This window comes from Leptonychotes weddellii, chromosome 8, assembly GCF_054177405.1.
Source record: "Leptonychotes weddellii isolate Sample4059 chromosome 8, ASM5417740v2, whole genome shotgun sequence".
NCBI classification, from domain to species: domain Eukaryota; kingdom Metazoa; phylum Chordata; class Mammalia; order Carnivora; family Phocidae; genus Leptonychotes; species Leptonychotes weddellii.
The window spans coordinates 101115923-101188011 of NC_138376.1; the positions used below are offsets into that span (position 1 = coordinate 101115923).

A 72089-nucleotide genomic window follows, 5' to 3' on the forward strand; every position below is an offset into this window, starting at 1 on the left:
GGTCTTTCTGAAAAATGTTCTGCCTCGGTAAATATTGGTATAATTAATATAAACTATCAATTCCCTTTTGGTGTGAAATTCAAGATTTGGAAATTCTAAGTTTTGTGTAATTAAAAACACATATAGAGTGGGACTCCTGATATCGGAAGATAAAGCTACCCCACCTGAAAAGGGACCATATTCCCATGTTGTTCAAAGATGTGATTTTTATAATAAACTCTTTATATTAAGGTTGTATTATATCTATATGTTTCTAAACACATGGATTTACTAAGGATTTCAAAAGCCCACAGTGAAATCGTCATCCCCAAAACACTGTAAAACTGGTGAGATGAAACTCTGCCTCCTGGTTTCTTCATCTGTAAATGGGTAATGGTAAGGCCTTGTGAATCTCCCAAGTTCATTAATGTTAGATGACCATGTTTTACTTTTTCTAAACCTCAGACATGATATTGGCTTATATTTTAAGCAAGGCTGCTATTCAGGTAGCCTTTTGGGAGGTAGAAAAAAGAAATCAAACTGCTATTTGTTTCTAAAACCTTCTAATTCAGATAGGAATTTCACCTAAAATTATCTGTGGCTTCCAAACACTCCCACCGTCCCTTCACTCATTGCAATTATAGTGTCTCATTGGCTGAAATCCTTAAACAACCCAAAAACTCATCTTGGCTCTGGAATATAGTGAGGGAAATGGAATAAAATAAGTAAGAGTAAACTACAGTTGACCCTTGAACAACATGGGTTTGAACTGCATGGGTCCACTTATACACGGATTTTTTTTTTTTTTTTGGATATAGCACAGTAATGTAAATGTTTTTCTCTCTCTTTATGATTTTAATAACTTTTTTCTAGCTTTATTGTAAGAATACAGTATATATACATATTATATATGTAATATTATCAGCAAAATATGTGTTAATTGGCTGCTAATGTTATCAGTAAGGCTTTTGGTCAACAATAGGAGTCAAAAGTTATAAATTTTCGACTGTGTGTGGGGGTCAGCACCTCTAACCCCTGTGTTGTTCAAGGGTCAGCTGTATAATCAAAACCAGGGAAGCAAACTCTTCCCCTTCTCCCCAACTTATACAGAACTCCAGTGGACTCTGTAATGAAGCCAGTCCCATGAAAGGATTTTTACTGCTGTAGTAGCTATGTGTTAAAGAGCCTCTATCATCTGATTTTTCACATGCAACCCAGAATCTTAAACTTAACTGATACTATAGACTCTGTAAGATAAATATTTTACTGAATTACTTTTAGGTAAGAGCAATTGTGATGGACCTTAAAGTATAATGTTCAATAATGTAGGCACATGGGGTTATTTAAATTAATTAAAGCTTAATAAAACTAAAAATTCAGTTCCACATTTCAAGTGCTCCAGGCATGTACAGCTTCTGACTCTGTATTGGACAGAACAGATACAGAATATTTCCACCACTGCAGAAAGTCCTATTGGACTTTTTTTTTTTTTCCAGAAAGAAAAAACTCTTAGGATGAAATGAATACAAAGGCGTTGTTTTCCCCTTAGGTGCATTCTAAAACCAAATAAATCTATCTTCTTCTAATGTCTGATTAACAATTCTTTTAAAAGCCTATTTTGGGAAAATCATATCCCCATACTTTTAGTAAGAGAGGAAAAAAGGTAATTTTTAATAAATTAACTGGAATGTATTTGTCCTTGAGAAAGTGGTACTGATTTTCACTTCCTTTAATTCTATTTGTATAATACCAGTGTCACAATTATTCCCACTCTATGATCTCAAAGCAATATATTCTTCAAGGCAGCAAGAATATATTGAAACTATGTTAAAAGTAATACTTGAATTCATTTCTAGCATAAAATTTCTGGAGAACTTGCATGGCAAATAAAGATTTAATGATCAGAATAATATGAACCACAAGGAATATAAAGGTCTAAGAAGGATGTATTTGGAAATACAGATTTGAAGTATAGTTGGTCAAGCTTCTCTGATTCTTAAAAAAAAAAAAAAAGTAACTCTTAAGTCCCAGGCCAATGTCCGTCACCATCTGTAGTGTCCAACCCATAAGAACTGTTCTCTGTTACAACCCAGTTAGCATACTGCCTGGAATACAGCAGACACTCGCTCAGATCGAGTAAGTAATCAGTTTATTCATTCAGCAGATTTTACCAATTACTTTTTAAGTTTTTTACAATTTTAATGCCGTATCCCGCTCCCCCAAATTAACAGTTTGTCTCTCAAAATCTGATAAACCCTAAACCAAAATGTAGGCTATATTTAAAAATATAAATACTTAAAAATTTTAAGATTATAAAAATTTAAAGAATCGCATCATTGGCTAGGTGAAAGTGCCAACCTGGAAAAGCAATTAATTTATTTTTAAAAATAGAGATTGCAGAATCACCATTTAACCATGATTTTATTAAGTTTATGCATTTCTATGTTATTTTCTTACATGGCTTCCAACTCATTTCATACAGTAAGTTCAAATCCACAGCAAAGGCAAAAACTTGCCAATCTGCCTTGATAGAAACATTAACCCATTTATTTGGAAACCTATGGTAAAAACTTTAAGCCGTTTCTAAAAGAATATGAAACTGTGCTCCTGCAATGCGATGAAATCTAGAGTCCTTCACTTGACAAAAATCTCTCATCCCAAAGATAAACCAAGAGATTTATGTATAAAATGATTGGGTAACTATTTTACATGTGTGGTACCTTTAAAACAATGTATTTGAAGACTGAAGTCATTAATAATAAAAATTAAAAATAAAACCAGTGGCTAGAATAGGAAAGACTGAAAGTATCTGATAAAAGTCATTTGATCCCAGATACCTCCATATTCCTAGGTAGCTCTAATAAATTGTTATGGATATGAGCAACATGTAGCTTACTTGATCTCTTAGAGACAAAATATAGATAGGGAGATGGGAGTTATAAAGTATCAATAGATTCATCATTAGAATCAAAATAAAACAATCTGAACCTCACTGCTTCTACTACGTCACTATGTAGGCTTGATCATGTTCAGATTTAATAGATTTGAGTCCACTTTCAAAGACAGATGTGTTTCCCTTTTCACCACCACGCACCTGGATTTCACTGAGTTACTGGTAAAGACCCTGGCACCTGATTAGACTGAGGTGCTGGAGACCCACTACTCATGGCTTGTGCAGGCACGGCAGCTGGCTCCATCTTGCTAATGTGTGTGATGAATCGAAGACGAAGTTTTAAAGCTGGTTTTAAATTACAGATAATCTTCTCTACCTAAGAAATAAACACATTAAAAAATATTTTAACCAGAGAACTTCAATTTCCCACTTTTTTTTAATAATTTTTTTTTAATAATTTTTTTTTAAAAGATTTTATTTATTTAGAGAGAGAGACAGCAAGAGAGGGAACACAGGCAGGGGGAGTGGGAGAGGGAGAAGCAGGCCTCTCGCCAAGCAGGAAGCCCAATGCGGGGCTTGATCCCAGGACGCTGGGACCATGACCTGAGCCAAAGGCAGACGCTTAACGACTGAGCCACCCAGGCGCCCTCAATTTCCCATCTTTAAAGATGTACTTTATACATATCAGGAGATAATAAAATCAGGGAGTGGAGTGGGCTGGATAAGAAGTTTCTTTCTGTGTTTTATGTTTTAACAAAAGCAAATAAAATTATTTCTTTCTTACATGAGCAAAAAAATGTGTTCTCCCTTACACACGTTATATATGTGCATATAATCTATATATGTCTACACTTACAAAAACATATTCACTTACTTAGCTAGCCAGTCATCCCACTGTCAAAAGCTAATATAGTTTACACTGGAAATTTTATGTATCCAACCAGTCCACCATCCTTTTTATTTTTCTTTTTTAATATATTTTTTTAAGATTTATTTATTTGAGAGAGAGAGAGAGAGAAAGAACAAGTGGGAGGGGCAAAGGGAGAGGGAAAGAGAATCTGAAGCAGACTCCACACTGAGCATGGAGCTGGACACGGGGCTCAATCTCACAAGATCACAACCTGAGCTGAAACCAAGAGTTGGACACTTAATTGACTGTACCACCCCCACCCAGGCATCCAGTTCACCTTCCTTTTAAAATGCCATCATCACAGAAGCATGAAGTATGATTATATTTTGAAGTTATTTGAGTAACTTATGTCTGTAACATTTATCTACAAAGCTAATTTTTTTGGTTTTGGTTTGTACTTGGAATTCAAACAAAATATTAGATCTACTTTTACTTAAAATACTTTAAAGAAATAAAAACATCAAGCAGTTCCATGGCTTTCTTAGCTTTACTCAAATGCTCTTTGACCTTACTAGGAAAGATCAGCCTATTAATAATTTTTCCTTTCTGTATTCCCTTGTGTCAAAGTTTCTCAAGCCCAAATATAAAGAATATGCTAAATCAAACACTTCTGTATTGTTTTCCACTCAACTTTGACAATCCTGCTGAGGCAATAAAGAAGTGAACATCCTCCCCACTCCATGTCCCTAGCTCCAAGGAAAGAACCCCGTAGACTAGGATCCATATGTTTATATGTCAGTTTACCTTCCTTTCCTGCCAGAGAAAGAAATAACATTAAGGTATGGAGGGGAGGTCACTTCACCTATCTGCCCTACCTCCACCCTTCTAAAAGAGCCAAGCCTCTGTTTCCTATAGAGATGAAATTCAGTTATGATTCAAGGACGTCCTTTCCACTTTCAGAAGACTTTACCAGGAAGTGGCTCTTAAGATGCTGAGTCTGAACGTGCTTCCCTTTAACTTCACTGGAGTTTATAGGCCTTTTGAAGTAACACAGAACAAATCTAATGCCTATTCCAAATGGCAACCCTCCAAATAGTGAGAACACAAACAATTCCCTAGGACTTTGAAAATTCAAGTTAAGTACCTCTAGTTCCTTCAAATACCCTTTATATGAATTATTCTCTTGATCCCCCTGGCTTCAGTCTTCTAGTTATGCTGCAATCTGTCCAACGTCCCCATAGTGTACCCTAGTCACTGTGAGAAAAGTGGGATCTCCTTCACTCATTACATAGTACCTCTCTGATCTTTTAAAAAGTAGACATTCTGTACTGTTTCTTGCGAATGAGATTACTATTAATCAACCACCTAGGTCTTTTCAGATGTCCTGCTGCAACTATCAAGGGGAAGAAGTGTGAGAAATTATAACATGTATTCACTAGTACTTGAATTATACATGCAGAATAATGTGTTCATGTAGCCTAAAAAGGTCTAATAATAACCTTTTCCCCTTAGAAGAAAAAAAAATAACAAAGTACTGAAACAAAAGTGTATCATCATATATTCAAGTTTTCTAAACTAAATATCATTAAAAGATAAAGTTAACTTACTTGTTCTTTTACGCTGTCACCAGTAAACATATACTTCATATGATACAGGAAGTCACAGATGGGATCCATGTAATTTAAGTGGGCACTACACTGGTCTACATTCAGCAACATGTCATAAAATGCCACTCCAATCTATTTAACAAATAATATAAAATTATTTAAGGGGGCAAATAAGGTTCAAGCATTTAGAATGATGTAGCTGGACTCCATTACAAGACTAACACAGAGGGATAACACGTTTGTTGAAGAACTGTCACTGATCATACAAACCTGTATGTGCACTGGATATACGATATGGTCTGCATTTTTTTTTTAAAGATTTATTTATTTATTTGAAAGAGAGAGAGAGAAAAAAAGTATGTGAGAGTGTGCATGTGAGTGGGGGAGGAGCAGATGGAAAGAATCTCAAGCAGACCTCCCACTGAGCAGGAAGCCTGATGTGGGGCTTGATCCCACTACCCTGAGATCAAATCTGAGCCGAAATGAAGAGTCGGATGCTTAACTGACTGAGCCACCCAGGCGCCCTGATAATGGTCTGCATTTACAAAGGAATCCAAAGTGCTACAAAATGTCCCCTAATAGGGCTTAAATGCAATTTCTCTTCATAACTCCGTAATGTCGTTTAAAATGAAGAGATAGACAATCTCCTTTCTAGAAACCATTTCTCAATGTCTAAATTGCAGTCTCAGGGATACTTTACGTTGTACCTTCTTGGTTCCATTTGGTGGCTCATACTTTAAGGTTCTATTCTTGTCTCATTTTCTTTTCTCTGCACTCTTGTTAGGTGACTGACTTCATCCATTCCCATGATTTTAATTAATTACTCTGTACTATAGGGCCAACTCTCAAATTCACTTCTCCATCCTTAACCCTCTTTTCAACCTTAAGAATGAGTATTTCCCATGCATTTCTAATTTAATACATCCCACATCAAACTCATTATAGACATACTAAGTTATGGGCACACTAAATCCTCTAGAATTGTTCTTAGATCCTGCTAAACTAATTTCACTACTAATGGTTATGATGATATACAGTTTGGAAAACAGTGGGAAAGAAACAACAATAGATCTTTTAGAACTTAATCTTATCACAGACAACCCAGGTTATATTTTACCTCTATCATACATCGAGTTCTCTCTTGCTGAAATCTTTGTAAAAATGGCCCCACAAGATGGTACACATAAAGCAGCTGGAATTCGGTCTTCACTATAGGAAGAAGGACTTCAGTGAGAAACCTAAAATTTGAAGATTAGCAAAATTTCTTTTCACTTCAAATCAGCTGAATTGTTTGAACTTTGTTGATACAGTCTACCCAGGCATTTCTAAAATTTGTAATTTTTTGTAAAGTTTCTTTTTCTAATTAATCTTACATTCTCACTGGCTATGATTTTCATTTGATTATCAAAATAAATTATTTCAGATTTAGGAGTCATTCTCAACAGTAAAATTACGGAATGACAGAATGTGAATTACAGGTATCCCCTGCCTGCTTTCTGAAAATTTGCTTTATGCCACTTTGCTTTTACAAAAGGCCTACATTATTATAGCAATGGCTTTTTTTTTTGGTAAAAAGCAAAAATTCTCTTTGGTTTTCTATTGATTAGCAAAAATAGGTACTAATGTAGGTTTTCTGTAAAAATGAATTGGCGTAACATGAACTTTCAGAAAGGGTGGGATACGCTTCACTTTATGTCATTTTGGCTTATGGAAGGTTTCATAGGAATACTCTACTTTTGAATAGCAGGAAAAACCAGTATTTGAAATAAAACGAGAATAACCAATCTAATATAAATGCCATTCTGAAGAAATCTGAATCTAATTACTACCAATTTTATAGTCAAGAAAAATAATCAGAAAATAGGTTAATATGAGTTATTCAGTTCAAAATGCACCTTTTGGGATATATTCTGGAAAAAGCCTGCATCTGACTAAACCTCCTGAAACTGTAATGGAAAACTAGATGCCAGACTATTTCTTTGCACATACAAATTAATTTTTTCAAACAATTCTGAAATAAAGGAACTTTCTCATTATCTAGAAATTCTACTTAATTAAAACTCACTTTGCAAGTTATTCTACTGAATGAGATACATACCTCCTGTGTAAATGAGATTAAAAAAACACAAAATGAAAAAGCCCAATTCACTTAAGAAATCATAATACCTACTTGGGAATGAGAGAAAGTTGCCCAATGCTAGAATGGTGCCACACAGCATGTGCGAGAGCTAACGTATAGCTGCAGCTCATCTCGGAGTAGGATTGATGACAAGCAGTGAAGTCAAATAGGCGGAATGGATAGCCAACCCACTCTGACTCGGTTGTCAAGCTGGGACTGCTGATTACACTCACAATTCGATCATGCAGGACAATCCAATATGGCTCCTTTAAAATCAGAGGAAAGCCTGATGAAAAATACCCTTATCCGGTATTCCACCCCCTTTCCAATATTCCACTCCAAAGCCTAAAATCATGGCACTTTCTCATTCTTCAAAGTTTTACTTATCTAGCTTGTGTTTTTGTGTAATGGAGATTTTGAAAGCAAAAGTAGGTGGCTTCATAGTAAGTCAAATTAAGTCAATAAGAACCTGGGGATAAGTGTCTGTGAGTTAGAGAGCTCTATACATGTGTCTGCCCCGTTCATTTAGTGTCTGATATTTACTATACAGTAAATTGTTTTTACCAATATCTATTATACAGACAACACTAGTACACATAAATAACTCAGAAATAAATACATATATTTTGGAGGTGTGTAAGGAAAAAAATGATTGATTTGGAGAGGTGAATAATCAAGTTTGGAGAGCACAGGGTTAGACAATGTTATTGAAAGATACTGCAACAGTCAACTATTGCCAACAGTCAACTGAGTAGACACATGTGAGGTCACAGAAGGGGTCACTGAAGAAGCAGGACCTAAGCTGGCAAAGACTGAACAGGCTTTAGAGAAGCTAACAGAAGGAAGAGGGGTTCTGCATGTCTCATTACGCCACACATCAGAAGTACTTAAAACATATTTCAACAAGCATTATTTGCATGAGCAAAGGCTCAATACGTAACATGTTAAGTGGTCAAAAGTAGATCAGATTTTAATGTCAAAGTAAGGTTGGATAGATAAGATGGGACCGAAGGATGCAGTGACCCATAGGTCAGGTAGGTTTTTAGATCTCAGGCAGAAGGCAAAGAAAATACTCACTGCAGGTTTCTGAAGCAGTAATACTATAAAAACTTAAAAAATACAGAAATACTTCCTTAATTGTGTGTTGTCCTCGTACAGGGCATCTTACATGCATCTTATTCTTGTGGCCGACAGGGGACAACTGCATTCCATTACTATGTACAAATCACAGTTATTAACTCACTGGTAACGCAGTGATGATCAGTCCAATTGCATTCATCCATGCTGTAATATTCTCTCTTGGCACTAACGGCTGACTTTAAGTGAAGAAAAAAAGAATAAAAAATGTGAAATTACAAAAATACTTTTATATGGTTCATAATGGATCTTATTTTGAGAATTTATATAATTCAGGGCTAACAACTGACCTACTCCAAAAAAACTACAATGAATTTTTATTGAGTAAAAATTTAATATACCCAAAAGGTAAGTAAGGCTTTTCTTAGTTGTCTCCTTTAACAATGGTTGCTGGGATGAAAGACTATTTCTACTTATTTATACTTCTCCAATCATTACCCCCTACTTTATGTTGATCTTCAAGAAAGGAATCTTGAAAAACTATCTTTGGTGAGATGTTAACATTATTCCTAACTTTATTAAATGTCAAACAGCTACTGAAGAGTAGAGGTGGGAACAAACCCAGGTCTTCTGACACTGTCCAGGGTTCACTCCATTACATCTGTATCACAAAGATAAAATCTGGGGCCAAAAGACAATTACCATCCCATATGCATCAGCCTTGGGACAACAGGTTTGTCTAACAGTTCCAAATAAAATATCATTCTTTTTACAAATAAACAATGAATCTTATCACATGAAACAGAATACACACCTTTTCAGGACGACATTTAGAAGCGCATTTCCAACATCTTCACCTGAAACAGCCAAGGCCATGAGCTCCACACAAGTAACATGCAGTGCATGCGCAGCTGGGTTGGGAAACTCATTGAATCTCCAGTCGCAGTTTGGGAAAGGACCAGGAGATTTGCCAGCCATCGGTGCAGATGGTTAAAGCAGTAACTGCTTATTTTGAGATTAATGGCTCACATTTGTAGTGCTTCATAGTTTTAAAAGTGTTTCATGTGTAAATACCTCATTTTATTACCAATTTATCTGATTATAAGCCCCCAAGCAGTGACTGAACAGAAATTAAGAGGCAAATAAGAACCAAATACACATCAGTTTGACATAACTGAAATGTACTAACAGCAACCATGTGATTAACCACAAGGTATAAATGGCAGCTCTTGTGCTTTTATAACTGACAAGATAGCTAGAGAGGCAACCAGAGTAGCCCCAGGCTTCATCCACCTATTTCTTTTAATAGTTATAAGACAGTTGATAAGAACATTACTTTATAATGAGTAAATCTTTTACTTCAGGAAACAAATGCCTTCACACAGGAAAACAAATCACAGCCATTTACGTAAAATTGCTCTACCTAGTAAACAGTGGCATGGTGTACAGACATAGTAAGCACAGTGTGCTAATAACTTAAAACATGAAATCAAAATAAAGAAATAAAAATACATATACAGCAGCCTTTTCATTAAAAAAGAAAGTTTTATTATTATCTATTAGTATTTTTTTAAAGGACCTAAGGATTTATTTAAAGCAACAAAATTCTATGTTCTCCAGTAGCCAACAGATGCATTTACTACAACAAAGAGTACTTTTTTTAGAAATAAGAATTTTTTTCTTTGCAACAACCTCATTAGGTCTGTTTTTAGATATAACATTTAATGGAGTGAATGTCTGCCTATCTGGCAGCTAACTTGCTGCTGCTAATTTAAGATTTCAAAACCTCTACAAAAGTAAAACTAAAAATGATCATAAAAAAAACAAGTTTTGGAATATATAAAAATATTACTTTGAAAGGATAATATGTGTTCTCACAAATCAACATATAGTTATTTCTGAAGGGTCTGGAAAAATCACAATGAAAAGGATATTATCTACTAGTCTGCCAATCAATCTGCAATAGTAGGAGTCATCTGGGACCCAAGGATTTTCTTCTCGTGCATTCATGCCACACTTCAGGTATGTGTCACTTAGACACCAGCCTTGCGGTCGGTTATCCTTGAGTGAGCCAATGATGGCATGGACAAGCTTTCGCTTGAGATGTGGGCGTTCTCTCAGGTGCATTTCATAATAGTGCAGAGTATTATACAAATAAGTCACAGGGCGATCTGCCAAGAAGAAAACAGATCATCACAACGTTAATCTGGTTACCCACAATGAAAAACTAACCCCATTTTTCAAGATTACCAAAAAATAGCTCAGAAGCTCATGAAACTATTTCACATGCTCGGCAATTGCATACAACGAGTATTTTTATTTTAGGACAAGGCAGAAGGCTTCTAATAACATATACATATTATGTAAAGGAATATCCATTGCAGCTCTGTTTACATTCGCAAAAGATTAGAATAGTCTAAATGGTCAAAACAAGGTATATCATGGCATGTGTGGCATGAATGAGTTTTTTATGTACTGATACAAAGTAATCAATCCTAACACATCATAAAGGCATTAAAAATAAGGTGCAGAACAATGTGCATATCCTATATTATTTATGTGGGGAAAAAAAACGAACCCCAGAATATCTAAGGAAGGATACACAAGAAACTGGTAACAGTGGTCTCCTAGAGAAAGAAACTGGCCAGCTGGAGGTCATGATGGGGTTAACTACTTTTCACTGCATACCCTTCTCTACCATGTGGATGTTACCTAATTCCCCCACCCCCCAAAAAAAGTTTTTTAAAGTAATGCTTGCTTGAACTTCATACCTATTCTGTAGTGCTAAAATGCAATTTGGATTTCTGGTTAGGAGGAAGACATCTTAGACAAAGGACTGAGAAGAACTCCCCTCCCCCCGCCCCGCCCCCGAGAAATACACTTAGTCCCCACAGTGGCTCTAGGCCTTTCACGCTCCTGTCGCTGACTCCACCATTCTCTGGTCACCTGGTTTAAAACTTCAGAGTTGTCTTTGACTTCTTTCCTTCTATATTCTCCCCACAAGCAGCCAATCAAGTCCTCTTCCTTCTTCCTTGACTATCTGTCCCTTCCTTCTCATTTCCAATGTCATCATAGTTGTTTAGGTACTAATCATATAACTGAATTTTTTGACAGAAGTCTTTGAAATGGCTTCTTCCTTCCAAAACATGCTGCCAACTACAACTAGATTTATCTTTCTAAAGTGTCGCTTTCTATGCCATGACCTTACTCAGTAACTTCTAGCTGACTCTTGATTATCTGCAGGTTATAAGAGCAAAACTTCTCAGCCTGGCACTTCTAGTGATCTAACTGTTGGGTACAAAGTTTAAATTCTCAATTTAGCCAATGAGGAGACTGTCTTCAAAATGCTATGATTTTTTCAAAGGATTCCTTCTGCCTAGGATGTTCTCTTTTCCTTCCTGTTTATATAAATCACATGTATCAACAGCTCGAATCCTATCATCTAGGAAGCCTACTGAGTTAGTTCATAGTAACATAGTCTGTTCTGAACTCAGATCATACCCTTCTCCTTCTCTACTCACTTGGCAACTAATCACACACTACGTAAAAGGGGGCATCTCTTGCATATCACTTTTATTTCTACTTTTTAATACATTTGCCATGACCTACCTATTCATATTTTTATGTCATCTATTTTACACTTTATGGCATTGCTATATAGCACTTATTCTCAAAACACTTTTATTGAAAAACAATTAAAATAAAATCTTTAGAACCATGATTACCCATATAGTCATGCCCAGACTACTTTTGTTTATTATTAGATGGAATTAAAATTTGAAAAAGCTTACCATGAAATTTATATAAGCCACCAAGGTGATCTAGCAGAGTCTCCAGTGACTTGGAAACTGGAAGCAACTCTAAAAATCTGTGGATTACTATATCAAATACTGGGAGAAATCGAAGACACACATTTCCAAAATAGATGGGTAGATACGGAGACTGGATCTGCACAGGAGGATCAACCTGTTCCGCCAGGCCCTCAAAATATAGTTTCTCAGGGTATTTCTGTGGAAGTGAATAAATGGCCAATGTTCAGGGCATCTTTTTTTATTCTCTTAAAAAAATAAAGCTAAATAAACTTGTCATTTTTAAAAGAATATGAAACCATGTTTGTTTTTGCAATGCAATGAAATAAATCTAGAGTGCTTTACTTAACAAAAATATTATCCCAAAGACATACCAAAAGAGATTTATGTATAAAAGAATTTGTAATAACCCTTTCATTTTTTAAGTACTCACGTCTACTAAAACTGCAGTTTCAATAAATCCCTAACATAGAGATACTCTAGAACCTTGAGGCAGTTTAGAGAGCTAATTTCCTTCTATACAGATTAGAGAGAAAACAGTAGAACCACAGAGAAAACAGCCAAACCAATTAGCCAAATACCTAAGAATGACGTAAACAAGATTCACTGAAGCACTGATTTGAATTAGTACCTTGTGATAATTCATGTGCTTGGTGTGCCAGTCATTCTGTAGCCAGTGTTCTGGAGAATTTTCCTTCACAAAGTCACTTACTCGATTTCTAAAATCATTTGGTTTGAGTAACAGCAACTGAATTATGAAATAACAAACCTGGGCTTCATTTCCTTCATGACTACGCATGGCCTTTGGAGAACAACAGAAAAATGATATTACAATGTCTGACCTGTGCAAAAGCATGGGTCTGCTACTAGATAGTCTGTATTTAAAGACAGTAATCTCTCACTATTATTAGAATTTTATTATATGTCAAGTCTACCCCTAACCAACTGTTCAGAATTCCCTAAACATATCTGACTTTCTTGCCCATTTTTGGTTCTCACCATTCCTTCTGCCCAAAGTGTCCCTCTTTTTTCTTTTGTTGAAATTCAATCCATCCTTCAAGATCTCTCACCTAGATAGATGTGGTCTCTCATTGTTCCCTGGCGATATTTTCCTTACACCTCTATCTTATCCTTCTATTTTACTGATTTATAGATTTAGCTTATTTCTCCTCCTATGTCATAACCATATTTATATTTATGTTCCATAGCTAAGAGGTTAATGTTAATCAAATAAGCCACCCCAAATATCACCATTATAGTTTTAAAAAAAGTAGCATTTTCCAGCCTGGTTCAGTGTCTTCTCTTAAAATTTTGCCTGAAATAGACACCAACTGAAGAGGAAAAATAATTTGGGGAATACTGGGTGGCTATGAGAAACATTCAGTTCTGAATATGGCTGCCAAAGTATACAGAAATGATTATTAGCACTCTACAAAGAAAATCAATGGCTTTTTTTTTAAACCACTTCCTGCTTCTAGTGGGAGCCTTTGGGAATCAACTCAGGGTCTAATTGCTTGTACTTTTACAGCATCACAAGGCCAGGACCATGACTGTCTTATTTACTTCTATACTTTCTATGCATAGAACACAGCAGATATTTAATACACACTTGCTGAATGAATGAAGACACTGGGAAATCTCTAGTTCCTTAGGGAAGTGACAGCAATGCTTGATTATCGTATAATTTCCTTAAATCTTTAGAAGCAATATAGCTACATTAATATAAGATCTGTCAGTCACACACCTTGATCCAAAAGAGAATGAAGCAGCTTAGAAACTTATTCTTAAATAAGCGTATTCTTACCAGGCAGAGAATTAATCTGTCCAGTGTAACAATGTTATACTTCCATACCATGTCATTAAGAATTTCAATGCATTTGTTGAGTTGTTGACCCCCAGCTGACGTAGAGAACTCATATACTAAGAAATCTGCAAATGTTCTCACATGGGCTACCAAGGCCCTGGCTCCAATTCTTTCTAACACTCTAGAAAACCAAGAATAAATAGTAAGTTATATTGCTATATGGTATAATGGTTTGTCAAATGGAATGCAGATGTAGGTTTCTGGCTTACCTATAGCCAATCTGATTAATATGATCTGTTTCCAAGAGCATTTTCCAGAGAAGACAAAGGAAGAGAGGAGGAGAGCCTTGCATAGAGAAGTGGGTAATGATGTCATTTTCATTGGTCATTGACTTCCACTTCCTATATTCCTCCTCCACATTTTTTTTCAGATTAAAACGGCTTTCCTGAGGTACATTATTTTGCTTGAAGAATGCCTAAAAGGAAGATCAGAAGTTTACTTCAAGGGTTATACTAAAAAGAAGAGCATTGGCTATAGAGTCAAGAAACCATTCTAGGCTTGATTCTGACACTAATAAACTCTATGTGACCTCAAGCAACTTAGTAATCAAGACTGAATTTCTATAATGGGAAAACACACAGGCTTGACTAGATTATCTCTAAGATTCCTTTCCTAGATTTCCTAAGCAGAAATTCCAAGCAAGCCTGAATTCAAAGCTTCCTCAATCACCTGTTGATACTTCTGTTCATCTTTAAAAAAAAAAAAAGAAATTTATGTACCTTTTGGTTACATATTTTATTATCTCTATAAGGAAAATCCATTATACTATCTCAGACCACCAATCAGCATCACCTGGGACCTGTAAGAAATGTAGACTTGGACCCCATTCTAGACCTACTGAATTGGAAGTTCAGCAGTCTATCTGAACAAGCCCTCTAGGTAATTCTGATAAGTTTGCTCTAACTCTATTGGAAGTTCTAGAAAGCAGATGTTCATTATGCTTTTAAACTTTTCTCTGAAAAGTAGAGGACAGATGAGGTTTTCCTTTCTCCATATTATAAAAGCCAAGTTTATAGTCTTTCTGTGTGATTAAAAAAAATTCAGTCAAGTGTAACAATGTGTATTCTGTGAAGCTTTGTTAAGCTGTATTTCTCCCCATTTCAGTTCTAAGAGAGAGAAACCTTTTTTTCAGGTGATATGTTCATTCTCACAAGGTTCTAAGACTGTTAACTAATAAGACAAAACCAAAATTATATTTTTAGGAACATATCCAATCCTGGAGTACGACAGGGAACAACTCAAGAGACTTTGGAATAGCAAAAGATTTTTTAAAAAAAGAAATAAAAGTTAATTTCCTTTGGATATCACTAAAACAAGCTCTCTAGAATAATACTAAATGGGAAGAAATGAATTAATGGGAAAGAATGATTTCATATATATTAAATGGAAGAATGATTTTGTATACATTCAATATGTAATTCAAGACCAAATTACCTGCAGTGGGCCTGGAAAACAGCTAAGAGTGTGTGACGCCCAGTTATGAGGAGTAAAACTCATGATGGTCTGAAGTATGTCTTTACACCAAGTTCCCTGAATTGAATCAGAGCCTGTAAAAAAATCTAAACATAAACAAACAGATGTAATCCAGATATAAATGACCCACAATTCATAACTATCACAGAGAAAGTAACAATTATGTAAACCCATTGAATTTCACTGCAATACACTCACTGCTTAGCTAGTTATATTCAGTTTAAACCTATATTCTCTTAGTTTATAAATGATTTGAATTATTACATTAGTAAAATGAACACAATTTTTGAAAAGAAGACAAAAGACATTGCAATCTTTTTTTTTTTTTATTTAAGTAGGCTCCACACCCAGCGTGGAGCCCAACATGGGACTTGAAATCATGACCCTAAGATTAAGACCTGAGCTGAGATCAAGAGTTGGACGCTTAATGGACTGAGACACCCAGGTGCTCCTGCAATCTTTTTTTTTTTTTTAAGGTTACAGAGCACCAATGATCTAACAGTGATACAGGCCCACCACGATTGCTCATGTAGTTCACTCTGACAATGAGGTATCAGCACTTTATTGAGCCAAGGAAACAGAATTAAGAAAGTAGGTATCTTTTCTAGTGGTTGAAACAGCTATAAGACTTTAACTCTTTAAATCAAGAAGGTTAATTTATGTAAAATAAGATAGTTTACACAGATGTATTTGAGGTTGCTAAATTCAATAACTATTTCTTTAAAACAGCAGTTCTCAAAGTGTGGTCTGCAGATTCTGTGGGTCCCCAATATCCTTTTAAGGATTCGATGACATCAAAACTATTAAAATAATACTACTAAGATAATACTGATCTTTTCACTGTGTTGATATGTGCACTGATGCAGCAAAGGTAAAATGGTAAGTAAAACTGCTGGCCCTCAGAACAATCAAACAGTGGCACCAGACTATACTAACAGCCATTGTAATCTTCACCACACTCTCAGGGCGGGTGGGGGGAGTAGGGGGGAAGTGCCAGTTTTACTCAAGACTATTCTTAAAGTAGTGAAAAGGACTATATCCTAGCCCTTAAGTACATCTAATCTTATGTTGTGATAAAAGTATGCATAAAGTGTCCTAGCTACACATCAAAGTACGATGGGTATCCTAAGTAAAAGTACTTGTGCAATTGTTTGAATATCGAGTTAAATTGCTTCTTGGCCTTTTGGCTAAGATCAAGTGTGGAATATCGAGTTAAATAAGCTCTTTTTTTTTATGGAATTCCATTTTTACTTGAAAGAACATCTGACAGAAAACTACAGTTATTCGGACTTGGGCATTAAGCAGAAATTTTCTTGAAAATTAACAAAGGGAGCCTGTTACTTCAAGGAAAACAAATGACCATATCTTTTGCCAATGATAAAATCTGACTTTTCAAATGAAAAATCAAAATTTTGGAAAATTTATATCCACTACTATAAGCCTGATAGTTTTCTAAAACTTAACGATTTTCCTAATGAAATTTGCAGTGATACTAACAAATGTAATTTTATGATACTGTATAATGAAGTGTGCCAACATTTTAAGATCTACATAACTCAGTGAACCAAAGCTTTCCAAAAACTAATTCATAGTTATAAAATATACATGAATTAAAAAAATCCATTAGGTGTGCAAAACAGACCAAAGGATTATAATGTAATAGAGTACAAAAAGTTAACTGATAGAACTTCGATTCTACAGTGCAACTAAGTTTAAGAAACCATTACTTGTCCAATTTTGTGTGACATCAAAGAATATTGACAATTACTGGAAAAGGCCATTAAAATACTCCTCCCCTTTCCAACCTCATACCTGTGTGGGGCCATATTTTTTTTCAGTTCTAAAATAACATATTGCAATAAATGAAATGTAGAAGTAAATATAAGATCCAGCAAAGCTTCTTTTACATCAGATATTAAAGAGAGATGCAAAAAATGTGAAACAGTGGTGCCTTTTCTCACTAAAGTTTTGTTCTAGAGAATATATAGTTTATTTTTCACAAAAAAATATGCCATTTATGTTAATATGTAACAAGTTCATCATTTTTAAGTGAATCAAAAAATATTAAAAAAGCATCCAACTAATAATACAGTGCATATTAACTAAATTGAATTTAAATAAAAAAATTTTTAAAAAGCATGTATCTTAATATCTAATAAAGTAAATATTGATATAACCCATATAAATGAAAATCTTTGGGAATTTCTTTTTTTAAGAGTGTAAAGTGGTCCTGAGACCAAAAATGTCAAGAACCACTACTTAAAAATGATGTAAAATGGCTGAAAACTGAAGCTCAACTCAGTTAAAATGATAGTACATAGAAGAACCTCCATTAATGATTAAAGGTATTAAACAACTATTTTTTTTTAAACAAATGAAATGGATATTTTCAGTATGTTATCCCCTTAATAATCAGCAGGAACACTGCATGCTCTAATTCATCTGTTTTTGTTGGTGATAATCACCATATTCACTGTTACCTGTTACGTGAGTTGCTCTAGCTAAGGTCAATATCAAGGCTCGGTTCAGCTCTTCAGATTCTGCGGATAGCACCGTTTTGGGATCACTCAGGAAGCGTGTGAACTGTGGCTGTACCTCTGAGCTCCCTAATGCTGTTATAAGCCTAAGTGCAGTGCTCTCAACACTGAAAGGTGGGAGAACAAAAAGAAATGAAAAAATTAAGTTGCATATAAAATTTTAGAATTTTAGAATTAAACCTAATTCTAGGTTAATTAAAATGGAAAAAAACATGCAAACTATGAATTCCTCTTCTTTGATTAAAAAAACACCCTCCTCCTTTATGTGAAAATGAGCTTTGTTTAATTTGTTTTAAAAACCTGAGGTGCCAAAAAAAAAAAAAAACCAAAAGCAAAAAAACCGAGGTGCCAAATTTTATAGCAAAACCGACATTATTTACACATTTGAAAAAGATAGCTTGTAGCTTATAGGACTAAACAATTTCACCTGGATATACAGCATTTCAAAAATTACATTTTTCAATCAAATATATTTTCACTTAGAGCAAAATCAAAGTGACATGATAATAACCTTAATCTGAAGTGTATTTAAATCCAATATTCTTAAGGGCTAAATTAGAACATTTTGTCAAAAGCCTCGGAAGTACTTATTCTCAGGCCAAAGAGCACTAGGTGAGGATTGAACTACCTTAATAACTTCTTATTTAAAAAGCTGTCCTCTACTTCTTCTGTACTGGAAATAAAAGACTCTAGAAGCAGAGGAGATTTATGACATATGAATACAAATACTATAAAGGATTAAGTTCCCCATGTTCAACAAAGTTTCTAAGAAATCTTAAGGAAAGACCGTCATCCAAGAGCTCACCAGAGATGGAGCTGGTTCTGGTTGGTTTGTGCAACTGCGGCTAGAGTATGAAGATGGCTCAGGAGCTGCACTCTATAATGAGGCTGGATGTGGTGCATCCGGTAGCTGAACATCTCAAGAAGTGTGTGTAAGATCCCCCATGCATGGGACTTGAAAACAGTTGGTAAAAGTTGACCTTGAGGAATAAGACAATTTAAGGTACCAATTATAAAAGCTATGAATTAAAAGTACTGAAGAAAAGTCACATGGAGTAAAATCTACATAAAGATTTGATCATGAACACACACACACACACGCAGACTCTTTCCAAATTTTCTCCATTAATTTCTCCTTTAATGGCAAGGGAAAAAAATCTGTATCTTAATTAGAATACCAAGTCTGCTTTTTTTTGGCTGGAATATGACAAATGATACTCAAGTTCATCTGAAAAAATGAGACAACATATGAAAAAAAAATTACCCTTCCTCACTTCAGTTGTCTTTTATTTTTTTTATTTTCTTTTACTTTTATAATGTAATGTTCCCAGTCTTTTGAAGTATAAGGATCATTTTTTAATATACAAATTGCATGACACCCACTCTTATTCCTTCCTCTCTCCCAAAAAAGTTGTATTCAACCCTCAATTATCTGGGAAGAAGAGTAATTATGGTTCAAATTAAAATTATGCTGTATTAGTAAAAAGTTATAATTACCATGAATCAGAAAAACACTTCTATATTAGAAAGTATCTATTACTTAGAACTGCTAACAACTAAGAGATCTATAAGCCATCTCCTGAAATGCAGGAAAACTCCTTCCCTATTGCCAGTCAGACTTAGCCCCAGGGGCAAACCAGCAAAAGAAGCACATGGGACCACACATTCCTGCATGAGAATAGGTACCATGTCTGTCTAGCTCACTGCATCCCAAACACTTAACACAACACCTCTTTCTTATCATAACTTTAAAGTACAACTCACTCTCCTCACTCTCACACTCTTATCCCTCTTTTTTGATTGATTTTTCTCCTTAAGACTTATCGTCTGACACAGTCCATACTTTATTTATTTCTTTGTCTGTCCCCCTCATTAGCAGGTAATCTCTATGATGGAAGTGACATCTGCATACTATTGCATCCCCGGCACCTAAAAGAATACCTATTGAATTAATGAATGGGTTAATGGTTATAAACACCAGAAAGTTCTGTCTTACTGATAAATCCTTTGATGCCCAAGGACTCTATTTCCATATAGACCAATAAACGACTGTAAGTTTCCACTAGGGCTGGAGCCAAGGCCACACTGGATTTTGCATGAGCAAGTTTTATCACTCTGGTAGCAATGCTATGGATAAGGCTGAGGAAAAACAAAAGAAAAGAAAAAGCCTTATTTTTGACATAGATAAGCAGTTACTCTACTTACAAGGAACTTGGTATAAATCTAAACTTAGGGGCGCCTGGGTGGCTCAGTCTGTTAAGCGTCTGCCTTCAGCTCAGGTCATGATCCCAGGGTCCTGGGATCGAGTCCGCATCGGGCTCCTTGCTCAGTGAGGAGCCTGCTTCTCCCTCTGCCTGCCATTCCCCTTGCTTGTGCACTCACTCTCACATTGTCTCTCTATCTCTCGTTCTGACAAATAAATAAATAAAATCTTCAGAAAAAAAAAATCTAAACTTAAATACATGAATGCATGAGCTCCATTTTAATCATTTAAGTTGTACAGGACACTTGGTAGTGATGCACTGTACAACCTGAGACTAATTCTGGTTTCCATGATGCTTTCAATGCACATCAGGATCCCTCTGCACATGGAAAAGCAAAATTTGGGTACGACTCATAAGAACACACTTGAATTAAAAAAAAAAAAGACTAAAACACACAAAAACCAAAAACAAACCCCAAAATAATTTAAACAAAAAGAGCATGTATGGTTTTAGTCTGTTTTTCTTTTTCAAATATGTAACAAACTATTTCAGAAATTAAATGACTTTTATTACAGAATTACTTAAAAAAATCACCGCTAAGATCCAAATGTTGGGTTCTAACACGGTTTTCCTCAACTCTGTCACACAAGCAGGTAAAGCACATATATAATGCTATGACAATGTTTACCATTAGAAAAAGAGCATGGCTCTTCTAGAACTGATGTCCCACGGATACATTCTCCTTTACCTACATAGTGTCTGAACTTTGAGCCAATACTTAAGAGCTAAAAGACTAGAAAATCTGGATTTCTAGCCCTTCTCAAAAAAATTTAGAAGATCTAGCTATACTAGTCTACATTCTTACATTATAGAAATTAGCTAAAATGGCAGCACCATGAGGTAAGTCCTGCATGCTTCAGTCAGCCTCAATCCCTTCTAGATACACATACTTGCATGTGCATGAACACCTGGCACTCTTTCACTCAGCACCATGTGGCACTCACTCACATTGTCAGCTTGGCTCCTAGGGGTACCTGAGGTTCTAGAATCACAACCAACAGAGCCATTCCTGTCTTTTTAGAAACTATGCAAATGTCAATTCTAAAAGCATCCCTATTTATTATCAATATAGTATAGGCATTATAATTTTCATATCCCTGGACTCAGCAATTCTACCTTCAGCAAATTATTTAATCAAAATGTATTATAGGTAGGTGCAAATACAGCCTTAAAAGCAGTTTTCATAGCCATCATTATAATACTAAGACACTGTGAATAATTCATGTCCAACAATGTGGAACTGACTAAATAAACATACATAGCCACACAAAAGACTTCTTTATAGAAATTAAAACAGATGTTTTTAAAAAAACACTAGACTGAAAGAGGTGTTTGTTCGATTATTATGGGGAAAAGGTGGTTATAAAAGAGTATTGCAGGGCGCCTGAGTGGCTCAGTTGATTAAGTGTCCGCCTTCTGCTCAGGTCCTGATCTCAGAGTCCTGGGATCAAATCCCTCATCCGGCTCCCTGCTCAGAGGGGAGTCTACTTCTCCCTCTCTCTCTGCCCCTCCTCCCGCTGATCTCTCTCTCTCTCTCTCTCTCCCCAACTCTCTCTCAAATAAACAAATAAAATCTTAAAAAAAAAAACAAAACTATTGCAGTAAGAATCCATTTTGTTAAAAGAAAAATCCCAACCCATAAATGCATATATTTATACACAGAAAAAAAGACTCAGAACATACACCAAAAAATTTTACAATGTTTATTTCTCAATATTTTCTTGAGGTTTATTTGTACACTCTAGAATTCCTATAATACCACTTTTGGGACGCCTGGGTGGCTCAGTCGGTTAAATGTCTGCCTTCAGCTCAGGTCACAATCCCGGGGTCCTGGGATCGAGCCCCATATCGGGCTCCTTGCTCAGTGGGGAGTCTGCTTCTCCCTCTGCCTGCCGCTCCCTCTGCCCCTCCCCCTGTTCGTGCATGTGCACGTGCTCTCTCTCAAATAAATAAAACCTTAAAAAAATAGTAAATATCATTTTTGTAATAAAATAAACCTAATCATTTAAAAAAAAATGTACCTAACCATAAAACACATACATAATCATGAAATAAAGCCTATACTACACTGATATCAATTTCCTGACACAGGAGCAAATAAATAAAAAGAACATACCTCATTTTGGCATGAACTGTCAGTGAATCCAGGAGGTTCATGGGTAAGGGAGTAATAGATGCTGAAGCCAAGCAGCTCGTTCCAGGAAGAGGTACTCTCATAATTCCATTTCCATAAATAGTTTCTACCAGAGCTCCCATGGGTAATGTAAAACATTCTGAATTTGTAGAGTATGCATTACACAGCAGGGCAATCTTATAGTCATTCATTTGTAAACTCTTATTTCTAAGACTCTGCTGTAGGAACCTAAAATTTCAAGTACCATTAAACAGTAAACAATGCAAATAATTTCCAGAATGTTAACTCTGTGCTTTAAAAAACATTTAATTTCATGAAATGATTTACTAATACTATCTTTATTCCTACAGATGTGACAGTTTCTGCCCAAAATGTAGAGTGGAAACATAGAAAAGTTTGAGTAGCCTTTCAAAAAGAACTTAAGTAATCACAAGTTATCAATTAATGGATATTTGTTAAGTATTACTACACACACAGCACTAGGATTCAGATAATGAAGAGATAACTCAAGAATTCATGAACTTTGTTTCTATTTATTATCTATCTGGTTAAACACAACAATGTGGCTTCATTATAGATGTCACTGTGAAAAGATGATTAAGGAATGTCTCATAAAGGGAAAGCCAAATGAAATGTGAAGTCCACCTACCCTACAGTCTCCTATGAAGAGATTTGGCAGTCCTTGTCAGAAGTTCTAGGTGGGAATTTCAGGTGTTCCTAACACCCCATCTAAAGCCAAGTCTATCTAACAAGGCAATCTTCTCTGAGTAATCACAGCTCTGGAAACGGTGTAAGGGAGCACACCAGCCAGACCAGCTCAAATAATCCTGGCTGCCCAGAGAGTGAAGACATCTGTCAGATCACTCTCAACTCCTGAGTACTTAAGAAATTTTGAAACATTTTCACATGCTTTTGGAAAATAAGAACTTTAATTAAGGTAAAACATGTAAAAGCAAAAATTAGACCTGGAAATTAAATAAATATATATATATCTGCAAACACATAAAAATTTTCTAGTTGTTTTCTGATACAGGTATTGGTCAGTTTTTCTTGGCAGGCCATTACACATTAAATATTCACCTTTACCCCCAGTGGGTGTGGGGAGATTTCCATACTTCATACAAATACTGAGACCAAGAGTAGCCTACAATACACTACTTATTAATTAAAAAAATTAACTTAACCTACAAATTACTTACTCGTGGTGAAGCTTTAGGGAATGAGGTATTGGAATCTGTAGCTTGGAGTTGTCATTTTGGGCTTTTCTATTGAGATGAATCCAAATGCAAGTCATTGCAAAGGCATGAGTTGACTGGGGTTTGTTAATATCGGGAACTGGGATATACTGGAAAGTAACAATATGCACATTATAGGAAAGAGAATTAACTAATTATATGTATTCTAATAAATATGTATTCTAAATAATTCATTATTGATATACCTCTTTTTAAAATATCCTTTAACTTCAATTGTTCTTTGACTATTCAATAATACAAATCAGAAGATCTAACAGCTATAAAATAATGAAACCATTACAAGATTGTTTTTCCTTGCCAAGAAATTAACAGAAATTCACAGACGCTTAGTTGAGTTTTTCCTACTGTCACGAGGCATTCACAATCATTTAAAATTATATTCTTAAAAAAACACACATAATGAAATTTTACTGTGATGAATATGCTGAAAACACAGAATTTCTAAGTCACATATACACTTTTCAAGAACATCCAACAATTAAGAAATATACAATCTAAATAAGTACTAATAATATACATCATCACACATATACATATATTATATACTGATGGGGGAAATGACATGGGTGTCTGGAATTTGCTTTAAAATTGTCTAGTGTTAACAAAAAAGATGAGTAGAAAGATGAAGCAAGGATATTTCTTAAAACTACAATGAGATATCCCCTCACATCTATCAGAATGGCTAAACTCAAAAACACAAGAAACAAGTGTCGGCAAGGATGTGGAGAAAAAGGAACACTCTTGCACTGTTGGTGGGAATGCAATCTGGTGCAGCCACTATGGAAAACAGTATGGAGGTTCCTCAGAAAGTTAAAAATAGAACTACCCTACGATCCAGTAATCGAATGCACTACTGGGTATTAAAATACAAAAACACAAATTCAAAGGGACACATGCACCCCTATGCTTATTGCAGCATTATCTACAATAGCCAAATTATGGAAACAGCTCATGTCCATCAAGAGATGAATGAATAAGATATGGTGTGTGTATATATATATATACGATGGAAAATTACTCAGTCATAAAAAATAATGAAATCTTGCCATTTACAACAACATGGATAGAGCTAGAGAGTATAATGTTAAGCGAAGTAAATCAGTCAGAGAAAGACAAATAACATATGATATCACTCCTGTGTGGAATTTAAGAAACAAAACAACTGAGCAAAGAAAAAAAAAAATGAGAGAGAAACAAACCAAGAAATACTCTTACCTACAAAGAACAAACAGATGGTTACCAGAGGGGAGGTGGGTGAGGGGATGGGTGAAAGAGGTGATGGGGATTAAAGAGTACACTTATCAAGATGAGCACTGAGTAATGCATAGAATTGTTGAATCATTGCATTATACACCTGAAACTAATAAAAAACTTAAAAAAATATTTCTTGGTGATGAGTACATAGGAGTTTATTTTTCTATTCACTCTACCTTTTTTGTGCATTTAAAAATTTCCATAACAAAATGTATTTTTAAAAATGGCAATCATCAATATAGACCATATTTTACTCAAATACTCATATAATGAAATGGGGGAACACACTCAATTGGCAAACAAACAAAAGATATTAACAGATACTAATGTTATTTGGTCAGTCAATGACATGTATAGATTAAAACAGCTTAATGCTTTTATGTAAACCTATTTAGAATGTAGAGAAAGAGCTTGCTATACAAGATGTTCAATTGTAATTTAAGATAAACCAGAAATAATCTAGTTCAATTTCTTCACTTCACATATGAGTAAACTAATGTCAAGAGGGACTGATGTCCTTCCCAATTATGGTTCGTCACAGAATTGGGAAAGAACTCAGGTTTTCAGCTTCCAAATCCAGTGATCTTTCCACAAAATCACACTAAACATAAATTAGACATAATCCATTCAACACACTGTTAACTATTTTATAAAACTTACTTCTTTTTCTGGGTATAGAAGGTCAAAGAGCTTCATGACAGGGAGAAAATCAGCTAGTGCATTTTTCTGAATACTTCCAGAAATGAATTGCAGGAGAACCCACATTAGATGATCTCTGCCTTTAATCAGTCCTCGCCCTGCTAACTGTAAAAGATGTTTAAATACACATCTACACAGCTGGTTAAAGAGATGGATATAGTAAAGTTTAAAGAAAAACAAAATAAAACAAAAAACCAGGAGAAACCCTGTTCTCCAAAAGTTAGCATCTAACTTCGGCATTTACAAAGTACTTAGTCTCAACTCAAGACACACCAAGCAAAGCCTTTTAAATTATTTTAATGTTCTATGTATGTTTCCTCCGTGACCCACAAAATAGCTATGCATATCAAAAGTTAAATGTTTTAGAACATAACTAGGTTGCCTATGTATGCAAGAGAATCAAGTTTAATATGATATCATGACTTAAAATATCTCATCACAACACAAGGAATACTTCATGATACCAAAAGGATTTTTTTTTCTTTTTTTTTAGTTTAAAATCTTCAAGGGGCGCCTGGGTGGCTCAGTCAGTTAAGTGTCTGCTTTCGGCTCAGGTCATGATCCCAGGGTCCTGGGATCAAGCCCCATGTCAGGCTCCCTGCTCAGCGGGAAGCCTGCTTCTCCCTCTCCCACTCCCCCTGCTTGTGTTCCCTCTCTTGCTGTGTCTCTCTGTCAAATAAATAAAAAATAAAATCTTTAAAAAAATAAAGATAAATAAAATAAAATCTTCAAGAAGTTGTTATCAAAACACACTTCTGGTTTCCTGCAAATTATAACAGAAATCAATGGTGGTAAGGGTGGCAGTGGGGGTCACTGGTGGTTGGAAGGATTTTAACAATGCTTACAAAGAAGTTTCCCCCAAATAATCCATGCTGTAGAGATATTACAGATACAACAACACTTATTTCCATTCAAATGTGACTAAAATCTTATGATAAAACCGACTCTTCCACAAACATACTCTTCCACTTATAGTCCCTATTTTGGATTCATTGTCCCACTTTTTCATTCACTGCCAAAATAGAAACCAGTGAGTGATCCTAGACTCCTGTTATTCCCTGTTACCTATCCATGGCCAAGTCCTATTCTCAGCATACCTGTCTCAGTATACCTGGTCTTGGGTTCCTCTGTTCTGGTTTGGGCCATCAGCATCTCCCACCCAGATCATTGCAAAGGCTCCCTTACCAATTTCCTTGCCTCTGATTTTGGCCCCTTCCATCTCTTTATGTCACTGTCTTCCTACATGTGGCAATTAGCAGTAATTTTTCCCACTTGTATATGATGATGTCATTCCCCTCCTCATTTGCCTCCCAAAGAGGATCTAAATGCCTTAGAACAAACATTTGGCCATATAAAGTTTTCCATGTCTGGTCTTGTCTTCTTGCCTTCCTGATCTCACCAACATGTTCCTGTTCATATTTTTCTTTCCAGTTCTCACACATATTTATCCTTTTCCAAATGATCATGTTATTGCAATGGAAACACTTTCTTATCTTTTCCTCTTGGCAAATTTCTACTTGTCCTTCAAGTGCTAGCTTCAAGATCTCTTTGATAAAGCCATTCCTGATGTCTTGAATAGAACTGTTCTCCTTCATACCTACTGCAGGAAAACACGCTTCCATTATGTGAACTATTAAATTGTAATCACACTGTTTACTCCTGTATCTTCCCAATAGTAAGGAGCTCCTTGAGGGTACCCCACTGCCTTCTCATTTTGTATCCCCTGGTCCTTGCACTCTGAATATGTGGAATGAATGACTGAAACCAATATTTACAGTGACAAGAAAGTGTAAAGTTTAGAAACCATAAAAGCACCGCACAAAACAGAAATTAGGGCTAAGAACTTCTGTCATTGCTGAAATCACAAGGCAATGTCCATACCAGTCTAAAACATACTAATCAACAGGTGAAGTGGCTCTGATGAAAGATTTAGCACTTACCTTCTGATGAAGAGAAAGGACCATGTGTGGAAAACTTGCAAACTGGAAAAGCACAAAGAAAATGAGCTGACTTGAGAGATGCTGCCACAGGAGTTGGCTTGTTCCGCCATCGTCAAACTTCTCCTCAGTCTCGGACCGCTCCATGGCATAAACCACCAGATCCACCAACTGGTCCTCCAGCACAGGGCAGCGCTGTTTGTGCTGTAGGGCAGAGATTAGATACAGTATTCCAAAAGCCTCCCGGTTAGTTTTAGAAGTTACTGATTAATGGGCATTAATTGTAACAAGAGGCTGAGAAGCATGGAATGAAGTTGAACTTAGAAAGTTAAGGTTAGATTTAGTCTATTAAAGCTGCATCATGTTACATTATCATAGAGGATGAGTTCCATTAAAAAATTACTTTTCAGATTTCATGGAAAACAGACTAAGTCTTATTAACTTTTGGCTTTCACTACACACGTCATTGTTTCAATTTGACAAGGGGCACTGCACAGTAGAAAATTTTGTTATTTATCCTTTGAAAAAAAGATAATTTAAAAAGCATATGAAATGAGGATAGCAGTATTAATTTTGCATTCTAACTCAAAATATAAAAACCCTGAATCTCCAAGAATCAAATATTGTGATGAGAGCAAACAAAGCAGAGAGAATCTATGTATTTTAAAGCAACCACCACAAGTTTATACTAACTTTGCATACAGAGGTATATCTAAATAGCTGCCAGATTACTCAGTATCTGTTTTTCAATGTGTGTAACTGATCCTGATACTGAAATGGAAACTTCCTCTACAAAAACACTGATCTCAAAGTTAATCTCTGCTCTTCCTTCTTAGAAGCCAAACATAATGCAGCTTTAATTTTAAATTAGACTATTTTAAAATCTAAAACAAGAAAAAGAATTGAATTTAAACACTAAAAATGAAAATGCAACTTCCCTTTCTAGAGGCAAAAAGATTTATGCTTTTAAAAGTGATTTAAAAAAATATACTTTTACCAAAATATGTTAAGCCATATTTTAAGCCATTTTCATATTTCTTTTATAAAATATGTTATATGACTTAATGGCCAGGCAGTTGGAAGCCTTTCTAGTGAATACAATTACTAATACAGATGCTTTCCCTCTAAACTTTAGACATGATTATTAGTCTTTTGCCATGAAAAAGGGATATGATTTCTTTAAATTTAGGGAAAAAATGCAAAATGGGGACAGATTTGGAAAAAAACAAAACATAATGAGTAGCATCCCCTCTTTTGCATGCTCTTTGCCAGCTCCAAACTTGTAAAGCTCCAATATAGCTGCACTTTCTTAAAGCATGCAAATAAAACAAACATCTATCCAAAACAGTAAGCATCAATGGTTGTTTCATAGTTTTTCCAAAACACAATGCCATGATCACAGTTCAACCACATTACAGGTTTACAAATAGCAATAGTAACACCACCAGTTGAGACTACAGTACTTTCCCTCCAAATGTAATTATCATTATGAAGCAGAGCAAAGTGCAACAGACAACACTACAAACTATTTCTTAAATCAGCATGCAAAACTACTGTGTACAGGGCTTGAAATTCACTAGTTCTGCCAACCACCAACAACCTAAGAAATGTGTCAGACAACACAAATTTAGAGTGAAATCATTCAAAGTATACAAGAGTCAGAAAAATTTGTGAAAAGAAGTAAAGCCAGGATTTCCAGTAGGAATTTTTCATTAGTGATGGGAATTTGCTTCTAGTTTGGAAACTAACCAATTTGTCATCTATTCCTCCATCCATGATGGTCTTCCATTAGTCCACTTCAGGAAAAAAGAACTAAATAAAATTGGTTTTTAGCACCTGAGTCATTTTGGAATTTCCCTTTTTAGTATTAGCTATTTATTTTTTAAAAAACTAGATTTTTACCTACATATCTTTAACTGTGTTGTAATGGTCATATAGTTAATGATTTAAAGAGGAAAACCAAAAATATTAAGATTTTGACAAAGTAAGAACTGGGAAATTTACAGTTAAAGCTGATGATCTTTCAATACATACCACGACTCAAATTACCTCTAAATTTTCTGTTAAGAATTACATTAGTCTGGAACCCCTATGGTATCCAATGCCCTGGTGTCTGAGTGTGGCAGAACATCTATCAGGATTAACTCCATGTTTCCCCGGTGTTTTGGTTAAAGCCAAGGATATTTCTCAAACTGATTTTGGGGATAGCTTAGTTCCTTTGTTTATTTGCCAATTTTATTAATATCAAAAAAAAGAAAAAAAAAAGAAAAAGAAAGAAAAAAACCCCGCTGAAATAGAAAATGATGTGTTAATTACTTGAGAATAAGTTTAGCTTTAGTTTTCATTACTAAAAAATAAGTACATTAAAATTAATATTCTCCACCATGTAGATTATTTTACAAAGTGGAATAAATGTAAATTTGTAAAGCAGCTTAATAATTTGATAAAGATTAATTATCAATCACGAGGCTATGGTAATTTGGTAAGCCACTGGATGCTTTGTCTATGGCTATTTACAATGTGCTTTTGTAAATTTAAGTCTTCAAGATATAGGCATGTAAGTCAAATTAGCTAGTTTACATCATATCTATATGCATATTTAGTTAAAACCTGTTTAAACAGTAAGAATCTAAGTTCAATATTTTAACAACTTGATTTCTGCATAGTAGCTCAAACTGCACTGGAAACTTATTTAATTTTCAGCTTTGGTAAAAGCTGAAAATGAGGCACAAGGCATTAATAGAAACACTAGCATTAACCTCTACTCATGCCCCTGATTCTTTCCCACCACTATTTCAAATGGCAAATGGTAATGCTTTTCACTCTAAATAACCATATCCTATATTAAGTGGCCCCTGACAATTTTGATGTAACAGTTCTGGTACTGCTTTTGTTGTAAAATTTTAACATATTGTAGTGAGGTGGACTTAATTTCAAATCATTATTTCAGTGCTAGAAATCAATTTTAGAGCAATACCTATTCAGGACAAGTTGGGAAGAGAAATCCCTTTGTATGCCATTTATCATATTCTCTGCCAATCAGAATTGGAGCCCTATGCCAGTTAATACCACTTTCAATGGTGCCTTTCAAAGATAACTGAGTGATTAGTCTAGTACCTCAATGTCTCAGGGTAGCCAGAATTTACACACCACCACAAAAAAGCTTGAGGAGTGTATCTGTTTTATAATGTTCTTATTCAGCAGAAAGAATACAAAGTTGTGTAAACACACAAAACAGGATTCTTCCACTGTGAACCCTCCACTTTGCTGGTCACAACTGGGCTATTTATGACCTTCTGAATGTGACCGACTTTAGGATAATATATAGCCCAATTCCTACTGGAAAATGCAATATGGATAGCTCTTAAAAGGTTTCAAGCTTTAAGTAAATTATTGCATTGCTAGAGAAAGGATAAGAAAGTATAGTGCAGGATATAGTTCTGTAATGATAAAAGATGTAGTAAGATCACTTGTTTATTTTTAATCATATGTTTATACTTTGTATTCTCATTTTCTACTCTACTTTCCAGGTGGTAAAAATAATATATCAAGTCAATTCAGCATATATCTTCCATCTACAGTCCATTCACTACAGAGTTTTCTACCAAAACAATTACTGATGAATTGTGAACTTTTGACAATGTTTACAGTGGGACCAATACTAATAATGTTCTGTCAGCATTTCCATTATAAACTTTATTTTTTATGGATTTATGTCTTAGTCATAAACTTTTTTTAGGTTGAAACTTGTTATTAAAATAATCAAATCAGAAATACTCTTCTATGAATTGTTTTGTCAACTTCTACTTTGAGAAGAGCTGCATACCAAGAGAAAAAAGCTAATGATAACTAAGGATATCTGGGGGAAGGTACTCGCAGCTCAAATGACCATGGGTACATTTATCCACCAAACTGTAAGAAAAATTGAGTCAAGTATGACTTTAAGTTCATTGCAAAAATTAATTTTAAGACAGAGCATGAAGCATTCTTTCAAAGTTGACTGAATACTTACCTCTAACTCAAGTGAAAGTTGATCAGAATTAATGACTTGGTATTTAAGATGTTAAATTGACAGGTTATATGAAGTAACTGTCAGACACTGTAGTGTGAAGCAGTTTCAGTTTCACATGTACATAGGCTTGTCCAAACAAGGAAAATTGGTAAATTTTTCAGAAGAAAAAACTTAAAATAATAAAAGAGATACTGCTACTAGGGTGAGGTTTGGCATGCAAAGTTTCAACACTGAGCAAGTTTTATGGCCAAGCTATATGTCCTTAAAAATAGGGCTTTATAAATGGAAGCACTGGCACAACCTTCACTATAGTATTGCAAACAGTAACGCTATTTTATATAACCTAGACAAGAACGTCTTTTTAAAATAAAAAAGCTGGTCTATTTTAATATGTTGGGCTCAAAAATTTTTAACAAAAATAATTGGAACCACTATTTTGTTTAAAATCTCAAAGGTGAAAAGTCCTGGAACAGACTTGGGACTGTATAAGAGTTTGGTTTATAAAGTTTGGCCACAGTGTTTTTCTCCTACTACAGGTGAGCTTCAATTGCAAGGAGCCCACTCTAGGAGGAGGACACTTCTGGCAAAGACTGACAAAGAAGGGTGTTTGTCAAGCAGGTGTGGGGTCACCTAAGAGTGTGACATTTCTTAGTCAATCCCCATGTTTCCAAAAAAACCTTCCCTGTATAAAGTTTACCACTCCAACTTTTAAAATAACGTAACTCTATTAAAGTTTTTCCTCTTTTTTGTTTTGTTTTTAATTTGTTTTTGTTTTAAGGCAAAGCAACGTAAGTATTTTTATAGATGTTTTTTATTTATGTTTTAATAATCTGGAAAGATAAAGGCCACCATAAATCTTTCCATCTCTGAAAATTCCACAAGGCAAGCTTTGGCCTAAAGTATTAAAAAAAAAAAAAAAAGTAAAATGGAGTGGGAAGGAAAAACAACCCATCAAAAAGTGACAGGCGTTATTGTGTGCCAGGTGTTGTCTCTTAAAAAAAAAAAGAAAAAGGAAAAAAGAAAAAAGAAAAAAAAATATAAAAAAACAAACACCAAAAACCAAAACCAAAAACAATCCACCAAAAATAACTCTCATATCCCAAGAAGAAATTCATTTTAGTGGCCTTGGTCTCAGCATGGTCCTGCCAATTTCAAGCCCCGACCATACATGTATTCTCTAAATGGAATCAGTGGCTACAAAGCGGCCAGCGTATCGTTAGTCACAATACAACAGTAAGGTTGTGAACATACCTGAGCAATGTTCAAGGTCTAGAGCATTGGAGGATGGGCAGGACAAGACAGGACAGAACAAAAATAAAGGAAGAAAAAAAGAAAAGACAAAACAGTGACTATGAGGCCAGCCTCAAGGAACCCAGAGTCAGCACAAACCCTCCCACATGTTAAACCACCAAAAACAAACATATACCAAAAAGGGGGGAAAAAATCAGCAGTCAGGCCACGCTGAAGATACCAAGGGTTATAAAAATAGGCACCCAAACAACAAAAAAAATAAAAAATTATGGTTAAGACATGTGTAGGTTTCTCTGGCAAAAGGTATACTTGAAACTGGCCTTATAGAAAAAAAAGCAATGCAAAATAAACCAACTTTTAAAATATCTCCTTTTTAATTTAAACATTTTTAAAGCAATATATAAATAATAGGAACAATACACTGTTTAATAAACCATATATTAAAAAAAAATCACCAAATAGTTCTTAACTGTTTTGCTCAGTTAGCTCTAGCAAAGAAAAGAGAAAAGAATAGTGCAGATTCTATGCAGAATTTACTTGGTTTCCAGCATAGTACAGTACCTGCTTATTTAAACCTAGCATATTGCAGACCATATCCCTGGAATAAGGCTGCTCCAATACATATCTCAACAAAGCAGTCTGTGGTTCAAACAGATCCTTTAAAGAAAATAAAAAAAATTATTGCTTCAAGATCAAAGTAAATGTTAATTCAAATAATTTGAAATTGGGATAAAAAAATCTGCTAAAGGCACTTGTTACCTTCACACAGTAGGCAGTATCTAGTGGAAAAAAATCATAGGATTTTAGTGCTTACAGTTAATCTGATCCCACCCCTCATTTGATAGGAGATATAACTGAGGTGAAGGGACTTGCCCAAGGTCATACAGAAGCTCAATTTAGAAAGACTTCAGTTACTGTCACAGGAGAGTCTTTTTTTTTTTTTTTTTTTTTTATTTATTTGAGACAGAGAGAATGAGAGACACAGAGCATGAGAGGGAGGAGGGTCAGAGGGAGAAGCAGACTCCCTGCCGAGCAGGGAGCCTGATGCGGGACTCGATCCAGGGACTCCAGGATCATGACCTGAGCCGAAGGCAGTCGCTTAACCAACTGAGCCACCCAGGCGCCCCTGTCACAGGAGAGTCTTAAGCATCACTGTAAGGAAAGCATTTTCTGCTCAGAAATCTAATCAAAGAGGAATGGAGGTAGTTTCCAATCACTTTCATACAAGTGTAAACAAACACACTACTTCCAAATTTGGAGAGGAGAAATGACTTGATAGTACAGGGGTCAAAGTGTAGATTCTGAAATCAGATTGAGTTCAAATCCTCATTCTACCATTTCGTAAACATGGGGCCTTAGTCAAATTACTCAGTTTCATCATCTGTATAATAGAGATACTAAGATGATAGTTGAGAATAAGGGTTACTGCAAAAAAGTTCTTACAACAGTGGCTGGCATACAGTAAATACATAAAGAATTGATCTATTTTCAATATTACTGCTATCAAGATAACTGTAAATTCCATTTAGTTTACCACTTTTTCACATTCCTAAGTTTTGCTGACTAATATGCCAAGAGTCCAGGATTGCGACCTTAGTTCCACTATTTCCCTCTCCTCGCTTTTGGACTAGTTTCCTAATCATTCTGTACATCATTTTTAACGTGAAACATTTACATGAAAAATCTCTAGTCCAAAAAAAAAAAAAAAAAAAAAATCTCTAGTCCTCCTCTTACCCTGCTCTGTAACCATTTCAACCCCCAAGATACTATAATGAATCTATCAAATTTCATTCTAGCTTTAGGTCTATATCTCATACTTCATTTTATTGATACTTGTAGATTTTTTTCTTTTGAGACCATTCTACTCCACTTTTGTCTTCTTCATCCCCCATTTAAAAAAATCTAACACAGGTAGGGGCACCTGGCTGGGTCAGTCGGAAGGAAGAGCATGCGACTCTTGATCTCGAGGTCCTGAGTTCAAGCCCTATGCTGGGTGCAGAGATTACTTAAATAAATTTTTTAAAAACTTAAAAAAAAATAAAAATTAAAAATCTAACAAAGGAGAGCTCACTCTTCAAATTTTAAGAGAAGTGCAAATTCATTTTTGGTCCTCACTTTGCAAAGGAAGAATAAAAAGGTTTCCATTATAAAGATTCAATTTTCTTAATCTAAGTGCTTTGTTGGGGCCAACTGGAGCATAAACATCCAATATTACAAACCACAGAGTATACTTGGATACCAGAATCAAATGATAAACCATAAACTATTTTTCATTAAATATACACTTCTTCAGTCTATGAAGAGACAATTTAGCATAACACATCATATAATCCAGGATGAAGACTGTTAGATGGACCAAAGTTCCATTACATTCATCAACATACCTTATCATATGGCAAAAGGCCTTTCAAAGGAAAACGAAGAGTTGCAGGATCCAATTTCCATGAATTACAAATGGCTCCCGAGTTATTTACAACTGGCAGAAGGCTGCAGCGGCCTGTATGTATTACAAAAAATGGTTTTAAAGTAAATGTGAACACAAATGCCTGGTCCTTCATTCACTCTATGAATATTTAATAAATATCTATTCTGAATCAGGCACTGATTTTAAAAAGGTTGTAATTAGATATAACTTTTAGGAATTTTCTTTGATTATTTTTAGTCCAGATGGTTGGAGACCAATTGTACAGGCCTTCCAAACCCAAAAATAATGGCATTTGTCCAAGTATATAGGATAAAGATCGGCAAACTATAATCCATGGGCCAGATGCAGCTTGCCACCTATTTCTGTAAAGTCTTATTGGGACACTGATGCTTTCCCACTATAATGGCAGAGTTGAATAGCTGCAACAGATTGTATAGCTCACAAAGCCTAAAATATTTATTGTATCACCATTCATAAAAAAAGTTTGCAGATCTCTAGTCTAGGGTCAACATGATTAACTTTATGCATGATGTTCCTAGAGGCCTTAGATGTAGCATATGACCATCAACTCATATATCCAACTGCCTAATGAATACTGTCACCTGGATGTCTCCCAGGGACCTCAAGCTTAACAGATCTTAAATTGAACTCATCATCCTTCTCAAGCCTGCACCACTTCCAGAATTCATTAAATGATATCAATATCCACTCAGCTACAAAAGCTAGAAGTCTGAGAATTATCTGTCTAGCGTCTACTTGTTTTATCTTTGTATTTCCAATCTAGAATAGCACCCGACTCACAAGAAGTGTTCAAAATTTGGTCACTGACTAAATAATGGTCTATATACCCAGACAGTGCTGGGCACTGCACAAATTGCCAAATCACATGCTTGTTTTTAAAAGCAAATTCTGAGAATGAAAGAAAACATGAAAAAATGAAAAACAAAATAAATGAAGTACAGAGCAAAAGCGTGAATTGGAATGGGCTTAAAGAGCCTGAGTCTTGTGTACTATGGACACACAGGGATGGTCAATTGAGACTTCTAGTTGCCTGGAGATTCCATGGTGGTTTACTAGCTCTATTAAAAGTTCCCTCTAGTTACCAGGAAACATATCTTCTAGAATGATTCTATCTGAAGCTTAGACCCAGTCCAGACAGTTGCTTTTCCCTCCCTATACTCTGCAAACAAAGTACGTGAAAACAAGTAAATGGCTATTATTAAGCTTCTACAGAATTACCAAAATGACAAACCACCAAGACATGTGTAAGATACCATCTGCCAATTCTGTTGAGTAGTTCACTAAAAACCAGGTACTATTTAGTACATTTTAAATTATAATCCTACCACAAATGGAATTTATCCTTGCTGTGGGCCTGAAGGTATCCACAAAGTCTGATACCAGGTTTCCAAGTAACTAAAAACAAAACAAAAAACATATATAAGTATAAAAATAAAATCAAGATTGCTTTGAATATAACTATCATTTATGTAAAATGAGATAGTACGTAAAGATTTAATACAATACCTGGCATATAAAAATTACGCAAAAGTCAGTCCTCTTTCACTTCCTTTCAAACAATTACTTCCCAGTTCATCTGTCCCTGAATTAAGCCAAATCATACCACCAGGTCCTTCGATATTTCATGAAGCTGGCATATTTTCACACATGATATAGAAACTGTCTTGGGGTGCCTGGTGGCTCCATTGGTTAACTGTCCAACTCTTGATTTTGGCTCAGGTCACGATCTTGGTGTTGTGAGATCAAGCCCTGTGTCAGGCTCTGTGCTCAACAGGGAGTCTGCTTGAGATTCTCTCTCCCCCACTCCCTCTGCCTCCCCCACCCCAGGCGCGTTCTCTCTCTCTAATAAAGAAATAAATCTTAAAAAGAAAAAAAAAAAGAAAAGAAACTGTCTCAACAGGATAGCAGAGAAATAAAAGAAATACATTATAATGATAAAAAAGTACATTTTATCTCAGGATAAAAGTGACCATTTTAAAAATAAGCACACAAAAATAAGATTAATGTAACTATTTTTTATTAAAATTGCTCCCCCCCCAAAACTTGGAAAATATCAGATTTACCCAGTGTGGAAGTTTTCCTTCAGGATATAGTTTCCTAATCTCTGTGACTGCAAAGTAGGCTGGTAATAAACAGGCATTTCTTTCCAAGATATATGCTATAACCTAAGAAAAATAAAAGAGCAATGTTATTCTTCTTGGTTAGTTCCACAGAAAAGCCCTTTAAATGCAACAGTGGCAACAACAAAGATATTAAAAGCAAAGATATTACTTCATGGATTTATTGGGCTTAATCTGTAGCACAAAGAATTCATTTATATGTGAAGAATCTCTAAAAATGAAGATTAATGAACAATGAAATGGATGTCACTAAGTAACATTGCTTTAAATACTGGTAGACTCCAACAGGAAAGCAACTGACCAAAGTTATAATTCTTGCAACATCAGTTACAAAGCACAAAGATCTTTTAAGTGGCCCATAGGCTAAAGTCTTTTAACAGCTAAAAATATTTTAATGTCTATATTGTTGTTTTCTCAATTAAAAGCCATGAGTTAAAGTTTAAAATTTTCTTTTGAAATATAATACAAATAAAACAGCATCTTTAAAACTAGAAGTGATTTTTGTAGAAGTACACAAATGGAACAGTCCACAGACTACCATGTTTTAAAGGCACAGAACTATATAAAACTATTTTTTTTGAGGTTATGATCAATGAACTGCAGACATGTCTAAATTACCTCTCTTGCTGCTAGAAGCTGCTGTACAACAGCTGAGCTCACTGTATTGGGAATTGTCAAGATTTTCTCCAAAATCACTTTTAAGAGATCTCGAACACCCTGATATAAGAAAAAAACCCATAGGTTAAAACTAAGTAGTGCCCCCTGTGCTAGTTAAAACACCTAAAGATTTCAACATTATATACTCAGGAAAAAAGTTACCTTCAAGATCACATCTTTAATTTTTCTGAATCAGAGCTCCCATTCAAGTCCCTAACATTAGCCCAAACGAAAAGTCATGTTCCAAAATAGAATTCTAAAGAATATGAATGAACAAAGAAAGTCCCTTACAAATAAAAATTAATCATTCCACACTCTGCTAAGCTTTCTGGATCCTCACAACATTACAAGAGTTTCTACTGTTACAACAGTCCAAAAAGCTTAATTTGGGCTTAGAGGCAGAAATAATTTGAATAGAACTTGAAAATACTCTGAGACATGGGCCATAATGTTAAACTTTCCGGAAGGTGATTCCTTCTGCTCACTCCCTTTGTCATATTCTAACTTTATTCCCCCTTCTCATCCATCACTTATCCAATAAAGCTAGTCTGTTAATTGGTCATCTCCTCTTATCTATTACCAGTTGCATTACTTTAGAGCAGAATCTGATACATGGAGAAGAAATTTCATTCTACATGCATTTATTGAGTATAAACTGTGTGATCAATCTTGTAAAAAAGATAGACAAAACATACACATGAGAGAAATTAGAAACAATTATAAAGCACCATACAAATAAGAAGGTAAAAACTTCATGTTAACCTGCTAAGAAAACTAAAGAGAGAGAGAAAAAAACAAAAAAACTGAGCAATTTTAAGTCCCCTTAGGAAATATAACAAAACATAGATTTTGTAAATGCTTCCACTTCAATTCTCCCATCAGAAATTAAGATATACACACTGAAAAATTATTCATGTCTGAAAGTGATTACTTTTTCTAATTAGGAAAAAATACCTTGTAATCCACTCCCCCAATTATTTTCCGAACCAGTTTAAATGTTAAGGACCAAAGTTGTGTTCTTTCCCATTCAAGTGTGTCGGAGTTTATCAGGGATTCACAAACCATCCTAGAAAATAAGAATACCCATTCCAGTTACAAGACAGAATTTTGCCAAGTTCTCCAATAGCCAAGGTCTGTGTACTCTGGATATGATATCTGTCATTTTGTTCTTCAGAAAGGTACATTACTACTCAAGAATAGTTAAAAAAAATTATATATATGGTGTATTATGTTTTTTACTTGTGTGAAAGATAGAACCCAAAACAGAACTAAATAATATTGTTATATTTTTACTAGAAAGAAATTTACCAAAAGCTATTGATTAAATGTTTACCATCTATCAGTTTGTGGTAGATTGTATTTTTCCAAGATGGCTGCAACAAGCTTTTCAATCCCACGTGCTCTTCTGAAGGGTGACACTGATACTCCTCCCATGAAGAGGTGGGAGAAGGGTCTACATTCTCTTCCCCTAAACGTGGGCAGGCCTAAGACTATGGCAAAAGGGACACTTACGACCCCCAAGACAAGGTAATGTAAACTTCTCCCTAGCCTTGTTTTGAATGCTTGGTCTTGGACACCATCATGCTGTGGGAAAGTCCAGGTCACATGGACAGAGCCTGTGTAGGTTCTAGCCAACAGCCCCAGCTAAGGTTCCAGATGACAGCCAGGCATCAACCACCAGACATATGAATGGGGAAACCTGTCGTAACTACAGCCATGAACACCATTGGATTGCAGTCACAAGACCCTGAGATAAAACTGCCTCCTCAACTCAGTCAACCACTATAACCATGAGTGTGAATAAAATGTTAAATGATCGTAGCCCCTGGGCTGAAAGGTAAAGGCTGCCTGGTTTTGAACCTTTAAATACACAATTCTAAGAATACTACATCCTGGAAACTAAAACCTGAGGTTTTATGAAGGATTACTTGTTTTGTTTTTTTTTTTAAAGATTTTATTTATTTATTTGACAGAGAGAGACACAGCGAGAGAGGGAACACAGGCAGGGGGGGTGGGAGAGGGAGGAGCAGGCTCTCTGCCAAGCAAGGAGCCCAATGTGGGACTCGATCCCAGGACCCTGGGATCACGACCTGAGCCGAAGGCAGACGCTTAACGACTGAGCCACCCAGGCGCCCTGAAGGATTACTTGTTGAGCCTAACTTCCTTCTTCATTCCTTCATCCTTTTATAACAATCTTGACCAATTACCAAACATTAATTAAAAAAAACAAAATTCTTTGGATTGCTCATATCCACCATTAAACATACCTGGGTGGAAGGAGACCAGTCTCCACTGCCATTGCTAAGCAGTCATAAAGAAAAGAAATTCTTTTAGGACTATGCTGGCCATGAATAAATTTAACAATCCACTGGATGCATTGTTCATGAGATTCCTGGAAAATTAGAAAATGATTACATTTTAGGTCCAAAGTGATATTTTATAACTGACAAATACCTAGTACTACACCTGGGAGTATATCAAGACTATGAATGAAATACTCCATTATAAACATGCATGGATGAAAACAATTAAAAAAAAAGTGGATGAATTCAGATTTAGTACTTCAGTTTAATCAAAATGTAGTCCCCATGTCCTACATGTCCTCTTCCTCTGCACTACCACCATCCCTCATATACACTTCTATTGTTGAATGTATATTGCTGATTTAGAAATATGTATTTTCTTCATGACTCCCCCATTAGGATATAAACTTCTTGAAAACAAGGGCCGTCCTTAATTCATAGAATGTTTAATGGATTATTAAAAAATTAAAAGATGTTGAAAAGATGTTCAACAGCAAAGAAATGCAAAATAAACCATGAGATATAATTTCTCCTGTTTTAGATTGGCAAACATCAAAAAAATTCACTAACACCCTACCGTGAAGCCCTAGGGAAGATACTCTTACACATTGCTAGAGGGGTATAAATTGGTATGATGTTTATGGAAGGCTATTAAGCAATTTCTATAAAAATTATAAATAGACATACCCTCTAACCTAGCAATATTACTTCCAGGAATGTATTCAGTGTCCTGTGCATAATATTGTTTTTGTGCATAATAATGTCCTGTGCATTATATAATTGTTTAAAGTGGAGAAGTTAAGAAATAACCTAAACGTCAGTCAGTAGGGGACTGGTTAAATAAAGGAAGGTGCAGCCACATAATAGATTATGCTGCTGTAAGAAAAAAAGGCAGACGTAACTTTCAACAGAATGATATAGAATTACTTTCAGAAGTGAATAGGAGGAAAAAAGGTGTTAATGAACAGTGAACACATTATATGAATGTTCTATAAAAATGGGATCCTATATATGTAAAAACTTCCAGAAGGCAACAAACTGGGGATACTGGCTGCTGATATGAAAAAGAGCTGGTGATTAAGCTAAGGGAGATGGAAGGCAGACTGTTCATTGGGTTCCCCTTTTGGTACCATTTGCATTTGGAGCCATATGAATAGATTACCTATTAGAAGGTAATTAAAACAAGATTTTTAAAAAAATGAACGTACGCCATTATGTGACCCATGTTTGAGTAGCAAGTCTCACCACCAGTGGCTCAAATGAAAACAGTTCTCATTTTCCTACCAAGAATACACCATGAGAAGATAATACACTACTGGAATACCAACTCTGTAAGGATCACACATTTTGTCTTTTTCATGGATACATTTTCTGGTGACCGTTCTTTGTTACTAAGTTTTACTGCTCCTTTCCTCATTTTTATTAGAATATCTTTGTAGGGACACCTGGGTGGCTCAGTCGGTTAAGTGTCTGCCTTCAGGTCAGGTCGTGATCCCAGGGTTTTGGGATCGAGTTCCGCATCGGGCTCCCTGCTCAGCGGGGAGCCTGCTTCTCCCTCTGCCTGCCGCTCCCCCTGCTTGTGCGCTCTCTCTCTGACAAATAAATAAAATTTTGAAAAAAAAAAAAAAAAGAATATCTTTGTATCTTTGTTATAGTATCCTTATTGTGGCATCTTTGTTTCTTTACTGTATTTTTAATCAAAGTATCTTTGTATCAATGCTTTGCTAGTTCCTTTGTTGAATGAAATTTGTATCTTTTAAAATCCCTACCAGAGCTGTTTTCACATGCACCAAATAAATCAGAATAGGATGAAAATGGTTTTATATAATGTAACCCGGGGGAGATTTTTAAAGACATCTCTCACTGTGCTGTCATCAGTTTGACTTCTTACTACAGGTTCTCCACTGGAAAAATGCAAATTGAAACAAATGGAAACCAGAATATACAAATAAGAAATGACATTTTTACTTGTCCCTTTCCAGAAAGACCTTCACAGCGACATCAAAGTAATGTAAAAAAGAAGGCATCAAAAATCGTCAGCTGAATGTAGTAAAAATGCAGTGCTCACCTGAGACAGACCACCCCAGAACTGTCTGAAGGCCCCTAGACAGCTAATCAGTTTTGTTTTTTCATCTTCAGGGGTGTCCATAAACATTCTAAAAAGCAAAAATCACATTATTTGCCACGAGTTCTAAAAGGGTAATTCAACATAACCAGAATCTTATGGATCTTAGATACCTTCAAGACAAACCTAAGTAAAATCTTACAAAGATACACACGTAAAACCACAAAAATCTGCCATGCATATATACTCACCCAGGAAAAGCCTCTTCTATAATTTCCGTTTTCTGTAAAAAACAAAAAGTAAGCGATGTAAAAACAAAAACAAAAAAAAAGGAAAGAAAAGAAAAGAAAGGAGGGACCTCCCTGAGGAAAACATTATCATATGGGACAAATCACCTTAACCAGGGACCCGCACAAAATACCATTTCCGGCCTGGCCTGTCATGCAGGGCGCTGTGGACTTCACAGGAGACTTTGAATTTGACAGCATTCTGACACCCGCTAAACCCTCGCAGGCACACAAGGTGTCATAACAAAGGAGAGGAGGGGGAGAGGTAGCCCGGGCTGGGCTCCGGGGGTCTCCCCCTCCCCAGCCACCGCCCTGGATCCCTGGCGGCTCCACTCACCACCACATCCTCAAAAATGCTCTGCAGTTGCGTCTCCATCTGCACCATCGCCCCCGCCTTCCCCGGACGCCCGGCGCGCGGCCCGGGTGAGGCCCGAGCTCCGGGAATTGACGGGCAGAGAGGCGGAGACGCCCGCAGGAAACCTCAGCTCGCGGAGCTTGCCTTTTCTCTCAAGCGCTCAGCCGAGAGGATTCCCCCTCCCCCGCCCAGCAAACCGCCGGCGCCCGCACGGAAGCCGGGAAGCGCCGGGTGCGTGCGGATAATGAAACCTGCAGAAACCAGGGACGCAGCCCCTTGGTTCCGCTCATGAAGAAGGCCGACCCGCCGAGCCAGACGAGAGCGCCCTCAAGTGGAGCCTTGAGCCTACGTCACCCCGAGGCGTCGTCGGCTGCAGGCCGCCACCTCCCGGCTGGAGCGGGAGTTGCTTCCTGCTCTGGACTAATGCTTTTGCCTACTGGGAAGGAAAAAAGCTTGGAGCCCAGGGAACGGCAGCCGGCGAGAAGAGCTCCTCCTGCAACCTAGGTCAACCTGATGTCCGTGAGCTACTGACCTTCTGGAGCCAGTTGAAACACAACTTTCTTGATGACAGGGACCATGTCTTCTCAAGTATGGTAACCTCAGTGCCTTGCACAGTGCCTGACACATAGTAGGCTTTTAATAAAGGTCAAAAAAAAAAAAAAAAAGAACGCATTATTACTGATTTTTAATTAATCAAATAATAATATCTACCGTTTAAAAAATTTTTAAATATCTACCGTTTTTAGTTATAATCATGTAAAATAATATTTATCAATTACTGAATACCTAGAGCATCTTTGGTGAAGGTAGGGGTGGAGAATGGTTGGCATATAGGAAGGCTGATCCATTGGCAGGGTCAGAGCAGTGGCTAAGTGCACTGCGGGGAGTGCCCGCCCCACCGCTGTATTCTTCCAAGCATCCGTTTGACATATTCCTGGAAGCCTGCCCTCCTAGTTCAAGTTGATGTAGGGTCTCTTCCTTATGTTCATATAACACCTTAGTGCATAAGTAGTAGAGTACTTCATATATGAAATATTTGTTCACCCTTTGCTCAGTGTTAGACACAATGTTAGGTACCTGATGAACTGTATTGCAGGAATCAATTTTGTAGAATGTACAAGCTAGAAGGATGACAGAGCCAGAATTATTAAAATCTAAGTAGCCTAACAATCTATTGTTCTTTTTTGTATGCTAACCACATTATCTTATTTTGGACTATCTTTAATCAGATACACTTCTAAGAGTTTTCAGTTACTGTCAGGCAGATTTCCATGCCTCCACTGTTTCCAAATCAGTATGTTCTCAGCAAATGCTAGCAAATCTTAATATTAGCCAGGGCTTGTGTAGTTAAAAAGATAGAATGGTCAGGAAAGAATTACATCTTTTTTTCATAACCAAATACAATTTAATTTTTATATCATGCTTGCTGATGCTTCATCCATTAAATAAAAATTGACCATCTAGTCCTAGACCTTGATGTATTTTCCCCCAATATTCATTTTTTCAATCGATGTATCATCTATAAACAATGAAACACCTAAATTTTACATGTACAGGTCCAATCTTGACAAATATTTACACTGATTTAACTACGACTTCAGTCAAGATACGGAGTATTTTCATACACGGGAAGTTCCTGATGTTCCTTTGCAGCCAATCCCCCTTCCAGAGGCAAACACTGTTTTAATTTCTGTAACCGCTAATTAATTTGCATGTTCTTGAAGTTTATATAATGGGAAGCACACAGTATGTACTCTTTTGTGTCTAGCTTCTTTCATGCAACTGCATATTTTGAGATCCATCCATGTGTATCATTCCATTTTATGAGTATACCAGAGCTTGTTTATCAATTCACCTGTTGGTGGACATTTAGATTATTCTCAGTTTTTGAATAATGTGAATAAAGTTGCTATGAGCACTCTTGAACAAGCCTCCCTGCAGACATATGTTATCTTTTCTGTTGGTAAATGCCTAGGAGCAGAATTTTGGGGTCATGTGGTAAGTATATGTTTAACTTTATAAAAAATTGCCAAACAGTTCCCCAAACTGGTGTTTACCATTTTTATACTCTAATACTACAAATGTGTGAGAGTTCCAATTGTTATGCCAATATCATAATGTCTCAATTACTGTAGCTTATCAGCAATTCTTGAAGTAGGATAGCCTAAGTTCTCCAATTTTAATATTTTTTCAAGATTATTTTGGTTAGGGCACCTGGGTGGCTCAGTTGGTTAAGCGACTGCCTTCGGCTCAGGTCATGATCCCAGGGTCCTGGGATCGAGTCCCGCATCGGGCTCCCTGCTCTGCGGGGAGCCTGCTTCTCCCTCTCCCACTCCCCCTGCTTGTGTTCCCTCTCTCGCTGTGTCTCTCTCTGTCAAATAAATAAATACAATCTTTAAAAAAAAAAAAGATTATTTTGGTTATTCTATGTTCTTTGCATTTCCATATAATTTTAGAATCAGCTCATCTATTTGACAAAAAAAAAAATACTGGGATTTTTATTAGGATTAAATTCAATCTATAGAGTAATTTGGGGATAACTGATACATAAACAATATTGAGTCTTTTAGCCCACAAATATGGTAGATCTCTCCATTTAAGTAAGTCTTCTTTTATTTCTTCAGCAATATTTAATGAGAACAGCCGTCAGTGACAGAGTGGTTCTGTCAATTCTGTATGCCATAATCAAGAGTCAGTCCATTCAGTTAAAATATTCTTCTAAATCCTTACCTTGAAATTTCTATAAAATGGAATATAATTTCCTCAGCAGAAAATGTCAAACCATTAAGTGTTCACTAGAAGGAAGAAAAAAAAAAACATATTAAGGAAAGGACTGGTTGGAGATATGCTTGAATGTGTAACGTATCAACTGTCTTAGCTTTCCTCAAAAATGACCAAGCTTTCAGCAGGAAGAATAATTACCTGGGGCAGCTCAAAGCAGACTGAGCAAAGCTGAACATAAAACTGCACCCAAGGAAATGTGCTAATGATCAAACCAGTGCAAATGAACTCATTCCAGGTGGAGGCTTGGTGCTGGGAACAGGAACTAAGTCAGAAATTCAAGAAATAAGTAAAGGTAGGAATGGAGGTGGAGGTGATCAGCAAGACGGGAACACACTGAGAGCACCCAGGACGTCTCTGTGAAAAAGGCTGGTACATTCAGATCATTGTTAGTGCTGGACTCAAGACAAATACTTGAATCAGCCTGGAAAGTGAGGCCAGTGTAGGCATCATTCAGAACTGGAGGGCCCTGAAAGTCCGGGTGAGTAGTCTGAGTCAGTAGCTAATGAGATGTTTGCTTTGGGTTTGTAAATAATGGAGTGAGCGGTAAGAAAGATAAAAGATTAAAAAAAAAAAAAAAGGAAAAGAAAAAGAAAAAAAGAAATTTTAAAACAAGCACATGGTGTAGAAGAAATACATTTGAGGGTCCAGGGGTATACCTTCTTCCCTAAGGAATAGGATATAGCAAATGTAAAGGGAAGCTGCAAACCCTAGATTTTGAGGGTGGAGATGAAGCAGCTTAAGGCCTTTGGAGGATGGGAGTAGAAAGGAGGCATACCCCATCAACATGTGAGCAAAATAAGGGTACCATCTGTATCTTTATGTTTTCTATTCCAAATTCTAGTATAAGTCATAAATGAATGAATGAATGAAATGAATGAATGAATGATGACTGAAAGAATATTGAGATTGTAAAGGAACGTGTGGATAGTAAGGTGGGTTTCAGGTTCCAAGCAGATAAATTATCTCATGGATTCATCAATGAAATGAAAATCTGGTCTTTGCCCTTGACTTCTGAAGGATAATGTTGAAGCCCTTGGAATGTTGTGCTGTGTTTTGGTTTGCCTGGGGCCCTCAAAATACCCTAGGTAGTCTAACAATGTGACTTGGGGTGAGGAAATTTGGCTCATGAGGTCAACCTCTGGAGGGATTGGAGATTGAATTCAGCTACAGAGGCATCAACCACACCTACATGGTATAGCCCCAATAATCTCTGGACATTGGACTCAAGAGAGCTTTACTGGTTAGTGATGTTTCATTTATGTTGTCATGTATTGATGCCAGGAAAGTAATGCCGTCCACAACTCCATGGGAGGAGGAAAACCGGAAACTCTGTTTGGAACTTCTCTAGACTCTGTCTTATGTGCCTTTTCTCCTTGGCTGATATCCATATGTATCTTTTAGCTATAATAAACCATAACCATGGGTATAATATGAGTCTTTCTAGAAAATTATCAAAACTAAGTGTTGTCTTAGGGACTTCCAAACTTGGAATGGGTGTCAGAAGTGAGGATAATCTTGAGGACTGCTCCTTTTAAGTACACACACGGCAATTCCATTTTTGTTGGGAAGGAAAGAAGAGAAAGGAGAAGGGAGAAAGCCTGGGAGGGGAGGAGGGAAGAAGGGAAGGATAGAAGAAGAGAAGAAAGAAAATGCCAGCCACTATCTCTCTTTATAGGTATGTGCTTACATGCATCGGGAGAAAGTATGGAAGTATTTTTACATCTGGTGGGCAAAATAATAGCCCCCCAAGTATGTCCATATCCTCATCTCCAGAACCTGAAAAGATGTTAGATTTCATGGCAAAGGGTAATTAAAGTTGCAAATGGAGTTAAGATTGGTAATTAGCTGACCTTAAACTAGGGGGACTACCCTGGATTATTTGGATAGACCCAGTGTAATCAAAAAGGTCCTTGAAAGTAGAAGAGGGAGCTGGAAGAGGAGAACCAGAAGACATGACTAAGGAAGAATAGTCAAAGAGATGCAAGATTTCTGGCTTAGAAGATAGAGAAAGGGAATCATTAGCCAAGGAGTGTGGGTGACTTCTAGAAGCTGGAAAAGGTAACGAACCAGATTCTCCCCCGAGAGCCTCCAGAAGGGAACCCAGCCACACAGACACCTTGATTTTAGCCTAACGAGACCTGTAGCACACTAGTAAAATAAATGTGTTGAATTAAGCCACTAAGTTTGTGAAAAGTTGCTATAGCAGCCACAGAAAACTAATCTGTCTTTTTGTTTGTTTGTTTTAAGTAGGTTCCATGCCCAGCATGGAGCTCAACGGGGGCTTGACCTCACAGCCCCTAGATCAAGACCTGAGCTGAGATCAAGAGTCAGAGGCTTAACTGACTGAGCCACCCAGGCGCTCCCACAGAAAGCTAATCTAAATGCCTACATATCAATATTGGCTACCTGAGAGAGATGGGAGAGATTGACTATTTGTTATAAAGTAACACCTAAAAAAAAAATAGAGTGGAGACTTTCCGAGAAGATATTCTCTTCGCTTCTGATGCTGAGTATTTCAACATGTATGTTCCCTAAATAATTCGACCTTATTAGGTCCGAAACCTAACTTGTCATCCATCTTTCTAGAAAACTAGACTGTCCTCCTGGTGCCCCCTCTCTCTGCTAAGGGCCCCCCCACCGTTTCCTGGCCACCTGAGTTTAGAATCAGTCTCTAAGCTCAGAGGTGCTGCAGTTGTGTTTCTCTAGGCTGGCACTTACCTGTTTCCACCAGCTTCATTGAGCTTGTCACCTCTCTCTAGGACTGTGACGGCCGCACCTGCCTGGCCTCTCTGCCTTTGTCTCTCCCCACTCCAGTCCACTCTATTCTCTAGAGCCAGGGAAATATTCTGAAAGCACATCTTCCATTATGTTACTCTCTGACTCTGGATCCTTCCTTGGCTTTTCCTTTCCTACAGACTCATATTTAAATTTCCTCAATCCAAGCTACTTCATTTTTTTTCTTTCTTTCTTTCTTTTGAAAGAATGGCTTTTTAACTCCAAATTTATTGTTTTTTAAATCTTACCACATAAATGTCACAGCCTAATTATTCTAATTCTTATAATTTATTCTGCTTTGTAAACACCTCGTTTTTCCTAGATCGTTTTATTTGTGTAGAGATGTTTTGATTCAGACAGTACTTTAACTCATGACAGTAGTGTTCATTGTGTTGTGTAGAGTTAAAAACTTTTTTTAAAGTTTTTTTAAAAGATTTTATTTATTTGACAGAGAGAGACACAGCGAGAGAGGGAACACAAGCAGGGGGAGTGGGAGAGGGAGAAGCAGGCTTCCCGCCGAGTAGGGAGCCCGATGCGGGACTTGATTCCAGGACCCTGAGATCATGACCTGAGCAGAAGGCAGATGCTTAACCAACTGAGCCCCAAAGGCTAAATTTTTTTTTTTTAAAGATTTTATTTATTTATTTGACAGAGAGAGACACAGCGAGAGAGGGAACACAAGCAGGGGGCAGTGGGAGAGGGAGAAGCAGGCTTCCCGCCGAGCAGGGAGCCCGATGCTGGACTTGATCCCAGGACCCTGAGATCATGATCGGAGCCGAAGGCAGACGCCCAACAACTGAGCTACCCAGGCATGCCTAAAGTTGTTTTTGTTTTTTGTTTTTTTTGACAGAGAGAGAGCACAAGCAGGGGGAGCATCAGAGGCAAAGCAAGAAGCAGGCTCCCCACTGAGCAGGGAGCCCGATGCGGGGCTCCATCCCAGGACCCTGAGATCATGACCTGAGCTGAAGGCAGATGCTCAACTGACTGAGCCACCCAGGCGCCCCCAGAATTAAAAACTTTAATTTTTTTAAAGTTTAAATTTAATTTTCTCATTATACACTGTGAAATCAATTGATAATACTATTGATAATACTTAACTCCTTTTTGCTGTTATAATTTTTCAAAGCACTATATGTAAATATTAATAAAGATGAATAAGTCTCCAAAGCTTGTATTAAAAAAAATAACAGCTTTCAACCAAACTTCTCCTCACCTCTCATTTCCCAGAAGCTAGCCACTTTCAATTCTTTTTCTAAATAACATGCTTTAGTCTACTATTTTTTGCTATTTCAGTTTTAGATACTATATTTCAACTTCTTACCATGAAAGAGGAGTATGTAGTGTTCCCTGATATGCTTCACATTTCCTCCTTCTCCAACCTACTCATGTATCAGAATTTGTTAAGTAAGTAATTACAGACCGGTCATACTGTTCTGACTCTGTAGCTATTATTTACAGTTTAGCAACACAGGGCATTGTGATTACATTTCCCTTTTCTGTACCACTTTTTGTTTTGTTTTGGGAGTTAATAATTGTCTTACGGGGGTGCCTGAGTGGCTCAGTTGGTTAAGTGGTCAAGTGTCTGCCTTCAGCTCAGGTCATGATCCCGGGGTCCTGGGCTGGAGTCCCACATTGGGCTTCCTGCTCCGTGGGGAGTCTGCTTCTCCCTCTCCCTCTGTGCACTCTCTCTCTCTCAAATAAATAAATAGAGGTGCCTGGGTGGTTCAGTCTGTTAAGTGTCTGCCTTCGGCTCTGGTCATGGTCCCAGGATCCTGGGATCGAGTCCCACATCGGGCTCCGGGCTCAGTGGGGAGCCTGCTTCTCCCTCTCCCACTCCCCCTGCTTGTGTTCCCTCTCTCGCTGTGTCTCTCTCTGTCAAATAAATAAATAAAATCTTTTAAAAAATAATAATTGTCTTATTTTTTTTTCTTTGCTCAGTTTTGGATGTGCCTATTACTAATTCATCCAGAAACCTCTGTCAGAGATGTAAATCCCCTCTCAGGAACGAGGCACATAAAGTATTCACTAACTTATCTTCCTCTTGGGGACATCCCTCTTGGATCCTCTGCCTGTGTGGATTGCCTGCTGTCTACATCTGCCTCAAGGTTACTGGCCAGGGGATAGAGTCCTGGTGATTCTCCTTTGCCCTCTCCTGTGTAATATCTGTGTGCTCAGCTTCATGCCTTCTTCTTCTTCAGTTTACTCCCCTGTTTGGGAGATGGAGGAGAGCACATCCCCCATTTGCTTTCTCAAAAGACTATTTCTTTTCCCCAAACTATTTTGAAAAATTTAAAGCTTAGAGAAAAATTGCAAGAATTTTACAATCAACACACATATTTTAAACATTTTACCACATTTACTATTTCTTTGTCTTTTCCTGTCTCCCTTTTCTTCGTCCCTCTCCCAATCTAATTCTATCTCTGTGAACTATTTGAGAATTATTTACAGACATCATAACTTCACTCTGAAATATTTCACCGTGTGCCTTCTGTAAGTCAATGCACCTAGGACCTGACTTTCCTAACCATAATACACTTATCACACTAAGGAAATTAAACATCAATTCACTACTGTTATCTGGAATGTATCCATAGTCACATTTCCTCACTTGTCTCAGTAGTGTCCTTCAATTCTCATTTTTTCTTCCATTTTTACTCCATTTTATTCTTCCAGGATCCAATCAGGGATCTTGCATTGCATTTAGTTGTTAGGTTTCTCCTTTCAGATTATAGTTCTGTTATCCTTTCTGTCCACACTTCGTAAAATTGACATTTTTGAAAGGTTCCACATAAGTTGTTTGGCAGAATGTCCCTCAATTTGGATTTGTCTCATTTCTCATGCCATATTGGTCCCTTTATATCCTTCAAACTTGTTTTTTTGGACATTAGGGTGGCTCAGCCTGTTAAGCGTCTGCCTTCAGCTCAGATCATGATCCCAGGGTCCTGGGATCAAGCCCCTCATCGGGTTCCCTGCTCAGCGGGAAGCCTGCTTCTCCCTCTGCCTGCCGCTAACCCTGCTTATGCTCTCTCTCTCTCTGACAAATAAATAAATAAAAACTTTTAAAAAAAGTGAAGTGTTGTTTTTTAGAAGGTTTAGCTCTTTCCCTGATGTAAGCTATAAAGAAAACAAATACATATATACCCATATGCATATATATACACATATTCACAAAATCAAGGTTGTGCATAATTTCAAGTGGCTCACTGACCTTCCCTTGAAGTCTATACATGCAAATGCATGAAACCTTGGCAAAGACTGTGCTCTAAACATAATTGGCATGGGTGATGGGACTCATGATCCCACTACTCAGCAATAGTGCTTGAATTACATTTTAAGTTACATAATGTGTATTAGAAATGTGATCTCTTATGTTATGGAATTATTTGTTTCCCTAAAATTCATATGGTGAAGTCCTGCTACTGCAGAATATGACTGTATTTGAAAATAGAGTCTTTAAAAAGGTAATTAAGTTAATATGAGGTCATTAGGGTAGGCCCTAATCAATATGGCTAGTGTCCTTTATAAGAAGAGAAAATTGGGACGCAGACAGAGACACAGACAGGTGCATGCACAGAGAGCCAACCATGGGAAGTCACAGGGAGAAGGTGGCCATTGGCAAGTCAGGGAGAGAGGCCTTAGGAGACGCCAACCCTGCATCACCTTGATCTTGGACTTCCAGCTTCCATAATTGTGAAAAAGTAAATTTCTGTTGTTTAAGCCACCCAGTCTAGGGTATTTTGTCATGGCAGCCCTAGCAAACTCATGTTGTTACCTTTCTGAATTCTCTCATAAAAGTTTAATTATTTCCTCCTCTATCCCCCTAGCACTTCATTAATACCACTGGCATAGCATATATCACACTGTTTTATGGTTAAAAATGTCTCTTCTAGGGCGCCTGGGTGGCTCAGTTGGTTAAGCGACTGCCTTCGGCTCAGGTCATGATCCTGGAGTCCCGGGATCGAGTCCCGCATCAGGCTCCCTGCTCGGCGGGGAGTCTGCTTCTCCCTCTGACCCTCCTCCGTCTCATGCTCTCTGTCTCTCATTCTCTCTCTCTCAAATAAATAAATAAAATCTTAAAAAAAAAAATCAAAAAAAAAATGTCTCTTCTACCAGACTGAAGCTCTTTAGAGTAGATACTAAACATTTTTGCATCATCTGGCATAAAATCTGGGGCTCGGTGGTGCTCAGTTGTTATTTGTTACTCTGAAGTGAATGAAAGCATCCAAATAAAGTGCCTTTGTTTCATGGGTGAGTCTTACCTTTGAAATGATACCTATTTCTGAAATGTTGGATGTAGGAAAAGATTTGGATCACATCCAAAGTTATATCTAGTAAAGTTATAATTTATTATAATTTGGTTTACTAGACATTTATGAGGGTGGGCTTAGACCTCTCAGATTATTTTGGAAACCATTAATGATTTATTCAACAAGTGTCTGTTGAATGTCTTCTAGGTGCTGGACTTTGTGATGGATACTGGACCAAATGGTGAGCCAAAACTGACCTTGTTCCTATCCACATGGAGCTGACATGCCAGAGAGATTCCTGAGTTTTGGGAAATAATCCAGTTCCTGCCAGGTTTCAGGGAAGTAGAATGAACCCACAGCCTATACTGTCATGGACCTTGAAGAGCCTTGGAGAACTCAGGTAGCATGATAACACCCTGGTTGTTAGATGTCTTTTCTGGAGCTGTCTCTAGAATTTCAGTAATAAATGAGGTCCACTTGAGAACACTGAAAACAAGAAGAGCCTACTAAAGCTTGGAAAATTTTTGGCATTAAAATTACTTCTGAGTGGGGCGCCTGGGTGGCTCAGATGGTTAAGTGTCTGCCTTCGGCTCAGGTCATGATCCCAGGGTCCTGGGATCGAGTCCCACATCGGGCTCCCTGCTCGGCGGGGAGCCTGCTTCTCCCTGCTTGTGCTCTCTCACTCTCTCTATCAAATAAATAAACAAAATCTTTAAAAATAATAATAAAATTACTTCTGAGTTTTGAAACAAATAAGAAAGAGTCTTAAAATTCTAACATTACTAGGGCTTATTTCTGCACTTCAGGCAAAGTAAGAGAAACAGTGCTCCAGGACCCAGAGACAGCCTTAGAAATGTTGATTGCTATAGGAGGTATCAGATCAGGTTTCTGACTTCTGAATCATAAGAGGTAGTAATTGGTGGTTCAAGTGACAAACTGGCGCAAGTTTCTCTGGTCAAATACATTAGTGGCAGCCTTTGAAAGTTGGAAGAAATTAGGGCTAGATTAGGGATTAGCAATGTTACAAACGGCCAGTTAGTATTTTAAGCTTTGTGGGCCAAGAAGCAAAACTAAAGATATTATGTAGCTATGGGTGTATAAAATCAAAGATGTGTGTGTATTTAAATAAGTTAAGAAATAAATTTTTGCAAATTTTTGTTGATAAAATTCAAAAATAATAATAATAATAGAGTTTTTTGTTTGTGTGCGTGTTTGTTTTTGGTAATAAGTGTTTCCTGATAAGAAGTATGGAACTCTTTTCTTCCCCCTCCAGGGTTGGGAGAAAATTTTTGTTTAACTGAGGTTCAAAATGCTTGTTCTCTATCTCCAAGTTGATCATAAATGTTCAACTGTATTGACTAGCAATGCGATTTTATGTATTTCATCTTGGAAAATGTCTTTTCACACACATAGGTACTGCAAAATACTGATATCAATCTATGGGCATTGATTCTACCTTATCATCATCATTGTTTGGATGTGTAGTAACCCAGCCACTTTACTTATATTTCAGTTTCAAGAACTTGGGTCCTATAGCCCATGCTGAGCTTTTGCTTTGACCTTCATGTAAAATGTTGCCTCTCAGCCCTGGTTCAGCATTGCTAACACAAGTCCCACCAGGACTGCTAGTCCTAGCATCAGGTCCAGGATTGGATCTTCACTTGCCAAGGACTAGCATCTGCCCTTCCTATACTAACTGCCCATCAGGGTAGCTTTCTGCTTGCTAAGCATGCTCATTAATATCTCTGTATGTTTTTCTGCCTTTTCCTTATGACAGGCCCTCCTTGAAGTTGGCCACCTGCCCCTTTGTTATTATGTTATTTGAGGTCTCTCAACCTTGAAAGACTCCTTCCTGCTGGACCTGAGCCTAGTATCTGCCTCACCTCTACCACCTCCCTCAGTGTGTCTAGTTCCTCTGGACTTTCCCAGTCTGGCTTGTCCAAATGCCACTCAAGGTCTAGTTCGGGGAACCAGAAAGGGCAGGTTTATGTGACTTAAGGAAGTTGATGGTGGCAGTCCCTGGCGCTTTCCCAAGACAGCAGCAAGTAGTTTTTCTATAATTTTAGAAAAGCTCTCAGAACTCATGATGACCTTGTAGAGTGTGAGAAATATTTATGACTGGTGGGAGATGTAATGGTAGCTGCCTATCAGAGCACAAATGTTCTAGGCCATTAAACATTACAATATGCAGAGTGAAGCTTTCAGAACCCAGAAGGTGCAGATTGTTCTAAAGTTTAAGGGGGGGGCACCTGGGTGGCTCAGTTGGTTAAGCACCTGCCTTCGGCTCAGGTCATGATGATCCCAGGGTCCTGGGATGGAGCCCTACATTGGGCTCCCTGCTCAACGGAGAGCCTGCTTCTCCCTCTCCCGGTCACCCTGCTTGTGCCCTCTGTGTCTACCTCTGTCTCTCTCTGTCAAATAAATAAATAAAATCTTTTTTTTTTAAATAAAGTTTAAAGGGGAAAAGCATAGCACGGCTTCCAAGGTTCAAGTAACTTAAAGATTATAGGATCATATCTGGGTGTCCAGACAGTCTATTCCAAAGTCCAAGTTGCATGGAGGATGTAGATTTGGCCAGAGTCCAGTGTTCAGGTGAACTGTTGGGAATAAGTTTCTAAGACTTGAGACACTCAAAAGAGGTTGGGGTTTATGGCTCATTTAGGGGAATTGCTATAGTAGAAAATATGACTAGACACCAGACAATGCTAACATCTCTACCATAACTGCGTGTGTGTGCCCTAGGTAGATCCCCTGAGGTTTACTCACCTCAGGACCTGAAGGACTAAGATATTTTCCATTAATTTAGTAATTTAGAGATAAGCTGAGATCACCTTAAAAATGAATAATTTGATGTCAAGAGTCAATTAACTTGTGATAGAGACAAGATTGTATCAGAGGCCTCTTGACTTTCTTATCTAGTGTGTTTGTGTTCTCAGGGTTGAAAGAGGGTGGAGGATGAGGGTGGAAGAAGAGAGGAAGGATGTTTTGGCAGTGGGGGGAGGCAATGAATTACATAATTATAGAGAGCAAAATGGAGTCCCTCATGTCAAGCAGGAGCCTGCGTCAACCAATGACGTAAGCAGGTAAGGTACTGCAGCTAGGAGATATCTATCACCAAGTCAGTTGACACCCCAGAACTCATAATGAGCAGAACCAGAGGAGGTCTGCAGAGACCCAAAACTAATGAAATCCCTTTAAAAACAGGAGGATTTGGGCAGCAAACTGTCAGACTCTACAGCATGACCCCTCTACATCTGACCCTTAAAAAAGGCAACTGCCACCAAACGATCTGCCCAATTGATCTCCAAACAGAACCGAGAGCCTTCCCTGCTTGAATATCAGAAGCAGTCAGTTCCGAGAGCTGACCCGGACCGGACCGAGACCTTATCTCAACTGTGTGCCCACAGACTGACTTCGGGTTTGGTTCATTCACTTCCTGCACCCTTCTGTTATCTTCTTTGTTGTGTGACTTGCCTTCTGTCCTGCTTCGTGTGCTGTATAAGAAGCTAAGTTTAATCACATGGTGAATTGTCACTGAGTTTGGAATCCTGAACCTGCTTTATCATTGTGATTTAACTTTGCTTTATGATTGAATAAAGTTGACATCGTGGAAAGACACAACTCGTGTGTGTGCCTTCATAGCATGCTCATGACAATAATAAAAATATGGAGCCAGAGTCAGTGATATTCTGGTGAACAAAGCTGGTATAGAATCAAGTGACATCATGGAGAGTACCAGGAAGCAGCACTCATTGGGGAGTCTGCTTCTCCCCTCACTCTCTGCATCCCCCCCACTCCTGCACATGTGTGCTCCCTCCCTCTCTCTCTGAAATAAATAAATAAAATCTTTTTTTAGAGATTTTATTTATTTATATGTCAGAGAGAAAGAGAGAGAGCACAAACAGGGAGAGCTGAGGGCAGAGAGAGAAGCAGGCTCCCCACTGAGCAAGGAGCCTGATGCAGGATTCGATCCCAGGACCCTAGGATCATGACCTGAGCCCAAGGTAGATACTTAACGAACTAAGCCACCCAGGCATCCCTAAATAAATAAAATCTTTAAAAGGGGTGTTCCCCTTTATTTAAAAGTCAATTGATTGTAGATGTTACCACGTTTACAAAATACCATTGTGGCAACACCCTAGATTCTTGAGGCAAAATTTCTTGTTCTTTTAGCCTTAAACTGTTTGGATGAAACCCCCTTTATTTAAAAGTCAATTGATTGTAGATGTTACCACATTTACAAAATGCCATTGTGGCAACACCCTAGATTGGATTTTGATTAAATAACTGGATATCAAAGCTTAGCCAAATTGACACACAAAACTACCATCATAGAAAGGAAGGTAAAAGTAGAACTGTTAATGAGAGTCAAGGCAGGTTGGGTAGATTGTCAAAAAGCAAATAGAAAAATTGAAGCTATATGTCAGATGACTAGATAATAGCCCTAATTCCTAGGAATCTCATAATTTTGATGCCAGTTGTGATGTAGACTTGATTTTTCTTTCTTACTCTCTATTTGCCACAACAGCAATGATAACAACAATACTCCCAGAATCAGGAGTCTCAAGACCAGGAATCTCACTTCTGAGATAGTGCTACCCAAAGTGATCTTGGGCAAGTAGTCAAGCTCTAGAGGTCCTCTAGTCTTATCTGTAAAATTGGCAAGTTTAAGTAGAATCCAGAGTAAATGTTTGCAGAAGAGAATTCAAAAGTGCATGCACTACTCAAAGCTAGGCGTTTACACTGACTTTGGCTACATATAAAATGGCTTGGACAGAAAATTTAACCCCAAATCCAGAAGATTCTAATTCAGTTGAAGTGGAGCCTGGGCTTCAGAATTTCAAAAATAAAAATTAAAATTAAAAAACTACTCTGGGTGTTTTTAAATTTATTTAGTGCAGAGAACTGTGTGCCAAAGGTATCCAAATATTTTTTTTTAAAGATTTTATTTACTTATTTGAGAGAGAGATAGAAAGCAAAGCAAGAGAGAGCACGAGCTGGGGGATGGGGCAGAGGGAGAGGCAGAAGCAGACTCCCCACTGAACAGGGAGCCCCATGCAGGCGCTCCATCCCAGGACCCTGGAATCATGACCTGAGCTGAAGGCAACGCTTAACCGACTGAGCCACTCAGGCATCCCTCATGCACATTTTTAATATGTTGGTTTTCAGCTGTGCTATGAAGTTTATACAAATATAGAAATGTCCTAGAATTTCCCTAAAAAGGCTTTTTGTTTTGGGTTATTTTTGAAGAAAACAAATAGATTGTATTAAAATTTGATTATTGTGTTATTCTTGTCACATAGGTTTTGATTAGTATTTACTATTTGTCTACAATGTCCCAGAAAAGGACTTTCATCTCTCGACACTATTTTTATTACAACATTTCTTCCTCTCTTTTGATTGTCCAATCACTAAAGAGCTATAATCTTCCCAAACACTTAAAAGTAAGTCACAGCCATGTAACTCATTCAGTTTCTCTTTGCTGGACTCGAAAAAGGAAGGAGTACCACTGTCTTCCAGTAAAACAGGTTTATACAGCTAAAGGAGTCTATGCTGGCTTTATCAATGGAAGAACCTGCTAAGAGGAGCAGTGTTAAGAAATATAAAATAATTTGTATTGTAAGTACAATTTTTAATTTTAGTTTTTGTAGCTTTATGACAATGTTAAGCGTATAAATCCCCATTTATATTTGTGTTGTTATTTAAGTGTAAAGTTTTTAAATGGTTGTATTCAGTTTTATCCCTTCTGACAACTGCGATGCCAAGTTAATGTTTTTTAATCATATTTTGCCTAAGAAATGTAACTACAAATTAATATTTGATCAACCTAAAAAGTGGGGATCTGTGGTGAAACACTTTGCAGCATTGATTCTAGCATGATTATAATCACCCCCCAAGTCACCATTTTATACTGTGTGAATATCTTTAAGACCAGAGAGTGAGCAATTAAAATCATCGTATCTTATATTCTTTGTTGGACTATTGCTTTTATCTTAGTTCACTTTACTCCTAACAATGGTCTCTTTGTCTAGTTCCTCTTTGCTTTTTTTACGTGATAAGATCTGCCCTGTTGAAAAGAATAAAAAGGGAAGAAAAAAAAAAACTTTCCTTGATTTTATTACTCAAACTTTTGGGGAAAAGAGAGGTCCATCCACTACCTTGGTTTTCTCACCATCCAACCATTCTCTGTTCTGCTTGTTTTTACTGTCCTGAAGTCATCTCCCTGAAAGTCAGTGCTTCTCTGTCCTAGTCCTGCTGCATCTCCATAACAATACTACTACCGCATATTATTATTATTATTATTTTCTCATCTTGAATTATTCTCTCCTATTGCTTCCATAATGGCATTGATAGCCCCCATTTTTATGATGTTTCTCTTTATCTGCATCCTTGGCTGATTTATCTTTCTTCTCATTGTACATTGCACATAGTGTTCCACCGAACCCTGTTTTTAAAGATCTTTTCTGTAGGCGATCTCATCTTTTCATGATTTTAAAAGTCACATTCTCGGGCGCCTGGGTGGCTCAGTTGGTTAAACAACTGCCTTCGGCTCAGGTCATGATCCTGGAGTCCCAGGATGGAGTCCCACATTGGACTCCCTGCTCAGCAGGGAGTCTGCATCTCCCTCTGACCCTCCCCCCTCTCATGTGCTCTCTCTCTCTCATTCTCTCTCTCAAATAAATAAATAAAGTCTTTAAATAAAATAAAATAAAATAAAAGTCACATTCTCAACCAAGAATTTCAAGCAAGGGGCGCCTGGGTGGCTCAGTCGTTAAGCGTCTGCCTTCAGCTCAGGTCATGATCCCAGGGTCCTGGGATCCAGCCCCGCATTGGGCTCCCTGCTCCGCGGGAAGCCTGCTTCTCCCCCTCCCACTCCCCCTGCTTGTGTTGCCTCTCTCACTGTGTCTCTCTGTCAGATAAATAAATAAAATCTTAAAAAAAAAAAATTCAAGCAAGCCAGTAGGTCCAACTTCTTGCTGAGTTTCTGTCACACAATTTCAAATGCCTTCTTGCTGGCTCCTCATCCAGTATCTCAAGGCAAAACCAACTGATTAATTTCTCACACCTAACATGCTGCAATTTTCTCCTTAATTCCCTACTTTGGTTAATGTCACCACCATTCTGTCACTCAAGCATTGTTTCTAGAAGTAAATGAAACAATGTGTGTAAGCATTGAGCTTACTATAACAAAGTAAACTGTCAAGATATTCTATTTATTCATTATCCTTCTGGGAACTTTGGAGTGTTAGCTTCTATGCCATTTATTATATTTATTCCATCTTATAAATTCAAGAAATTATAAACCTCTTGGAAGCAAAATTTTGTACATCATTTATTTTCCTTCCTTATCCTTCTAATGGTTTACCAGTATGTATAATAGAAGCTCAATCTTTCAAAATCATAGTTTCAAAAGTACCCTGTTTCCAAATTTTAAAAAAAGTTTCATGTAAAAAACTTTCAAAATCATAGTTTCAAAAGTACCCTGTTTCCAAATTTTAAAAAAAGTTTCATGTAAAAAACTTTACATGTATCGACTGTGTTTCTAGCACTCTTTATTCAGCCATCTGAAGCCAAATATTGGATTCTCAGAGGTTTTTGGAGTCTGGAGCTCTGCCCTCTCCACTTTGTTGATAGCATAAATAGTTTAAGATACATAGGCACCTCAATATCAAGAAGCTTATTCAGGGGACACCTGGGTGGCTCAGTCTGTTAAGTGTCTGCCTTCAGCTCAGGTCATGATCCCAGGGTCCTGGGATTGAGTCCTGCATTGGGCTCCTTGCTCAGTGGGGAGCCTGCTTCTCCCTCTGCTGCTCCCCCTGCTTGTGCTCTTGCTCTCTCTCTGACAAATAAATAAATAATATCTTTAAAGGAAAAAAAAGAAGCTTATTCAGAATTACTACATGTTTAGAGGAAATGATTATATGAGATTAAAAATGAACCTTCTTCTTGAGGAACTTACAGAACAATGTAGGGAAGAAGTAAAAAATATATGGAAAAAGCCATGAAGAAACCGACACTAAGATTTAGCAGGAGAAAAATTCGAGAGCATCCAAAGGACAGCTAGATGCTGTTTATTTTCCCATCAAATTTGAATGGCAAAAGGACCAAAAATAAGATGTAAAACCAAAATAGGCTAATATGTAAATCTATGATGCATGAGGTTTACCATCGGACTATTTCCCCGTGTTTCTCCACTTTGTGCTCCTAATCTTGGTCACCTGTGGCTTTTGAGCATCATAGCGAGGGACTAAGTGCTTAGTGATGCTACTTAATAACTGTTTATGTTCACTTTTCCCCTTCTATTCTCTCCACTGAATGCATACCTGCTGGAAGGTCAATGAAACTTGGGCTAACTTTCAGACTTCATAAAAAATTGTTCTTACAGTATTTTAACGTATTTTCCCAATAGTTTAATCCACTTCTATGGTAAAAGTTAGATAGGTTAGATAGGTTAATTTTCCAGTTGATTTTCAGAGTGAAAACAAAGACAATTGATGGCTACGTAGATCTTTATTACCTAAGCAATTTTGATGTTGTGTTTTTTTTTATAAAAGTGATTTTTTTGGGGGGCACCTGGGTGGCTCAGTCGTTAAGCGTCTGCCTTCGGCTCAGGTCATGATCCCAGGGTCCTGGGATCGAGCCCCGCATCGGGCTCCCTGCTCAGCGGGAGGCCTGCTTCTCCCTCTCCCACTCCTCCTGCTTGTGTTCCCTCTCTCACTGTGTCTCTCTCTGTCAAATAAATAAATAAAATCTTTAAAAAAAAAAAGTGATTTTTTTTTTAAAGTCAGGCCAAAGGTTATTGGTGTTGTAAAATACATCCCTGAGCAATTTGTTATCTGTTGCATTCATATTTTATGGCTACGTATTATTCAATGTCTGTTATCCATCATACTTATAATTGGACCTACTGGAGAGGGGAGAAAGGTCAGTAGGAATAATTTAACTGTATCACAGTTTAATTCCAGGTATCACATAAAGTCCACTATATTGAAGAGCCTGGTCAGCAGTAGTGACAATGAATGACACACACAATCTTACGTCACAGAGCTTCCACATCATCGGTCTGAGCTGTAGATCAAAGCGGATCATTTGCCAGTTAATTATTCGGACACTATATTTTTACATGTGTTAGATATTCCTCATTCCCCTCCATAGGACAGAGCTGGGCGGGGAAAGGGAGGGACCTCTGCTCCCTAGGAGTGAGGTAGTTAAAGATTTCACAGTTGAGAAATGCTTTTAGATAAATGATCTCCAAACAGGAATCTAGTTAAGAATGAGAAATGGGCAAAGGTAAATGGCTCCCATGGTTTCATTCATACTTTAACTCCATCTGGGGTTAAGCTAACCAGGACCGATGTATTTGAATTTGAAGATCTGCAATAAGTAGTATTCTAAATTTCTTCCCAAAGCTTTCTTATTTTCAGGCATTAAAAAAAAAATACATGCCTCTTTCATTGTTGGACCTGGTGTGCTCTGCGCCTTTAATATTCACTGAGAGAGGGAGGGAGGTATCTTTGTACCTTTTTACATTTTTTTAAAATTGTAAAGGTCACTTTTCCTTTTTTCGTAATAGGTTCTTCTTGCTTTGTTGGTGATTGTGTCACTTGGATTGGGGCTGGGGCTTGGACTCAGGCGACAAGAACAGCAAGGTATATCCCTCAGTGTTTTCTCAACAGTTCCTTATTTCTCCTTTCTCCTCACCTTCACCCCTTGAAACTTGTCTCTTCTCTGGAGCTCCCTCTCTCCTGCATGGAGTACTCTCCTCCTAGGCTTCTCCGTCTCCCACACCGCACTTACTAGGAGCCCACATCTGTGGTTAACATTATCCACTGTCATTTCTGGACTTTACCCTTTTGCCCTCACCCCCTGCTCCCTTGAGATTCACATCATTCCTCTATGTTCTTATTTGACCTCACCTTCATAGAGGACTTTGATAACTGGATTAAAGACTCCTGTCCCAGCACCTACTCTACTCATTCCTATCTGCTTGTCGATAAACTTGGTCTCAAAAGTCTTGGTTGCTTCCCTCCCAGGACCTCCTGCCATGTTAGTACTGCATTCTCCCTGAAATCTCACTATTTCTTGGCTAGGCGATGCCACATTCTTAAATGTAGTGCAGAGTAAAAGCTTCACATTTATTTATTTATTTTTCCTCATAAGAAGCAAAGAAAGGGGCACCTGGGTGGCTCAGTTGGTTAAGCCTCTGCCTTTGGCTCAGGTCATGATCCCAGGGTCCTGGGATCGAGGCCCACGTCGGGCTCCCTGCTCAGTGGGGAGTCTGCTTCTCCCTCTCCCTCTCCCTCTGTGTTCTCCCTCCCACTCCCCTTCTATCAAATAAATAAATAAAAACAAATCTAAAAAATAAAAGAAGCAAAGAAAAAATAGGAGATAGAATCCCCAAAATATCAAAACACGTCTCTTTTGCCATATCAGATCAGTATGAACAGTACATAAACTACTTACAAGTGACTATATGAAAAGCATTTTCTAAATCTTGTTATGTATTGTTTTGGTACTTTTATGAAGGGGAAGTATGAGGTCAAATGTTAGGTAATTCATTCTCCTTTTTAATTTGGCTGATTAACTTCTAGTTTGACTCCCTTGGGGAAGGTCTTACTGCTTCTTTGTTAGGGAGACTCTTGGTGAGATTAACAGACAATTTTCCAGTTATGTTCTCACTTAAGAATTAACAGACACTCAGTACCCCTAGCCTAACATGGGAACACGGTGGAACTGGAAAGGTGGACCTTACCTGGAAAATTACTGTCTTTTTTGGGGTCACTTGGCTATTGTGTTTCTGAACTACAGTACCAGTCCTAGACCTAACAGGTGTAGGTGGTCCACTTTGGTAGTATTATTCTGATGTTAGTTTGCACAGGTATGCACCACTTCTTAGTTCTCTCATCCTCAAATCACGTAAATTAATTGCAAGAGGCATATACTAATCTCTGAACAAAATCTCTGATTATTTTGGCTCTTTCTCTCCCTTCCTTACTTTAGTACACCTATTGGCTGGCTTCCCAGTGTCATTGTTCCTTATTCTTGTCCTTTTATCTCAGTCTATCAGCCCTCATGTGGCATCACCCCTTCCCACCTAGGGCATTGGTACTTAACTCCAGCCCCTCATTTACTATCATCCTTAAAATATTCATCCCCTCATTCTTCCATAGCTGATTCCTAATCCCCAATCCTGGACCATTTTCACCATTCTCCACTCTAATCAACCCACTTTTCATAGGCACAGTACGTTTTTTTCTAGTGTGAGTTTTCAAGCAATTTTTCCGGTTTGAGTTTTTAATGGGTTCTTAAAAATTTATTCTTTTATGCGCACTTACTTTTTACTTATTCTTCAACAATTGGGCACTGACTGTATGCTAGGTATTATTCTAATTACTGGGAATACAGTGGTGAAGAAAATAGACACATCCTTCAGGAGTTTATAGTCTAGCATAGAAGACAGACACTAAAAATATAAATAAGCCAAATACATATAATATGCTAAGGAAAGTGCTAAGGGATAAGTAAAACTGAAAAGAGGATTATAAAATATGGAGTTAGGGTGGGATGGGAGATGTATGTGAAATGACTTTTGTAAAAAAGTCTTTGTAAAGAGCTAGAGTGAGGGAGAAATAGGGATATTTGGGGGAAGAACATTCCAGGCAAGAGGAAACTGCAAGGGCAAAGGCCTAAGGCAGGAACATGCCTGGCAACTTCATTTAAAGAATAACAAGTTTGAAAAAAAAAAAAAAAAAGAATAACAAGGTTGGTGAGTTGGAACTAAGAGGACAAGAGGGAGGGTAGTCATAAAATGAGATCAACCAAAGGACAGAAGAGAAGCCACATCAGTGAGATTGTTAAGTCAAATCTGGCCGTGGGCTTTCATTCTGAGAGTGATGGGAAGTGATTGGAGTTTTGAGCAGAGAAGATACATGCATGGTTTGCTTTTCCACACACTCACTTAGGCTGCTGTCTTATGAATAAATGGCAGGGTGAAACCAGGAGATGTGGAGACATCAATTAGGAAATTATTGCAATAATCCACACAAGCTCTATGTCTTGAACTAGGGTGGTAACATTGTAACTGGTGAGAAGTGTTTGGATCCTGGATATCTTTGGATGTGATAGATAGATTTTATCCACAAAGTGGGTATAGAGAAAGAGAGAAGTCACGAAACACTTCAAAATTTTTGGTATGAACATCTGGAAATACAGAATTTCCACAATAGAGATGGGGAACACTGTTGAAGAAGCTGGTTTGGGGAGAATAATCAGGAACTCGTTTTTGGACATGTTAAGTTTGAAATATCTACTAGGTGTCCAAGTGGAAAAGCCAGAAGGTAGTTGAATATATGAGGCTGGCTTTTGAAGGGAGGTCCTAGATGGACATGCAATGTGGCAGTTATCAGCTTCATATGTGGATTTAAGGCAATGTAACTGGAACACACTAACCTTAAAAAATTGGGAAGATGAGGGGGGAAAAAAACCACGGATGAAGTCTAGGAAGAATTGGCCAGGGATGTGGGAGGAAAGCCAGGTGATTGTTGTGTCCCGGAAGCCATGTGCAGAAAATGTTTCAAGGTAGGAGAGTGAATATAAAAATGTAAAGGTCTTTTATATAAATGGTATATAAACTTTTTTGGGTTACTTTTTCACTGAACGTTTCTTAAGATCCATCTAAATTGGGGCACCTGGGTGGCTCAATCGTTACGTGTCTGCCTTCCGCTCAGGTCATGATCCCAGGGTTTTGGGATCGAGCCCGGCATTGGGCTCCCTGCTCCATGGGAAGCCTGCTTCTCCCTCTCCCACTCCTCCTGCTCGTGTTCCCTCTCTGTCAAATAAATAAATAAATAAATATCTAAAAAAAAAATCCTAAATTGTTATGCATCCATCTATTCTTAGGCATCTCTCTACTTGCTACATAGTACTCTTTAGCATGTATAGCAATATACTATTTGACCTATGCCCTCCCCTGGTGCTGGATACCCAGGTTGACTTTAGTTCCTTTACATTTCATAAATCCCGCAGGTTCCCTTATGGACCTGCGTGAGATTGCTTCATCATCTACCCAGGAATAGGATTCCTTGGTCTTAGGGTCTGTATTTTAACTTGGGTGAGTGGCCCCAGATAGCTTTCTGGAATGGCTGCCACAGCTTACTCTGTCTTTACCATGCACCCTTACCAACCCTTGGCATTATCTGGCTCTCTCATTTTTGGCAATGTAAGCTTAGGTATAGAGTGGTATCTTTTATTTTAACTTTTGTTTCTCTGCCCTGCTGCTCCGATCTGTGTTGATTTCTCTCTTGGTTTGTTTGGTGTTCCCCTAGACCCTCCATTGTGTTGGATCTCATTATTTTTTGGATCTCTTTGTTTCACTTCCTCATTTTGCTAAAGAACATCCTTTAGTAGCTTCTTAAAATAGGATACATAAAAGATACAACTTGAGTTCTTATCTATCTAAAGATATTTTCATCATCCTAACCTAACACTTGACAGTTTGGCTAGATATTGAATTCTGAGATGAACATAATTTTCCTCTAGAAATATGAAGACATTGCTTTCCTGTCTTCTGGCTTTCAGTGTTGCTTTTAAGAAATTTGATACCATTCTGACTTGTGATCTTTGATAGCTTGCTCATGATCTTTCTCTGGGAACTTTCAAGATCTCTTTGTCCCTGTTGTGCTGACCCCTTCATGTGAGTTTTGCCCTGGGAAATGTTGATGTAATAATTAATACTTTTCAGTTCTGGGAAATTTTATAATATGACTTCTTTAATAATATCATGTCTACTTTCTCTGTTTTTCACTTTTAGGTACTACCTTCCTTTTAAAAGGTTAACTATGTAGTAGCCTTGATTATATCTGCAATATCTCTTTGCTGTGTAAAACAACATAGCATGTTCAATCTTGGGGATTAGGGTGTGAAATCTTCTCCGAAACCATCATTCTGCCTACCACACCCCTCTACTGAATTTTTCATTACTGCTTTCATGTTTTTATTTCTAAGAGAACCCTGAACATTATTTCTCTTTTTGAAATTATAGCTTTCTTTCTTATTTCATGGATACAATATCGTCTTTTCTGAAGCTCTCACTGTTAGCTGTGCATGTGTGTGTTTGTGTTTAACTCTTCTGTTTCTTTCATTGTTTCCTTTTCAATCAAGATTTTCTTTTCCTCTTTTCTTATTTGTTTTGGTCTTCGTTTTTATGTTGGATTTTATCTTGCTATTCTCACATGTCTGGTAACCATTTGTTCAAGTTTATGAATACGGCTTGTTCATCTTTTCTCATCATAGCTAACCTTTATGTTTGCCTCTGTGATGAAAGCTACTCTTCCTAAATTCTTCCAGATTGTGAGCCTCTATCGAGTGGGAGGTGAGGTGGATCTTGCTGCTCCATCTTCAGACTTTAAACCAGTTTCACTTTATTTAGCCTCTGCCTGTCCCTCCTACCTTCACCTAATGGTGCCTGGTGTTTCTGAGTCTGGGACCTCTTTGGAGTCCTGGGGAAAAATCACTTACTATTTATCATTGTGCATTGATGACTCATAGAGCACAATAAAAAAATATCTGCTTGTCTGACCTAGTCTGTGCTAGGTACCTCTTCTGTGTGCTTCTACCATCTAGCTCAGAGACATCAGATAACTTCTTTTTTTTTTTTTTTAAAGATTTTATTTATTTGAAAGAGAGAGAGCATGGGAAGGAGGGGCAGAGGGAGAGGGAGAGAATCTCAAGCAGACTCCCTGCTGAGCGCAGAGCCTGACATGGGCTCAATCTCATGACCCTGAGATCATGACCTGAGCCGAAATTAAGAGTCGGACTGACTGAGCCACCCAGTTGGCCCTCAGATAACTTCTAAGCACTGGTTTCCTTATTCCCTCCACTCCTACAGGCAGTTGCAGGAAGAAATGCTTTGATTCTTCATTCAGAGGACTGGAGAGTTGTCGGTGTGATATGGAATGCAAACACAGAGGCGACTGCTGCTGGGATTTTGAAGACACTTGTGTGGAATCAAGTATGGATTCTGAGGATAAGTTCATTATAGCATGTTGGTTGTGCTGTCATTAACGCATGTCCACATGCTCACCATACACCTTGTCTATTGGTTTGCTAGGGCTGCCATAACTCAGAAACTGGGGGGCTTAAACAACAGAAATTCATTTCCTCAGTTCTAGAAGCTAGAAATCCAAGATGCAGGTTTCATCAGGGTTGATTCTTTCTAAGGTCTGTGAGGGAGATCCATTCCTTGCCCTTCTCCTAGCTTCTGGTGGGTTACAAGTTGGCTGTCGTTGGCTTTTGGCAGCATAACCCCAAACTCTGCCTTTGTCTTCACGGAGAGTTCTCTTGTGTCTTCATAGTCTTCCCTGTGTGTGTGTGTGTGTGTGTGTATGTACATGTCCAAATTTCCCCTTTTTATAAGAATATCTGTTGCACTGGATAGGGACCACTCTAATGACCTCATTTGAACTTGAGTATCTACAAAGATCTCTTTCTAAGCAAAGTCACATTCATGGCGTTGGGGGGCTAACACTCCAACATTTTAGGGGGACACTATTCAACCCATGAGACCTTGTGTACAGGATTATCGTTTCCCCTTTTGCAGTACTAAACACAGAGTCCACACTTGATTTGATTGAGGTTGAGGAATAATGGTGTCCAGTAGATGAAACGCTGTCTATGTTGCTGGGAATACGAACGTCGCAACGCAGTTTCACTACGGCTCAAGTTAATCATCTTGTTCAGTTTCCTTTGCAGTCGTTCTCAGATTTCAGGGTGCATAAGACTTACTTGGAAAGCTGGTGATTCTTGGTGATTCTGATGCCAGTGCTCCACAGAACACAACTTGAGAAACACTGTTCTCTGGGTAGAAGAGACAGTTCTCAATGTTTAATCTTTTAAGACATCAGTGAAGGCATGTAGATACGGGGGTGGCTAGCGGTTCAAAGAGTAAAGATTAGAATAGTAGAGCTTCTTACATTATATTTTCTGAAAAGGGCAAGGGGGAGGGGATAACTTAGTGTAGATAAGATCTGCATTCCCTTTACTTAATCTCCCCAAATCTTTCCTAAGTAAGTGACAAGTAATGGACAATGAAGAACTCTATGCACAACAGAAGCACGCAGCAGTCACCTGTCGAACGCATTTGTCTAAGCACAGAGCTGATGTTGATTTTAGACACTGATTCCTAGCAGATGGCACTAGGAAGCAGTGATGGGATAGCCTCGTGCTGTTTTAGCACTCATGTTTATTTACACTGCTCTCATACTGAGCACGTAGCCTGGGAGAGCTGCAGAGGCTCAGTGGAGGCTCACCTAGCACTCCGTACGCTCAGCTGGGAGGTGCCCTGGCCTGCCTGCATTCTTACAGACCTGACCGTGTTCCTGTTAATTCTGCTCTCACGGCCTCTTCCTTCCTGCCCGTCCTTAAACGAAAGTGCTCTTGGGTGGCCACCATCACTAGTGGTTCATCTCCGTTGGGAGTTCCTAATTTTGGGTGGGAATAGAGTCAGTGTTCAGAGTTTCTCCAAAGTCAGAGGTGTACCTGCCAGGTAGACCAGAGCTGCAACTTACAAAACTGCATTTCTCTCTGCCACTCATGCCAACTGAAGAAAAGTGATGGGTTGTGCCTTGTTTGTATGACGTATTTTCATTTATATGCAGAGAAGCCAAGAGTTGGCCCTTACAATAATACAGGGATAAACGTCTGGAATTTACATTTGCTGTTGGATACTTGGGTATACGTTAAATGCTGGGAACTGAATTGTGTGATTTTACAGCTCGAATATGGACATGCAATAGATTTCGTTGTGGGGAGACCAGACTAGAGTTCAGCCTTTGCTCTTGTTCGGATGACTGTCTGCAGAGGAAAGACTGCTGTGCTGACTACAAGAGTGTTTGCCAAGGTAAGCAGAGGAAGTTGACCCATTCGCTTCTCTGTGTTCAGTGACCCCAGAGCTGGCTGATCCAGGCTGCATAAATTAAAACAAGTCAGAGACAACGTGTTTATTGTGGGAAGAAATGTGGCTCGTGCATTACAGAGAGAGGGAGTTCATAGCATAGATACTATAGAAAAGAAGAGAAAGATTAAATTTCCATATTCATTGATAAGGCAAGGTCTTCTCCAATCCAATGACTATGCTAGAAATATCTGTGGTTTGAGATACCAGATGGCAGATCCTAAAGTTAAAACATGATGAAAGAGGTTATCTGGCCCGTCAATCAGTCTGTTAAACCAACGTTACTGCTGAAACAACTGTGTCCTGAGTGGTCAAATTACTGATTAAGGACCTTCAGAGAGTTACTGCAGAGCCAAGATTAGGACACAGGTTATTCAACTCCTGGTTCCAACTGCAAGTGATGTACTGCAGATTATTTTTAAAAATTACCAATCCCTCTGAACATGTAATGAAATTTATGAAAAATGCACATAAACACACAGCAACAAAATTGCTTCAAGTTATCAACCCCTCTTTCATAATGCCAAACCCAATAAAGGCAACTAACTTATACTTTTAATTTTTCTAGACCAAAAAAAGAGATTAGGTTGAATTCTGATTTTTTTGAATAGGAGGAAAATGTTATAGTAGAAACATTAAAAACTATAATCTCTTAGTAGAAAATAGATTTCACACTAATGGATAAATCAATTTTTATTACAAAATATAATTGAAAATCAACTAAAAAGAGCTATCAAAAAGGAAGAATAAATGTCTGAAATGGTAACTTATTTTTCAAATAATTATTGTTTGACATTTAATATTGCATCATTAAAAATTCTGCTAAATTCATGAAGGCAATTTCTTGTTTGCTTATTTCTGTAAGTTCACTGCCTCTGACCCCTCTATTTTCCCACCTTCTACATCAAATATATAATTTAACTTTTTATGTCAAGACTGCTCCTCAGGTCATATGGTAAAATTTCCCACTGAATTCAATGCACAACATTGCTGAAATTTAATAGAAACAACAGTAATTGTTGTGGTACCTGGGTGGCTCAGTCATTAAGATCTTAAAACTTACTATGTTTAATTTTTCCCAATTGAAATCAATTATTCTCATTGGCTGCTTCTGCCCCCTCCCAACACACACAATAACAGAAGCGGGGTGCCTGGGTGGCTCAGTCGTTACGTGTCTGCCATTCGGCTTGGGTCATGATCCCGGGGTCCTGGGATCGAGACCCGCGTCAAGCTCTTTGCTCAGTGGGAAGCCTGCTTCTCCCTCTCACTCTCCCCCTGCTTGTGTTCCCTCTCTCTCTGTGTGTCTCTCTCTGTCAAATAAATAAATAAAATCTTAAAAAAAAAAAAGAAACAACAGTAATTGTTATAAGCAGTGTTGATATTTACCACCACTGCTAAATGGGTACTTTGATGGAGTTAATTTTACCATTTCAGTTTATTTTTCAAACTAAATGTAAATGTTTTCTCTAAGGATTCAATACTTTGTTTAAAGATGTTACATGATTTTTGCTCAAATTAAATCTTCAGGCCGTAGTTTGAAGGCATTTGAATAATTTTTGTGCAAGAAACCAGCTAGTCACTTTTACGTTTTAAATTTAGAATTTTAAAACCTTTATGATATATTTCTAACATATATAAAGGAGAGAATTGTATGGTGATTTCCCTATATGTCCAGCACTTAGCTTCAGCAGCTAGCAACTCATGGCCAGTCTTGTCTCCTCTTGACAAAGTATAATTTTCAAAAAGATAAAAACATGAGTCTCATAGAAATGTAATGTGAACATGTCAAAAAGTAAATAGCTCATTCATGAGATAATCATCTGGACTGTCCAGCTGGCTCAAAGAGAATGAAAGAGACTAAGTATACATACAACTGAAAGAATGTTGGAATGAAGTTATAAATAGTGTAAATTCTGGTGGGACAGAAAGGATTTGCATTTCTACATGACAATTTTTTTGCTATCAGACAAGAATCACTTATGTTGCTATTATTTTTCTACCAATTAACTGCTACTGTTACTGTGTTATAAAATGAATGGTAAGGAATAAGCCAGATAAAGGTATATACTTCTAAGTAATTAGAT

At 37.4% G+C, this 72089-nt stretch overlaps 3 protein-coding genes across 6 annotated transcripts in view; 2 read left to right on the forward strand and 1 right to left on the reverse strand.

Moving 5' to 3' along the window:
- ARG1 (arginase 1) overlaps positions 1–230 on the forward strand; it is an 11642-nt gene extending 11412 nt beyond the window's left edge. Inside the window, exon 8 of the mRNA XM_006739656.3 lies at positions 1–230. This exon is cut by the window's left edge and continues 261 nt beyond it. The gene's annotated coding sequence lies outside the window, so the exon portion shown is untranslated.
- Positions 231–2381: 2151 nt separating this feature from the next.
- On the reverse strand, positions 2382–43461 carry MED23 (mediator complex subunit 23). Of its 4 annotated transcripts, none has more exons than XR_004077663.2 (30): positions 43231–43461; positions 42858–42889; positions 42610–42697; positions 40506–40630; positions 39193–39304; positions 38200–38298; positions 37525–37626; positions 36787–36856; positions 35400–35512; positions 33577–33672; positions 33016–33033; positions 27756–27956; positions 25777–25920; positions 23806–23951; positions 22589–22834; positions 20205–20347; positions 19014–19188; positions 18152–18315; positions 15633–15757; positions 14408–14613; positions 14139–14319; positions 12966–13136; positions 12317–12533; positions 10460–10696; positions 9340–9505; positions 8692–8764; positions 7500–7714; positions 6447–6538; positions 5330–5461; positions 2382–3248 (listed from the first exon to the last, which is right to left on the reverse strand). XR_004077663.2 is itself a non-coding variant. In XM_006739658.3 (30 exons), the coding sequence occupies exons 1-30, from the start codon at positions 43276–43278 to the stop codon at positions 3081–3083; spliced, it is 4134 nt and encodes a 1377-aa protein (XP_006739721.1). In that variant the 5' UTR covers positions 43279–43460; the 3' UTR covers positions 2382–3080. The 4 variants fall into 4 exon arrangements, 3 of the variants coding, with proteins under 3 accessions (XP_006739721.1, XP_006739722.1, XP_081685124.1); XM_006739658.3 differs by having other exon boundaries at positions 6447–6567; positions 43231–43460; XM_006739659.3 differs by lacking the exon at positions 33016–33033 and having other exon boundaries at positions 6447–6567; positions 43231–43459.
- A 15088-nt stretch (positions 43462–58549) lies between these two features.
- Positions 58550–72089, forward strand: part of ENPP3 (ectonucleotide pyrophosphatase/phosphodiesterase 3) — a 71572-nt gene continuing 58032 nt past the window's right edge. Inside the window, exons 1-4 of the mRNA XM_081829018.1 lie at positions 58550–58673; positions 62629–62704; positions 67942–68064; positions 69826–69951. Of these exons, the coding sequence (XP_081685144.1) occupies positions 58605–58673; positions 62629–62704; positions 67942–68064; positions 69826–69951 (394 nt within the window). The 5' untranslated portion in view covers positions 58550–58604. The remainder of the gene's footprint in view (positions 58674–62628; positions 62705–67941; positions 68065–69825; positions 69952–72089) is intronic.

Excerpts from the sequence above, each read along its gene's own strand:
- MED23 (XM_006739658.3), bottom strand. The coding sequence starts at position 43,278 with ATGGTGCAGATGGAGACGCAACTGCAGAGCATTTTTGAGGATGTGGTG. Across the intron at positions 42,890-43,230 it reads GCATTTTTGAGGATGTGGTG|AAAACGGAAATTATAGAAGA; the intron begins GTGAGTGGAGCC and ends TGTTTTTTACAG. Across the intron at positions 3,249-5,329 it reads GTGACAGCGTAAAAGAACAA|GTAGAGAAGATTATCTGTAA; the intron begins GTAAGTTAACTT and ends TTTATTTCTTAG.